The 63,266-nt window shown below is 36.2% G+C and overlaps 2 protein-coding genes and 1 non-coding gene across 3 annotated transcripts; all 3 read left to right on the top strand.

Moving 5' to 3' along the window:
- The first annotated feature begins 38,362 nt into the window (after positions 1-38,362).
- On the top strand, positions 38,363-38,579 carry LOC113307375. The gene has a single exon (XR_003339152.1). It is a non-coding gene; the product is annotated as a small nucleolar RNA U3 (small nucleolar RNA).
- Positions 38,580-38,857: 278 nt separating this feature from the next.
- On the top strand, positions 38,858-40,742 carry LOC113306756 (GDSL esterase/lipase At5g55050-like). The gene is made up of 5 exons (XM_026555666.1): positions 38,858-39,145; positions 39,357-39,562; positions 39,702-39,941; positions 40,041-40,281; positions 40,388-40,742. Exons 1-5 carry the CDS (start codon positions 38,890-38,892, stop codon positions 40,630-40,632), a joined length of 1,188 nt encoding a protein of 395 aa, XP_026411451.1. The 5' UTR covers positions 38,858-38,889; the 3' UTR covers positions 40,633-40,742.
- A 10,692-nt stretch (positions 40,743-51,434) lies between these two features.
- Positions 51,435-53,309, top strand: LOC113306592 (GDSL esterase/lipase At5g55050-like). Its single transcript, XM_026555523.1, has 5 exons — positions 51,435-51,885; positions 51,996-52,141; positions 52,274-52,516; positions 52,628-52,877; positions 52,984-53,309. Exons 1-5 carry the CDS (start codon positions 51,633-51,635, stop codon positions 53,202-53,204), a joined length of 1,113 nt encoding a protein of 370 aa, XP_026411308.1. The 5' UTR covers positions 51,435-51,632; the 3' UTR covers positions 53,205-53,309.
- The last annotated feature ends 9,957 nt before the right edge of the window (positions 53,310-63,266 follow it).

Here is a 63,266-nt window from a genome sequence, read left to right on the forward strand (position 1 = left end):
CATGCTCTTAGTGCCTGTTTAAGGCCATACAAACTCTTTTTGAGACGACACACATGATGAGAAGGATAATCCGGATGAAGAAAACCTTGTGGTTGTGAAATACAAACCTCTTCATCTAAATATCCATGTAAAAAAGCGTTACTAACATCTAATTGTTTCACAGGCCAATTATAAGTAATTTCTAAACAGAGAACTACTCTAACTGTTGGTGACTTAACCACTGGGCTAAATGTTTCATTAAAATCAACACCATCTTGCTGATCATATCCCTTAGATACCAGTCTAGATTTTAGTCTATCAACAGTCCCATCAGATTTCTTCTTTACTCTGTATACCCATTTAGAACCTAATATGTTCATGTGAGGTTCAGGAGCAACATATGACCAAGTATCATTATCCATCAATGCAGTGTATTCATCCTTCATGGATACCTGCGAATATGGATTTTTCATTGCCTCTTTAAAATTTTTTGGCTCAGTTAAAGTAGTCAATAAAGATGTATACTTTGAAGAAAGAGGATGTTTAACAGAGTAATGAGAAATATGATCTGGAAATTTTTTTGGTTTTAAAATACCTTTTTGAGACCTTGTAACCATTGTACTAGAAGGAACAATGTCAGTTGAAGATGAGGAATTAGAAATAGATGCATCACAAGGAAGAGAAAAAGATGAAACAGTTGTAGGAGGGAAATAAAATTCTGTTTTCGAAAAATTGACATGTCTTGAAACATACAATCTTTTGGTAACTGGATTGTAGCAGTTATAGCCTTTATGAAGAGGGATGTAACCAATAAAAATGCCCTTTACAAACTTGGGAGAAAGTTTATCTGCTCTTGAATGAGCAAGATTAGGATAGCAAATAGTACCAAAAGTTTTAAGAAAATCAAAATCTGGAGAAGCACCAAAGAGCACTTCAAAGGGAGTCTTAAAATTCAAAACCTTTGTGGGAGTTCTGTTAATGAGATAAGAAGCAGTAAGAAAAGCATCATACCAATACTCTTTAGGACAATGAGAATTAAACAGGGGGTATTACCCATTTCTGTAATATGCCTATGTTTAGTTCAGCTAAACCATTTTGTTCTGGTGTCCTACGACAAGATATTCTAATTTAATATCACTGGATTGTAACAAAACTTTGAAAGATCCTTTAACAAGTTCAGCTGCACCATCAACTTGAAAGGCTAAAATTTTAGTACAAAACTGATTTTCTGTATGAGTTTTGAAATGTTGAAAACATTGAGAAGCATCAGACTTCAATTCATTGGATATATCCAATGAAATCTACTAAAATCATCAACAAGCAGAATATAATATCTATAACCTTTGAGAGATGGTATAGTAGGCCCCCAAACATCACAATGTATTAAAGCTAAAGGTTTTTGTTCATGAGAGGAAGATAACTAAAAAGGAAGATTTTTACTTTTGGCAAGTTGAGAAGGATGACAAAGAGCAGAAGGTACAACTTAATTCAAAACAATCTTCTTAGTAGAGTGAATTTTTTGAAGAAGTTGATTAGATGGATGACCTAATCTAGCATGCCATACATGGGAAGGAGCAGACAAAGTAGCTGATAATGAAAAATTAGCATTGGGAAAATGAGCAATGGATACAAACTATTGACTACTTTTCCATGAGAAAGAACAATATCAGAGTATATATCTCTAATCTCATACCCATCTGGATAAAATTTGAAGTAGAAAGAATTATCTCTAGTAAATTTTGCAACAGATAGCAAATTATGTCTCATAGCAGGAACCAATAAAACTTTATTCAAGTTAAAGCTGGTTGAAGAAGTATTAACATGAGAATTACCAACTGAAGTAATAGCAAGAGACTTACCATTGCCAACCTGCACATGATCCTTTCCTTTGTAAGATGTAGAATTATGAAGTAAAGTCTCATCTCCAGTCATGTGTGCAGTAGCACCAGAATCAGAAATCCAATGAGTAGCAGTTGAAGTAGAAGGTGCAGAATGACCTTCAATAAAAGTTGTAAAGGCTTGTTGAGAAGAAATTTGTTGAGCTTCATTAGAAGAATTAGTAAATGTTGGAGGATGATATCTGAAATAACATCTTCTAGCATAATGACATATCTTTCTACAAATTTGACATTCTACTGAAGAAAAATCTCTTCTAGTTCCATTTCCATTTCCCTGTCCAAATGTACCACCTTGAGACACATTATTTTGACCATTGTTATTTCTTGAATTAAAACCAGTATTGCTCTTAAAATTTCCATTACTGCTTGGACCATTGTTATTTCTTGGTTTGCTCCTACCATTACCAGAAAATTTATTGTCACCATTTCCATTTTTTCCATAAAGAGCATGTTGAGTATCATAAGTAGTACTTGAATCTTGTCGTTGTTCAATAAGCCATTGCTCATGGTTTAATAATCTTGGTTTTAACTCTGCAAAAGTAAAAGGAGTCTCCCTGTTCTGTGCTGCAACTACAAAAGTATCAAATTCTCTGCCTAAGTCATTGAGAACATATATAACCAAATATGAATCACTCATCCTTTCTCCAATGGCAGCTAAAAAATCAACAATGGTTTTGATACTTTGTAAATAAACCAGAATTGTAAGATTACCCTTTTTAACATTGTGCAATTAATTCCTGAGCATACTTTTTCTGGCTAAGAATTGACTTCTAAAAGATATTTCAAGATATGCCCAAATTTCATGAGAAGTAGATAATCCTAAAACATCACCAGACACAAAATCTGTAAAAGTAGCTTTTAAACATCTAGTAACAAAACAATCAATCTTCCTCCAAAGAACCCATTAACTTCTAAATTCTTAACCGGTTCAATAACATTACCAATAACATACCCATACAAATCAGTAGATATAAGAATCGATTCCATTTGATCTTTCCATAACAAAAAATTGTTGGAACCTAATTTTGCAGAAACAAAATTTCATATATTTGAGAATGGAAAGGTAAAATCAGAATTAGTACCCATCATAGCAGCGGAAGTAGAAGCCATATCTTTGCGTCTTCTATAAACAATTGTTGCAGACATTAACCAGATTGAAGAAAGCTGATGAAGAATAAACCCAGATGCAAATCTTGAATGAAATCTTTATGTAGTAAGAAGTGTTCTTGAAAATTTTGTAATTAATCTGAATCAAAAATTATTGAAAAAGGGTTTTATGATTCGTTGAATGCTGTAAAAGATGTTGAGAAAATTTGTTTAACAGAAGAAATTTTTACTCTCAGGATCGTCTAATACCATGAGAAACACTGAAGTTGATATTATTGTAAAGAATTGTTTTCAGTACAAACTAAGAAAGTATTATTACAAGTATTTAAACACAAACATTGGGTGTAATAATACAAGTCAAGTCAATATTGACCAGTTGACTTGACACAAACTATTCACACACTTATATAACTAATAGGTTAGAGAAGTTCATAATACCGGTACTAGAAGGAAAACCATGATTGTCTAACTCTCTTGGAAGAGCGAACATAATAGTTTCCTTAACCCAAACGTGGTTAAGCGCGTCTATCAATATATGTAGTACAACCTTACCTTTATAGGGTTCAATTTTCTCCATTCTTGAATAACATAAACATCCTTTATACTCCAATGGATACAAGTCACCGTCATTATAACTGGAAACAAATTCTTCCTCACTTGGAAACTTGATCATTTGAAAATTCTTATCGTGGAGGTTGAATGATACCAAAGCGAGACATATATATTTTTCTTTTTTTCCATCATCTTTTACCATCTCGTAAAAGAGAAATCCATTACAAGAGATGGGTGGTACGTTACACCTATCAGATTATAGTCCAAAATATATTGCTGGAAGTTGGTGTGGCCATGGGTTACAAATATGTCTCCATGGTTTACTACTAGCTAGTGTAAATATGTAGTATTCATGTCTACGGTAACCGCTCATAATACACATCAACCTATATTCGCTGCTCAAAGGGTCGTATCCGAACCGAAATCCGCAAGTATGATCCATCCCTATCTTCAATTGAATACGGGAGATAAAGACTAACTGCTCAAGCCTACTAGGGTTTAAAATCGAACCCTGATTTTGGGTATACCTAAATCTTTCTAGGCATACAAAGCAATAGTCCTAACTTGGGTGACCTTATAAGGGGTACCCTATGGGTAGTTCAATTACCTATATGCCCTTAAATCTTTTAAATTAATAATCTATCCCTAACCCTAATACAAAAACCTATAATTAATAAACCTAAAATCAGTTTCATTCACCTTCTTCTTTCTCTCCATAGCAGCCGAACCCGTTCATCTTCTCCAAAAAAAATTTCATCGCATCATCACCGAAATTTGATCGTCGATTCGTGAAAAGTTAATAGACGATTAAACTCATCTATATAATGGGTCGTCGTAAGCAAGTATCTCGTTCTAATCGATTAATTGAACAACCTGTTGAAGAAGAAGAAGATTTAGAGAGTGAAGAAGAAACTGAAAATCAACCACAAATCCAACCGGAGGAAGAGATTGAAGAAGAACCAACTCCTGAAATGAGAATAAGAAGGTTAGTTCTACAAACCCATCTCGTATTTGATGTTTTTGGTTGGTATGATTGGTTTAATTCGTCAAAAACATGGTTTATACAGCGGTTACAGGGTTGGGTTCGGCGTAAAATCAAGTTTAGATTTGCGCCGAACTGTTCTTCAAACTCAACCCTGAAACTTCATATGAACGATTCAGCTTAAAATGCATATCAGTTTTGCACCGAACCTAGTGACATAGAGCCTTGTATTTAGGATCGGCTTATTCGATGACATTAGATTTGCGCAGAATTTGTGTTGTGGAAATTTCAAAATTTTTTGCATGTGTATGGGATCGGCTTGTATGGTAGTACTAGTTTTGCGCGGAATAAATGTTGTTTCATTTTCATAAGTTTTGCATGTGTACATGATCGGCTCATATGGTAGTACTAGTTTTGCGCCGAATAAATGTTTGAATTCATAATTTTAGGTTCGGCTTATTCGATAGTATTGGTTGTGAGACGAACAAATGAGATCGGCTTATAAATAGTTTGTGGTATGATCCGAACCACTCTCTATGTAAGCTATTGAAAATTCTAAGACATAGTTCGGTTCATATGTGTTATTTCGGGTAAGCCGAGCCTTCTTATTTGTTGACAAGTTTTTGGCATTTAAAATCCATATTTCGTTTAATTTGTATCCCTTTCTTGTTCGAAGTAGTCTTATAACTTTCATACTTGTGTCAGGACCGATGTAGCTAAAAAGAGGAAGAAGATGGAGGTAACACCTTCTACTTCTAAAACTCCCGATCCTCGAGGAGGAGGTAAGAAAAAATTGGGAGCGGGAGGTAGAGGAGGCATTTTAGAAGAAGAAGCTGAACAAGTAAGAGTTGAAAGACAAGAAGAAGGAATAGCTGAAGATGAAGAACTAGAAGGAATAGCTAGAGATGATAATCAAGAAGTTCATCAAGAAACACAACCCCAAGGAAAACCCAAGAAAGACAAGAAAGGTAAGAAGGTGGCAGAACCAAAGAAAGAGAAGGACGATGCTGATCGACGGATCACTGGTTACACATTCCTGATGAAGATGACGTAATTACACCTCGATCAGATGGTTTGCCTCATGGTCTTCCGGAAGATGGAGGAAATGTGTTGATTGGTTATGCCGAATCTTGGGCGAAGAGAATTTATGAGACTCCTGATCACAACCGTGCAGTCCGAGTATTGAGACACCAGAGGGCAGTGGAATGGAAACTTTCTGAAGAGGTTCCTGAGGTGATTGCTTACGTACAAGCCAGCGCTTTATGGCCTGCTATCAATTATGGACATAAGGAATATGATAGTGTGTCGACCTCTGCCTTTACCGAGTGCTTTTGTCCAGAAACTTACATATTTCAATTACCTTTTTGAGAGATGGCAATCACTCCTGATGAGGCTAGAAAGATTATAGGCCTTAAAGCAAGGGGTAGAAGTGTGGATGCTGATTTTTATGACATGAATTGGGATGAGCTCTACAATTTGTTCGAGGAAAGTCTTGGTTGGGATTCAAACAAAACTGAGTTGGAGTTTTGTCGATCCGTTAAAGATGTCAATTCCGTATGCACTCCCAATGGCAGAAATAAGAAGAATAAGAAGATCAAGCTGACTAACTTGAAAAAGGAGTTCGAGAACACAAAGCAGAGAGTAATGGAACCCGTCAAAGTAAAGCAAGCCGGAACTGCGTACTTGCTTTATACTCTTGGTAGAGACATCTTTCCCGACACAACCGGAAACAAGGTAAATACTAATTATCTCCGATTGGTAAAGAATCTTGAAACTTGTAACAAGTATGCTTGGGGAACGGCTACGCTCGCTTACCTGATGGAACAACTTGCCACCGCGTCTAGGTTGATAAGTACAAACATCGGAGGGAACTTAACTTTGCTCCAGGTAACTTTTGGGAGTTCAGAGTAGGGTTCGGCTTATAACCATAAAATCGTATAACCCGAACTTGTAATTTATTTGGTTCGTCTTGTAACACTTGATCCATATAAGCCGAACAGTTCTCTGAGTTTGCAAACTTTATTCTTACTTTGATGTTTCCAAGTAAAAATTGTTTCTATCACTTCAATTCCTTTGATTTTTGAATGTGGTTCTTTGGATGTAGGTGTGGATATATGACCATTTCCCAATTTTGAACTTGGCCAAAGTATTTGAGAAGGATGTCGATTATGTTGATACAGAGCCAAATGCAGCACGGTACGAGTACGAGGACTCGAAGAAAAGGAACAAAAAACACTTGGTAGCAAGTTTGAGAGAGACGTTAGACCTACTGGGTGTTTATGATGTCACTTTTCAACCATATGAGAAGGAAGATGAAGAAGATGAAGTTGTTGAAGATGAGGATATGCCGGTAGGTATGTATCATGGGCCATTGTGGTATCCCGGTGGTTATGTTATATACAATCCTCGGCGAGTACTCCGTCAATTAGGATGCGTGCAAAAGGTTCCTTTGTTTGATGAGAAATTCAGGTTGTTACCAAAGAGTGGTACTGGAACTAAAAGCACCACTTCATCTTGGGAACCAAAGTATGATCCTGATCCCACCCTTGAGTTTTGGAATAACTTAGAAGATCACACATTAGATGCGTCCAAGTTAGCACCTTTACTTGATGATCCATGTGAATAGGATCCGGGCTATATGGATTGGTATAACCAAATTTCTCATCCCTTCATTATCAATAAGAAAAGTCAAAAGGTAGCTGATAAGGGGAAGGCGAAGGCAATCAAGATCACCAACAAGTCTACTTCCGAAGATGTAATCAACGCTTTCAAGATAATGGTAAGAATGACTTCACTTTATACTATTTTCATATATTAGTTATGGTAAAAATGTCTTCAACCTCACGGTTATAAGTTGTTGACAAACGAAAAAATAGGTTGCCGCGGGTAGGGAGATGTTGAAAAAATGAAGGCCAAACTTGGTTGCAAAACATCAATGACCGTGGAAGAACAAAAATACCTCTACAAAAAGTGGGATGCAATCATCAACAAAGGAGAAGGACCCGAGGAACCCACACAAAAGCCTACCACTAAGAGGTCTCGACAAGTTGGTGAAGGTACAAACCAAGATGGTGCTACCGGCCAACCCGGTAATGATGCGTTGGAAGATAAAGACCAAGGTGGAAGAAGAGGTGGTCGTGCAACTAAGAAGAGGGGTCGTGGTTAAATGCCCTTTTATGTTTCTAAGTTCCTTTTAATGTTTTCTTAAGTTTTAAGTACACTTTTATGGTGTTGCAAACACCTTTGGTTTTAGGTGCTGAACTTTGTTTTTAATGGTGCTGGGATTGTGTTATGGACACCTTGAATTTCATGTTTTAACTCTGGTTCGGCGTATCCTGTAATGTTAGTTACGCGCCGAATCCTTTGTCCTTCAGGTTCGGCTTAGATCTTCAAACTCGTATAAGCCGAATCTGTAAGAAGTTTTAAAATTTGAAATTCTAGATGATACATAAACGGATTCGGCTTATCTTCAAACCTTCTTATGAGCCGAACATTGTCTATTTTTGCACAAAAATCTATGAACGACTCTTTTTTGAAATATATAGCCGTTGTAACCTGTATTATATGTAGACATACATGGTTTTTCATAATCTTCAGAGAATATACTAAAAAAAATGGCACCCTCAACTCATGAGTTTACTTTAGAAGAAGATTTGTCTCTTTGCACTAATTACGTAGCATAATATCCAAAGAAGGGGGAAGAACGACGAGTGAAGGGATTGATGAGTATATACTACTTGCTTAGAATTCATGAAGCCTTCAGCACCGAAACGGGTAATCCTCACAACCGGGATAGTGCGGCCTTGTTTTGCCGAATTGGAACTATTAAAGAAACGGTGAAAGACTTTATAGCTTTAGTTCGGATTGTGAGTCTATATCGTCTCAAGGGTGAAAAAAACTCTGAGATTTAAGATCGAGCTCTAGAGGAATGACGAAGATGGAAAGGAAAGAATTTCGAATACAAAGATCACCACTACATTCTTAGAAGGTTTCTCATTACCCGTTTAGGATATTAGAAGAATTTGATTAGAAATTTGTTGTAACGCTATTATGTAACGGGTGTGTAATCCACATTTTCTATGAATTTGAAAAGTATATTTGGAATGATATAATATTTTTTGTGTTCATGAATCATGAAAGATTCGGATTATCCTGTAATTCCAGTTATGCGCCGAATGTTGAAATCCATTGTTCGGCTTTCTTAAAAAATATAATATAAAACGAACCTAGCCGAGTAACTCAGTTTTTTTTTTGGTCAGGTTCGACTTGCAGTGAAATAATATTATAAGCCGAACCTGACAAAAAATCTCTGTTTTTTTTTGTTAGGTTCGACTTTCATCAAAATAATACTCTAAGCCGAACCTGACAGAAAAAATCTGGATTTTCATCACTCTGTCGGGTTTGGATTTAGTTGAACTAAAGTTACAAGCCGAACCATCTCCTGTGTTCATGGTTCCAATTTCTAGAAAACAACACGTTCCAAAACCAAAAAGTAAATCATTCAAGTATTTCGTTTTGATGGGTACATGTAATTGCAATTCTAGTCAAAATATCATCCTCATCATACACGAAAATCAAAAGACACAAAATACACGGATAAATCCATGAAACATTTTTATGGATACCCTAAACGAATCCCATCCTCTTCACTGACCTCTTTCTCATCCTCTTCACTGACCTCATTCTCATCATCTTCACTGACCTCTTGCTTATCATCTTCATCCTCATCACTTGAAAATGTAATTACTTGTCCACTTGGAGGCTGCACATTCAAACATATCCAAAGATCCATTTCCGTTGCATAATTTGCACACCAATCCATCGCAAAATTATTTCCAAATCTAGGACAAAAGGCTGCACTCATCAAGGGTGGTAATGGGCAAGCGGGTCTAAGTTTGAGGCCAATAAAATGACAATTTTGAACAAATCCAAGAACAAGTCTTCTATCCTTTACACCTTCATTGCAAGGTTTTGTTGGAGGCGCGTAAGTAAAGCTACTACCCGTCCATGAGAAACAATGTACGACGCAATCGAATGTCTCCGCTATTAAAAACCCACAAATGGGCATTGACATCCAATGTTCTTCGGTAATAATAAAATACCCATGCAAACGATGTTCGAATGCAATGTACTCCGCTGCCACCCCTGCATCTCCTCTTGCACCTGTTCTCATCATTGTCTTATAGAAATCTTTGTTTTTACGTAGGTTTTGTAACATTCGTTGCCGAATATAGTTAACTTCATTTTCAGGGGGCACGGGATTGTTCTATTCCTTAAAAGGACCAAGTTGTTCCGCCGTGACGTGATATCCACAATTTCCATCACCTTGCACGTCGTCCATTGCTACAATATGCTCATGAATTATTGGCGATAGATTTTCCAAGTAGTTATCGTATATAAAATTGATAGGACTCAAATACTTAACGGACTTATCTCTTCTAGGTCCTCTCATCCTACCAATTTCATGTACGGTCCTTTTCTCCTTTATCTTAGTTTGTGAAGGATACATCTTAGCCTTCCTCTTGACATCCTCTTTACTATCCTTTGCTTGTGCCGAACAATCATTATTATTCACCTCTTTGTTACTTGTTTCGGCTTTTTGAATACTTGGACGACCTCGTTTTTTTGGAACTTTGACTTCTTCCTCCTTCATCAACTTCTCAATTTCCTTTTTTGCCTTTTCAATCCTTGCATCATGGTAGTCAACGCTGGATGGATCCCTCTTATTACCCAATAGTTCCTTGTTGGCTTGTCTAGTTTGAAAATTATTCATTTTCTTACTCTTCCTACCTTTCGGTTCACTCTTCTCCGACTCCAAAATATTTTCTTGGGTGAAAGGATACATGACCGGCATCATGTTGTCCCATAGGAATTTCTTTTGACCTCGGCCCATATTCCTATGCATCTCCGCCAACTTTTTGCCATTTGTCGTGTCCCATATCTCTAGATCATCTTCGTCGTCTTCGGTTGGGAGAGGATCAAAGCTTAATTGTTTTCAAAAATGATCAATATACTCAAATGGTATGATACCATCCTTGTACCGAAGTAGGTCGTGGCGGCATGGAAGTCCCATAGATGTCTTCATTTTACAAACATACTCTTCCTCCAAGTTGGCGCCTAATGTCTTAATCAAATCCACTTCTTCCATCAACAAGTCGATACATATATGTGAGACTCTATAAGTTAATTCCCGTAGCCATTTACTACCATAATTATTGTGTCTGAACATAAGGTTATGCTTGAAGGCGGCTTTAATTCTCACAACATCACTTTTAAAATATTCATCAATTGCATCAAAAACCGTGACAAAAGTGTCAACACATCCAAAAAGGTTCTTCTTTAACCGATAATGATCCGACTCTACCATACTTGTGGCTTGGTTGTCGAAGTGTTTGTGCCGATTTGTGAAACAAAACACGAACCTTTCTTTATTAGGTTCCAACACAGCTTTGACCAAGTAAGTAATGACATCGGGGTAGCCGGTCTTCCAATGCTTAATAAGCATTTTAAAATTTTCTTCGTAGACATCCTCGGTGATTGACCATACCAAAGCTTCCCATTCGCCTTGGAAAGAAGCCCACAACATCTCATTATGTTCATATTCTTTCAAGAATTCCTTATTTTTCTTTACTCGTGTCTCCTCCGGTTGGATTTTAGCAATATTCTCTAATTCCTTCAACTTAAGTGGTTGAATTTTTGATTGGCATTTTTTCCTCACATTGCACCATATGTGAAACGTACAAAGAAAATTGAATGCATCCAGAAATACCTTCTTAATACCATACATCAAAGATGAATCTTGATCGGAAACGAACACTTTAGGAAGAGCACCCTCCCGGAAGATTAACTTTAATTGTTCTAACGCCCAAACATAACTCTCTTACTTCTCGTTTTTCAAGAAACAAAAAGCCACGGTGAACGGTGCCTTTGTCGAAGTATGCCCCACAATGTTCATCAACGACATCTCATATTTATTAGTCTTGTACGTGCAATCCAATATAATAACTTGTGGGAAGCATAGAGCCAATTGGACGCATTCCGGGTGGGCAAGGAAAAGGTGTGTGACTTGACCGAACTCATCCAACTTCTTTTGGAAAGCGTAGTTATTCTTCACCCCTAACCACATTACTTGTTGTATCACCATCCTACCTTGCAAATTGAGTCTTCTAATCTTTTGTCTTGCATTGTAGATAGTTTGCATAGTCGACTTGTTATTCTTTTTGTCCGCCTTCAATTTGCTAAGAATCCTAGACGGTGGAAAACGTGCTCGTGTCATTTTATCCACTTCTAGCATCTCACCGGGTTTGAGTCGCGCTACTTTCGCATGTCCATGCAGGTCTTTGGGACGTGGGTGGTTATGACGACAATCCATATCTTTATTCATTATCCAATATTGATCTTCTTTGTTCAAGGATTTATTCTTGAGGTTGAAAACGATCTTGAAAGGTAAATTTCTTTTCTTCGTCTTCGTCCTATTCTTTCTCCCGGTCTTCCCAACGTACACAGTACCCTTTTTAACCTTGCTAGTGACGGTTCCACTACACTCACAAATCATTTCAAACCGATCCCATCGGCTTTGTTGTCCTTTAACTAGTACACAATTTATCTTCATCGCGTGTTCCTCAAGCCAATCCAGAACTTCGGGTTTAGTTTTCCATTTCTGCGTTCATTCCAAAACAAGTAATTAGAAAGGTTCATTCCAAAACTTTGGAATATTCCGACAACATTAAGTTAAACAAAAGGTTCTTACATACCAAATCATTTTGGAAGTGATCCTTGGTATCCTCGTGAATTATGTCTACTGGATCAGGTTGATCTTCCATGGGTACGATCTACAAAGAATATCACAAGGTTCAAATACTTGAAAGGAAAAATAATAGAAATATTCGGCTCATACGATAATCATAGTATGTGGCGAACCCTGAACATTTAAAGGTTTCGGATTATACGATGTTCTCAATATGTGCCGAACCAATAAAAATATTTCAACCCAAAAATTAAAAATTTATATTCGGTTCATACGATAATCATATTATATGCCGAACTATGAACATTTAGAGGTTTCGGCTTATACGATATTCTCAATATGTGTCGAACCAATAACAATATTTTAACCCAAAAAATAACAAATTGATGTTCAGCTCATACTATTTGCAAAATATAAGCCGAACCAGTAATTATTTTTTTTTCCGGGCTATTCAGGATGTTGTTCGGCTTACTATTAAACTTTCATATAAGCCGAACCGTTCATCAATTGGTAGATTTGGCTCATAGATGTGAGCCGAACCTCAACCTGTTTCGCCGAACCATGATCCAAAAAACCTAACTTTTGATAATTAAGAGCTATAGAAGTGAGATTAAGCATAAAATATAAGTGTACTTGTGTATCAAAAGCATTGGGTTCCTCATCAATGTCTTCATAATCAGGATTTGGCTCATAAAAATCATCATCTTGAGTTTGAGCTTGAGTTTGATCTTGATCTTGAGTTTGAGTGGGTGTAAAATCATTCTCATAATCTAAGAAATCAACCATTTGGGAATCATTGGTGTAGTTGATGTGTATTTTCCTAGGTTTTTTAGATGAATTATGACCCTCCTCATCCTCCATTGAATCAAGAATTAAAATTTTCTCACTTTCTCCTTCTCTTTCTCTCCTTCTCAATAAAAACTTTGATTTTTTTCTCCAAAATTTTTCATCTAAACAACCTTTATAATTCTGAAAATTATCTTAATCACTAAACAAAATATTTAATCACTAATCAATATTACTAACACTAATAAGTAAAGGGCAGATTTGTCATTAAAAAAATTTGGATTAAGAGATTATCTGAATTTGCTATTTCACAACCTTTTTTGTCTTTATTCAATATGCCTAGAAAGATTTCAGTATGCCCAAAATCATAGTTCTTAAAATCTTAAGTGAAAAAATAAGCCCATTTGTAACTATAATATTGTCGAGCTCCCTTTAAGCAAGCCAAACCATTATGATACCCAGACTGATCAGGAATGTTAACGAAATCTGCATTTTGATATATAAGGAGCTTGCTGTGAGTAGTTTCCTGATGTTTATAAAAATAGTAGAATCTCTTCTTGTGATCATCTCTGAAAGTAAATAAGAGAATTGGCTTCTTTAGAGATTCAACCAAGTGAAATTTATTAAACTGTTGATGATTGTTGATTAAGTTAAACCATAACTTAGATACACAACGGAACCTAATCAAAGATTTAACAGGTTATTTGTGGAATATTTGTGGAAGTATGTCTTGAGGAATATAATTACAAGCAACCTCCATCCCGATGTAAACTTCTACTTGGTATTAGCTAGCTCTCGTGGTCTTAAGGCTTTTTATGGCTTTAGTTTATCTTTCTCTAAAGAAATGATGCTGGGCATACTACAATTCCAGAAGATTCCGCTTAGAGGTTTGGCTTCCATGGTTTCCTAGTTTCAGTCTTTCTTATTTTTAGGATTCTTTTAGATTTCCTTTTAGTTTTCTATTTCCTAGTTTAGTTATTCTTCAAGCCTATATAAAGGCTAGATTAAGTCTTGTAAGATCTATCTATTACTCAATCAAATTATTAAACACAAAACTTATCTTTCTCTTCTCTTCTTGCTTATAACAATCTAGTATTGCTTTCTTTTACCTTGTTCCACATTAGTTGGTATGACCCGCTTAGTTTTAGGTTTTTCATCCTATCACTTGATACTTTACTTCGCTTCCGCAACACCTTTTCTTTCCTTTTAAGTACACACACAAAAAAAAAAAAAATGACTGCTCAACCAGTTACTCTAGCAGCAATCGAAGCTCTCATCAAATCTCATACCGAGATTTTGGCAAAAAACATTACTGAAACTCTTGAGAAGTCCATGGAGGAAAAATTAGGGTTAAGAGATAACAAGCTTGAAGCAATGCAGAATCAGCTTTTCAAGGTTGCAAAACACATAAATATAGATTTGGATATGCATGAGCTTGTAGATTTAGAAGACAAAACTAAAAACGACACACTTCAGTTTTTACAGAATGATGAAGTACCTAAAGATGTATTGCGTACTTTAAACATTAAGAAACCGTATGAAGGGTTCATAGGTCATTCAAAGAAGAATCTAGTTTCTCCTACACTCGACAGTGATGATGAAGATGAACGTGAGAATGATCTAGAGAAGAATTGGATTGAAGAACGACGTTTAAAAACTGGTCACAACCCTTACAGTTCTTTACCCGAATATAAGCTAAAAGCTGATATTCCCAACTTCTCTGGAAATTTTCGTATTGAAGAACTAACTGATTGGTTCTTTGAGGTAGAAGCTTTTTTTGAATTTATGGAAGTCCCTGAAGATTCTAAGGTCAAACTTGTGACTTACAAGCTCAAAGGAGGAGCTGCAGCCTGGTGGGATAAGATCTGTGATGATCGTAGAAACGCTAACAAACCGAAAATACGTACTTGGACACGTATGAAAACTTTGATCAGGGATAAATTCTTACCTAGAGACTTTATGAAGCAACTTTTCATCAAATTGCAGAACATTCAGCAGGGGGCACACACTGTTGAAGAATATGTGTCCGATTTTTATAATTTGGTGGCACGAAATCAACTCAAAGAATCTGAAGAACAGTTAGTTGCAAGATTCATTGAGGGGCTGAATAGATTAATACAAAATGGTATGACTCATTCAGTTTTTACTATGGTCGAAGCGGTGCAGCAAGCTATTAAGATAGAAAATCGCCTTCTTCGTTCTTTTATGACTTATCCATCTAGACAAGGGCGTTATCAAAATAATTCCAGGGGTACCAATTCATCTCAAAACTTTTCTCCAGATACTTTTTTGACTATTCCCAGGCCTCCTTATGATGATGTTAGCCATTCACATCGACAACCTAGCCATATTGTGCCTTATACTCCACCTCTGGCTACACCTATCTTAGCCAATCCAGTTGATCTTCAGCCGGGTCAGCAGTCTCACTCTCTGCAACCAACTCCTCCTACTACAGGGAATCAGTTTCATAACAGGCAACAACAATTTCCACCGCAACAGAGAACTACTAATACTTATGCAAAATTTCGTGGAGATAAGTGCAATAAATGCCAGCAATCGGTGCACACGTCTAGTGATTGTCGGAAATTGAATGCTTTGATTGGTGAACCTCAGTTCATTAATGAAGTCACTGGTGCGCTTAATGAGTTCGAAGATGAAGACTCACCTGGTGATGACGATGAGTTTGTTGGGATGATTCGTCCATTATTTCTTACTCAACAATGCAAGTCTCAGAGACACAGTATCTTTAAATCCAGATGTTATATTGGGGGTAAAATCTGCAAGATCATATTTGATAGTGGCAGTGTGGATAATTATATTGCTGATCACGTAGTTAAGAAGCTTGAACTACCAGTAACTTCTCATCCAGAACCTTACACTGTAGGATGGGTTAATGCCTCTAGAACACAGAAGATTACTCTTCAGTGTTATGTGTAATTTTCTTTTGAGGGTTATGAAGACACAGTTCTATGTGATGTCATTAATATGACGACAACCCATCTTCTTCTTGGCAGACCTTGGAAATACGATCTTCACGCGGTTCACAATGGATTCGAGAATACTTACACTTTCGTTCATGATGGGAAAACCAAGGTTCTTAGTCCATCCAATTCCACTTCAAACTCTTGTGCGCAGACTGATGCTGTCGTAGCCACTGTTATTCGTTCTTTGCACCCACAACATTCTTTACATTCCCATGAAGATTCTAAGCCTATGATTGAGTTGCCTGCAAATGTGAAGCCCTTATTATTTCAATATAATGTTTTATTTCCAGATGAACTACCAACTGCGTTACCTCCTTTACGGAATATTCAACACTGCATCGATTTTATTCCTGGAGCCTCTTTACCAAACCAAGCAAACTATCGCTTGAGTCCTGCTGAGCATGAGATATTACAGGAACAGGTAAATGATTTGCTTACAAAGGGTTTGATACGACCTAGCAACAGTCCTTGTGCCAGTCCTGCCTTCTTGGTTAGTAAAAAGGACAATGGATGGAGGATGTGTATCGATTGCAGAGCATTAAATCGCATCACCATTCCTTATAGATTTCCGATCCCGCGTATTGATGATATGATTGATTTACTGTCGGGCTCTATTATTTTTACTAAGTTGGATTTACGCAGTGGTTACCACCAAATACGCATTCGAGGTGGAGATGAGTGGAAAACAACATTCAAGACACGTGAAGGTTTATATGAATGGCTGGTCATGCCATTTGGGTTATCTAATGCACCTAGTACTTTTATGCGACTTATGAATCAGGTTCTCCAACCCTTTCTCAGTAAATTTGTTATTGTCTATTTTGATGACATACTAATTTTTAGTCGCAGTGAGACAGAACACCTCCAACATCTTTCACAAGTGTTTCAAGTTCTTGCTGACAACTCTTTATATGTTAATTTGAAGAAGTGTACCTTCATGGCTTCTTCAGTAACATTTTTGGGATATGTGATTTCTACTGATGGTATTCATGTCGATCCTTCTAAAGTTCAAGCAATTGAAGATTGGCCAGTTCCTAATTCTATTCGTGATGTTCGTAGTTTTCATGGTTTGGCTTCTTTCTATCGAAGATTTGTGAAGAACTTTAGCTCTATTTCTGCACCTTTGACTGACTGTCTCAAGAAGGAGAAGTTTGAGTGGACGGAAGCAATGGATAAAAGCTTTATTCTTCTTAAAGAAAAGCTTTGTACGGCACCAATTCTTGCACTTCCGAATTTCAACAAGCCTTTTGAAATAGATTGTGATGCATCTGTTGTTGGTATTGGTGCAGTATTATCATAGGAGGATCATCCAATTGCATATTACAGTGAGAAGAATTCAGATGCACAAAAGAAATGGTCTACATATGAATTAGAGTTACTGGCTCTTGTTCAATCTCTTAAGCAGTGGCATACTTATCTTATACATAGGGAATTTGTTGTCAACACTGACAACCATGTTTTGAAGTTTTTGAATACTTCTGCTAAAGTTAACAGAATGCATGATCGATGGCTTTCCACACTCAACAAATACACTTTCTCCGTGAGACATAAAAGTGGCAAATTGAATCAAGTTGCTGATGCCTTAAGTAGAAGAAGTCATCTATTAACAACAATTCGTAATGAGAGTTATGCATTTGACTATATCAAAGACATTTATCCAGAAGATGAAGATTTTGGAAAACTATGGGATCAATGCAGTTCTCAAACTCATCGGGTTGATGATTTTATTATACAAGAAGGTTTTGTTTTTAAAGGGAATCGATTATGTATTCCTCAAGGGTCTTTACGTTTACATCTTATGCGAGAATTACATGGCAGTGGTCTTGGTGGTCATTTTGGGAGAGATAAAACCATTGCCCTGATTGAAGAAAGATATTTCTGGCCATCTTTGAAACGTGATGTACAAAAGTTCGTACAAAAATGCATGGTCTGTCAGAGAGCAAAGGGTACAATTCAAAATACCGGGTTGTATACTCTTTTACCAGTTCCTGATGCACCTTGGGTTGATATAAGTATGGATTTTATACTTGGTTTACCTCGTACTGCTAGAGGTAATGATTCTGTTATGGTCGTAGTTGATCGTTACTCTAAAATGGCTCACTTCGTAGCTTGTAAGAAATCAACTGACGCTTCTAATGTTGCTTCTTTGTTCTTTAAAGAAGTAGTAAGATTGCATGGGGTTCCAAAGTCTATCACTTCTGACAGAGATACCAAATTTTTGAGTTATTTCTGGAAAAGTTTATGGATGCGCTTAGGCACAGTTTTACAATTCAGCACAACTTCACATCCGCAAACTGATGGACAGACTGAGGTTGTTAATAGATCACTTGGGAATTTGATTAGAGCTAAGTGCCTGGATAATAGTAAGCAGTGGGATGTGTTATTGCCACATATGGAATTATCTTTCAACACTTCTGTGAATCGTTCTACTGGGAAAACTCCATTTGAGATTGTGTACTCTAAAGTACCTAATCATACTCTTGATTTGGTAGCCTTACCCACCACACAGAGTACAAACACTGCAGCCGACTCTTTTGTAGATAAAGCAACTGAATTACATAATGAAGTAAAATCTAAACTGGAGAAGTCCAATTCTAAATATAAAGAGGATGCTGATAAACACAAGAGGTTTAAAACCTTCAAGGAAGGGGAGCTCGTGATGATACATCTAAGAAAAGAGAGATTTCCAGTGGGTACTTATAACAAAACCAAGATGAAGAAATATGGTCCTTTCAAGGTTTTAAAGAAGATCAATGATAATGCTTATGTTATTGATCTACCAAATGATTGGAATATCTCCAACACATTTAATGTTCAAGAGATTTTTACGTTTCATGGTGACAATGAACTTCTGGTTTGTTTGGACAACTCGAGGACGAGCTTTACTCTAGAAGGGGGGACTGATGCAGGGCATACTACAATTCCAGAAGATTCCGCTTAGAGGTTTGGCTTCCATGGTTTCCTAGATTCAGTCTTTCTTATTTTTAGGATTCTTTTAGATTTCCTTTTAGTTTTCAGTTTCCTAGTTTAGTTATTCTTCAAGCCTATATAAAGGCTAGATTAAGTCTTGTAAGAGCTATCTATTACTCAATCAAATTATTAAACACAAAACTTATCTTTCTCTTCTTGCTTGAATTCTCTTCTCTTCTTGCTTATAGCAATCTAGTATTGCTTTCTTTTACCTTGTTCCACATTAAGAAATCACACCTTTTTGTAGGTTTTGCGCACTTTCTAAATCAAGTTCAATTTTTGGTTTACGGAGGAGTACTGGAAGAGGCAAGATGCTGCTCAGGCCATTGCTCAAGTTGAGTATTTATTTATTATAGTTTGCGTAGCCTCTACACTATGAGCAGGATCAGTGGCCTACGTTCCCGTCAGTGCTCATTTTGGACCCCGATAGTTTCTATTTTATAGGCACTGGTCTGGATAGTTTTTAAACGAGTTCTAAACATAACCAGCAATCATTTTGACCTCATTGAACATTATAATTTGTCGCATCTTCAGTCAAGAATTTGTGTTTCCATGATTGTTAAACATAACCAAAATCTTTTTGTTGGACTCAGCTTATGATGGGTAGTATAATTTGTTAACTGCCAGAAACCAGTGCTGCAAGGCATTATTTTCTTTTGAGTGTTCTTCTGCCTGCTTTTCTTTTGAAAACATGGATTCTTTTTTAATAAAATCTGGGATTTGGCTTGTTTAATGGAATTATGCAACACAGAACCAGTTAGCTTCCTAAAATCTTGTCACCTAAAAAATACTCATAACAAAATGCTACCAGTATTTTGTTGAGCCGGTCAAATAGCATTTTCGGTTTTTAATAACAAAACTGGAAACAATTCAATTATGCCTTTTCTCACTGTTGTTTCTTTGACCGTTAGAACAGTTAACTTTTTCGTTACAATGGTGTCAGTTTTATGGTGGAACAATTAACTTCTTCGTCTGTATTCTTCTTCTACAGTATAATAATTTTGCTTGTTTTTTCTTTTACTAGGTGTTGTGCAGGGGTCTAAAAAAATATTTATTGGTGCATTTTACACGTGAAATTTGAAAAAACAGGAAGATATAAATTATTTTCACTCATGAAGCGTTTTTTTATTCAAGATATTATTATTTTTTACCCGTAAAATAAAAATAATTTTTGTTTTACTCGTGAAGTAGTTTTATTTATCCCTGAAGTATTTTTTTCTGACTTTTTAAAAGTTTTTACTTAGAGAAATCGAGCTTGATTCGGCTTTTAACTATAACAAAGGAAATTCATCTGAAATCATATTATTATAAATTAAAATGGGACCGAGATAATACTACGGATTACAGTAGAAAAGGGTGGTGCCCGATCTAATTCTTTATAGTATAGGGCGGTGCTGGGCCTGAAAGAGCAGTATAACATTAAAGGAGGAGCTCTTTTTGGTTGGTGTTTCAGTTTCATTGTTGGAGGTCCTTGGGACGTAAATGCATGTACCTGAGGTAACATAGTGAGGAGAGATCCGCAACAACGAACAGTTGTTTCTGCTTGCCGAGGAGCGTTGATTGAGAGGTAAGATAATTGAACATTAAGAATATTCTTTTTGGTTTAAAAATGGTTTCTGGTCTTAAGGTAAGAGCGTTGTGGTTGGAATTGATGATATGCATAATTAATGGGGAGGATTGTGATGCTATTTTTTTTTTGGATGTGGTACTTCTCAATTACCCATCAATTATCTTGGTATTCGTTTGGGGTACAAGTCTAAGTCCAAGGCAGTTTGGGATGATATCTTGCATAAGTTCCAGCAATGACTAGCAACTTGGAAAAGGACTTATCTTTGGAGGGGTGGTAAGTTGATTATGATCAATACTGTTCTTTCGAGCTTACCTATCTATCACCTTTCTTTATTTCAATTTCCTGCTTCAGTTGCTAAGGAGACTGAATAAATTATGAGGAATTTTCTATGGGGTTCTTCTGCAATTCAAGAAAAAGAAGCTGGGTATCTTGGTCTAAGGTTACTCTAGCTAAATCTGGAGGTGGAATTGGCATCAAGAAATTAAAAATTGTCAATTTGGCTCTTCATTCTAAATGGATTAGGAGATACGGTGCTGAGAAGAGAAGTCTCTTCGGAGGAAGATTATTCGGGAAAAATTTGACGGTAACATTGATGCTTTGTTTCCTAATTCTTCTTCTGCTGCTGTGGGTTATAGTCTTTGGGCTAGTATTCTGAAATAAAAAAACTTGGTTATGACAAACTCAAATATCTCCATCAAGAATGGTACTGGTGTGCATTTCTGGAAAGATGTATGGGTAGGTGATTTATCACTTCGACAAGCTTTTCCAAATTTTTATAAGCTGTCTAAGAATAAGAATGCTTCTGTTAGAGATATGGTGTCTGACATAAATACTTGGAACCTGCAACTTTATAGAAATCTGATTGAAACTGAGCTTGGAGATAATGTAATCTTGTTCCACTTATTGGAGAAGTTGGAACTCTGTTTCAGGTTTCTCTGTGGCTGATGCTTATAATACTTATGATTATGAGAGTTTCTTACGATTTCCACATGCTCAACTTTAGAACTCTAAGGTACCTTTGAAAGTCTCTTTTTTGGTATGGTCTTTGTGTTATAAAGGAGCTCCTACTTTGGACTACTTATTAAGAGAACGTAAAGTTCAGAATGCCAATTTCCTTTTCCGTCATAATGAAATTGAGACTAATAACCACTTATTCTTACATTGATCTATCACTGGTCAAGTTTGAGACTATTTCTTTAATAGTTTTGGATATACTTGGGACTTTGGTGAGAATGTCAAGGCCACCTTGTGGGAATGGATTGTAGTAAATCAGGAAAAAAAAGGAAAGAAAATAATTATCCGATCTATGGTCCCTTTTGCTATCTGGTGGAATCTTCGGAGGGAAAGAAATGATAGATGTCTCTAATAAGAAAACATCTATTAAGTAGATTATTATGTCTGTTAAATGTACTCTTTTTAATTGATCTTCAGCTAATAAGTTGTTTGGTAGTTATGCTTTATCAACCTTAATTTCAAATTGGGAAGCTGTGATAAAGAGCATGTAATTTTATGTTTTTGGGGTCCAGTACTTATCAACGAACAAAAGTCAATTCCAGAATTATAAGCAAAAAGAATTTTTCTTAATAAAAAATTTAATAAGGTTTATAGAGTAATTTTAATGGCAGTGATTAAATGAAACCCTTGTTTGGGTTAAATACAACCTCAATTCTACTTTTTAGAATTATCTTTTTCAAGTTTATAATTAACTAAATACAACCACAAAAATGCCAAGTCAAAATTTAAACCTAAATAGCCTATTACTATAATCGTCAAAAAGAAACGATCTTGGATAGATATCACAGATCCAGGTGATATCTTCGTAGATTGACTGTTCTATTTAAACTTCTTATTGATTAAAATTCGGGTTTACTCCAAGAACTTTGTTTGACATATTTTGTTGAAACAAATAGGTTTGTAAATTGGATAATCATTTTGTTAACTTACAAAGTTGATTAAAATCAAAATCAGTGGTTTTAGTCTCGAAAATGTCTAAGTTGTGGTCGACTAGTCATGAGCAATTTCGTGGAGAACGATAGTAGTGGTCTAGATTTGAGAAACATAAATAACAAGATCTTGTTAATCTGATTGGAACTATTTAACATACAAAATCTTGGGTTTCAATTTTGATTTTTTTTCCTTCTTTCGATCTTGATATAAAACTTGAAATCTGCCTTAACTATTTTAAGCAACAGATTGATGATTATATTGAAGTGATTTTTTTTTCTTTCTTTCAATATTGATATAGAACTTGAATCTAGACAAAGATGATAGTCATGAAAGTTGTGTTCTCGATGAAGAATGTGGCTATTTTTATTGCTTCAAAAGTCATGGCTATTCTGATATCAAGATAGATTTGCTGATTGATTTAATCGGTGATTAATGGAAATTATATTCAGGGTGGAACATGCAGTCAATATTTGTCTTGGGTGCATATTGTTAGAGCATAGCTCGGTTGAACCCACAAAGCGTTGGTATGTCAAGTTTTGTTGCCATATTTTTGTGAATCAAAACTCATGTTAAGAGTCACTTGATTATGTACTAGAGTCAACTTCGAATAGGTTAGCTTGAAAGTATTAGGATAATGAGACATTATAAGTATTGTGAAGACTTGAAGATGTGAAGAAGCAAGGAGCTACAACGACAAAAATTATCCTTCCACTTGAGGTTAGTGATATTTGACTTGAACTGTTTCATTCCCTAACGTATCTTTCAAGTCGTGCATATTTAAAACAAAACTGCGAATCATATTTGAACTCTAGATATACATAGTATTAAGGAATACAATACGAGGTTTATTTCTTAACCATTAAACTTTGTAGATAAGACATCGCCATAATTTTGAATTCTATTGTGATTATGTATGGGTATGAGGTGAGGATTTCATCCTAGGGAACAATGTTTTACATGTGTTCTAAGAAAGTAAGTTCATAAACTTGTTTATGAATAGAAAAGGAAATCGCCAGGCGTTATTGATTTTGTTATTCATAGCATATCTTTTGAACAACCAATATGTGTGATTGAGTATAACCGTTCACGGCTTGTTTGTGTTCTTGGTAGAACTATTCACAAAGGCCTGACTTATATATTGGTATGACTTTTATTAGTGAAACCGATCTTAAGTAATCACATGAGATGGTATGATCGGGTTTGTGTTTTGTATGACCAAATATGAGGTGAAGTACATCACAAAGAGGAACCGATCCTTGTATGAGGTGCAACAAGGCTTATAGCAGAAAGGAGAACCGATCCTATGAACATGTGCAACACGTTTTTAGGCAAAGGGAAACCGATCCTATGGACATGTGCAACACGTATAAGTTAGATACCATATATATGTGGGAACCGATCCTAGTACCTAGTCACCAAATTTGGAAAGCTAGTGAGACTATGCACAATACTCACATGGAGGTAGAACCGAAACATGTTTTGGTAGAACCGTTAAACCCATGATTGTGATTGAATGTTATTTGATCAATCGTATAGTTCTTGAAAGTCAGATGAACCAATTCTAAACTTGTTTGGAAGTGTGGCAAATCAATTTCAAGGTTGTATGTGTAAAAGAGAACTTACAAAGTAAGGATGTCGACATACTTTGAACACGTGCTGTGAATGTTTATTTCTTTAATTGTTCAAAGTTATTCCTTAATAGCTAAGGGAAGAGAATCCAAGGATCGAAACATAAATAACTTAAGAATCTTTTAATTAAGGTAATTAACTTTATTTTTGGGAAAATAAGAATTAGTAATGTGCATTTACTAATTAGATATTTTCTGAGAGATTTCGATCATTATTTTTGGACAGAACATTTCCAAGAATTATGGAAACCGAATTTGTGCTTTAATGAATATTTTGAGAATATTTTCGGTTTTGGAAATTCCTTGGTGTCCAAACTTCCTTGTCTATAAATACTTGAAGTTTTCCTTTCTAGCAAACTAATCCTTCGTAACAACAAGCTTCCTCTTTGTTGTGTTGTTACTGGTGTATCCGCCTATTCGGAGAGGAGAGTCACCTAATTAGGAGAAATCTCTTACGGCCTCTTAGTTTAAAGTCTTCTTTGGGATTGAGAAGCTCTAGCGTGTACCGTTGGTGGGAAACTAGATAATTGCTGTTTATCTTTTGTTTTCATTGATTTGATTGACTAACGGTGGTTGAATTTTGATTGCACCTAGTTTGTTTATGCTTGAGAATCTTCTCTTCTGATATAAGATTCACTCAAACTAGTTAAGAGTTTCGGCAGGGATCTTTAGACTATTGTTAGTTCTAAAGACGATCTTGTGATAATCCATTGTTAACAGACTCCATTCTGTGCGTGATTGATCACAAGAGATTCAAGTGATTGTGTGCAGGTTACTATTGAAGGTCTAAGAATATTTGAAGACGAAGAAGACATTGAAGATTCTGATATGTGGGTTCATAAACTTTGGTGTGCACAATACTTGTTTCGGTAAAAGAGGATCCAATTAATAATCGGTTTATCCTTGTGATAGATTGGATTGATTAATTGAGTAGATCGACATCAACACAATTCTTTGGATTAATAGTGTTGTTGGCTTAATATTAAACGATTACTTCGGTAATTGAACATAAGATAGATCTAAGGACCTGATGAAGGATTTTATGTTAAGATAAACAGAAGAGCCTTTATCCGACTCATATCACTTGGTTGAATAGAGTTGATACCAAACAGATTTGTTGTTTCTTTACTGTTTGGAATACGAACCAAAGGAATTGTTCTAAGTATGTGACTTATTTATAAGTTGGAGGCGTGGGAATACAGAAGGAACTAGGTGAACTATAGGTTTAGTTGCTTGGTCTCAACTATACGAAGTTAGGTGTAATTTTGTGTAGCGGCTTAATCCCGAGAGTATTCAATTCTGGACAAGGTCCGGGGGTTTTTATGCATTTTCGGTTTCCTCGTTAACAAAATCTTGATGTGTCATTTACTTTATATTTCCGCATTATAATTGTTTTATTATAATTAAAGTAAATTACACAAACGTTAATTCCTATTTACTTGATATGAATCCTATTGTGTTTGCTTAAGTCCGAACCTTTTTATCTAGTAGCATACTTCGTTGTTGTATTGTCTCAATCTCGTATCCATAGACGATCACACGAAGTGTGAACCGATTAGTTGTATTGTCTCGACTTAGTCCATAGACAATCACTTTCGGAGAAAGGACTAATAGGTAGTAAAAGTTTTAGGTTGAGGTATATTTGGGTACCCTCTCCTTTTTAATTGGTATCAGAGCACGAAAACACGAAAGTTCTAACAATCTGTGTTTGGTGCGATCCAACCTATAAGAATGAACTCGAGTTCTCATGAATCGACTTCAGTTAACATAACACCAAGATTTGACGAACAAACTATCTATGGTGGAAATCTGGTATGGGATATTTTCTTCAATCACGTGACTTTAATACTTGGCTATTAGTCGTCGATGGTTATATTCGTCCAAAGATAGAAAATTCGGAACTGAGTTTAAACGCTTAGTACATTTTTCGAACGAAGAAAAGGTACTTGCAAAGCAGAATTCAGATGGTTTGAATGTTATTATTCATTCTGTAAGTCGTGATTTATAACATCATGTGTCAACATGTCAAACTTCGAAAGAAGCTTGGGATAATCTTCAGATCGTATTCGAAGGAAATTCATCAGAGAAAGAAGCTAGACTTCAAACTCTCACTTCCGATTGGGAAAACCTTCGAATGGATGACAACGACACTTTGGAAGAGTTTCATATTAAACTCTCTAAGATAATTAATGCTTCTTTCTCGTTAGGAAAGACTATTTCTTAAAAAGATATAGTATGCAAGATTCTTAGATCGTTGCCATCTAGATACGATTCTAAGAAGCATGCAATCATAGAAGAAAACGATCTTTCAACTCTCTCACGAAGAACACTCGTTGGTAAGTTAAGGATATTTGATCATGAATCACAGTCTATTCAAGATAAAGGAATCGCTTTTAAAGCTGCAAGAATTCCGAAATCTCCAATCGAAAGGAATAGACAGATGGATGATTCAGATGAACAGATTGCAGAAAATTCTGATGATGAAATTGAACAATCATTGTCATTAATTACTAGACAGTTTCGAGATCTCTCAAAGAAAAGAAACAAGAGATTCGTTAAGGATACTTATCGATCTTCTCGCCCACATGATCGAGTTTCTGTCAAAAAGGATCATGAAGAAGATGATGAATATCAGTCGCAGTGCTTCAAGTGTAAAGGGTTTGGTCATGTTGCTAAAGACTGTCCCAATCTTAATAAATACATTGGAAGCAAGGCATTGGATATAACTCTAGATGAGACCTCTGATTCATACGATTCTGAAGAAGAGGAAACAAATAATATTGCATTAGTTATCAATCTTATTTCTTCCTCCTCCATCAGCTATTAACCCATTTTAAGAATGGACATGTCTTCCGATGTTATTAAATCACCTAATGGTAAAGGGAAAAATAAGACAAGATGCAAAAACTGTCTTAAAAACAGAATTGCTAAGAGTTGCATATGCAATTCTAGTCAATCTCAAGATACTTCGTTAGTTCGGGGTAACAAAAGGAGATCTTTTCATACTATACTAGATCATGAACATTCTGGCTGTTCAAAATTCCATAATGAGAGAAAATATCATACTAATGCCACTTGATCGGTATTAGAATTCTTTCCTCACCACGTGTGCCAAATCTTTGAGTGGGGAAGAAGAAAAATCAAGGCACTTTTGTGTAGATTATTGAATAATATCTAGTATTTGAAGATATTTTATACATTCGTATTTTTAGGAATATTATATTTTCGGTGGTATGAAAATTATAAAAAGATCCTTCTTCTAATTTGGTCATTCCTTGTCCGAACTATGGGTCTGGATCAAATGGTTTCTCTGGAGAAGATGCTAGATTAGAAATATCATATTAAAACTAAGTCTGGATCGTCCCTTGATATTAAGAGTAAAATCAGAAAGGGAGATTGGCTTAGCAAGAAGGAAAAAGAGAATACTCTGAAGAAAGATCAGTGTATTGGGGCATTGACACACTTTTGTGTTCAATCAAAGACTGAATTACATGCTCTTGCAGAATCCTTCACGAAATTTTTTCATGTGCAAGAGATTCTGGTCAAGCAACAAGGTTTTCTACTTGAAGAAATTCAAAAGCTAAAGAGTAGTAATCCACCTTCATTCAGGTCTGATATGAAGGACTAGGTTGAAAGAGAAAAATAGACATCAATTTTTGATTTCTTTCAATGATTGTATTGGTCTATTATGAATAAAAATTTATAATTTTTCTTGTGATAGTTCTCGGTTTACATAGGATATTCTTGAATGCTTTTATCTTATTGATATGTATGTTTATGGGATATTTGATTTCAGTTTTACTACCTTAATATTCGATCTCATATATTGTGAACCCTTGTGGTTTGGGTGACTTTTTGATTTAGCAGGATTAAATTCTAGTCCATGTTGGTAGGCTTTATCAAAGAATCATGAGGGGTTCTGGTAGAAACAATATGTGAAAAAGTCACAATATGTTGAATCGGTTTTGGTTTATCATAAAAGCATATGTGTTTCGACGGTTTTCAACTTTTGCTTGCAATTGTTAAAACCGATTTTCAACCTTTCTCTGGTAAAGGTTGGTTGTTGTTATTTTTTTGTTTTTGCATAAGGATGACAACATGATGATATTTCGATATCAATTCCCCCTGGACGAAGATGCAATCATATTGCAGAAGTGGATGCGAAATTTGAGGTAACAATCTTGTTAGTTAATTGTTTTCCTGTATAAGAAAAGCCTGAGTTTATATCATATACATTTATTGCTTTTGCTTAACAAAATTTCGGTTTAATTGATGTTTATTCCATGATGTGTGTGTGGATGTGTGTGATTCAATTGGTTCCGATTAAGAAAAACTATTGTTATCTTGCTTTATTTTGTGGTATCAATTGTTTAGGCTTACAAAATTTCGGTACAATTGTGGTGTTTTAACGCTTATGTTGTTTCAATTGCTTCCGGTTGAGGTGAATAATTATGCAAGTTGATTCATTTGGTTTGTATGAATTATTTATGGCTTAACGAAATAAAAGGCTTACGGGATGAGTTGTTTAGTCCAATTCGATTCTGAATAAGAGAAACTAAGTTAATTCTGATCTTAGTTAGACTTCTCGAAGTGAGGTTTCGGTTATTCAAGTCTAATCGAATGCCTTAAAAAGAAATGCTAGTTAAATAAGCTAGTACTTGTCTTGTTTAAAATTTAAAGGTCTAAGTTTATGGATAATTAGAACCTGATGAGAATAATAGAGTTATCTTTATTTTGGTCTTATCGAATTAAGCGGTTGTTTTTGAACAATCGGTTTAGCAAAGGGACTAAGGTTCTTAGTTGATTATTTTGTTTTGCTAAACTAAATTGGAAAAATTGTTTCAGACAATTATTTCCTTGGTAACATATCAAAATAAAACTACTTGTAGTTTCGGTTTTGATATCGGTTATCAGAACATGATGTGTGGAACCCTCGTGCCTAACTCTACAAGTTGCAAGTCTATTTTGAGATTTGTAAGATTCTTTTCGTGTTGTCCTTTATTTTTTCGTTTCTTTGTCATTTTGTGACAAAAAGGGGGAGAAATATATGGAGTAAACAAGTGAGACTGGCATTGATTTTATATTGATTGGTATCGCTCAGGAAAAGAACATTGCTGCTTAAACATTTTATCTAAACGAAAGAGTGAAAGCACAGACTAAGGGGGAGTAACATGTCATATGCTTTGGTATAACAAAGACCTGCGGATTGACTATCTACCTATCTTCCTTAGGGGGAGTATTAGGTTTGTTATTATAATGTCAGCAGCGGCATTTTCAAGGATTGAATATAAGCAGTTTACTGTGCTGTTGAATTCGGGAATCAAGAGTATGTGTAATGAATTCTTGTAATTTGTTTATCCATATGATGTAAGAGTTTTGTCACTAAAATTGAAAAAGGGGGAGATTGTTAGAGCATAGCTCGGTTGAACCCACCAAGCGTTGGTATGTCAAGTTTGTTTGTCATATTTTAGTGAATCAAAACTCATGTTAAGAGTCGCTTGATTATGTACTAGAGTCAACTTCGTATATGTTAGCTTGAAAGTATTAGGATAATGATACATTACAAGTATTGCGAAGACTTGAAGATGTGAAGAAGAAAGGAGCTACAACGACAACAATCATCCTTCCACTTGAGGTTAGTGATATTTGACTTGAACTGTTTCATTCCATAACGTATCTTTCAAGTCGTGCATATTGAAAACAAAACTGCGAAGCATATTTGAACTCTAGACATACATAGTATTAAGGAATACAATACGAGGTTTGTTTCTTAAATATTAAACTTTGTAGATAAGACATCTCCATAATCATTTGAATGCTATTGTGATTATGTATGGGTATGAGGTGAGGATTTCATCCTAGGTAACAATGTTTTACATGTGTTCTAAGGAAGTAAGTTCATAAACTTGTCTGTGAATCGAAAAGGAAATCGCCAGGCGTTATTGGTTTTGTTATTCATTGCATATATTATGAACAACTAATATGTGTGATTGAGTATAACCGTCCACGACTTGTTTGTGTTCTTGGTAGAACTATTCACAAAGGCCTGACTTATGTATTGGTATGACTTTTATTAGTGAAACCGATCTTAAGTAATCACCTGAGATGGTATGATCGGGTTTGTGTTTTGTCTGACCAAATATGGGAAAGGGGAACCAATCCTAGTAAGAGGTGCAGTACATCACAAAGGGGAACCGATCCTTGTATGAGGTGCATCAAGGTTTATAGCAGAAAGGGGAACCGATCCTATGAACATGTGCAACACGTTTTTAGGGAAAGGGGAACCGATCATGTGGACATGTGCAACACATATAAGTTAGATACCATATATATATGGCGAACCGATCCTAGTACCTAGTCAACCGAATTTTGGAAAGCTAGTGTGGCTATGCACAATACTCACATGGAGGTAGAACCGAAACTTGTTTTGGTAGAACCGTTAAACCCATGATTGTGATTGAATGTTATTTGATCAATCGCATAGTTCTTGAAAGTCAGATGAAGCAATTCTAAACTTGTTTGGAAGTGTGGCAAATCGGTTTCAAGGTTGTAAGTGTGAAAGAGAACTTACAAAGTAAGGATGTCGACATACTTTGAACATGCGCTGTGAATGTTTATTTCTTTAATTGTTCAAAGTTATTCCTTAATAGCTAAGGGAAGAGAATCCAAGGATCGAAACATAAATAAGTTAAGAATCTTTTAATTAAGGTAATTAACTTTATTTTTGGGAAAATAAGAATTAGTAATGTGCATTTACTAATTAGAGATTTTCTGAGAGATTTCGATCATTATTTTTGGACAGAACATTTCCAAGAATTATGGAAACCGAATTTGTTATTTAATGAATATTTTGAGAATATTTTCGGTTTTGGAAATTCCTTGGTGTCCAAACTTCCTTGTCTATAAATACTTGAAGTTTTCCTTTCTAGCAAACTAATCCTTCGTAACAACAAGCTTCCTCTTTGTTGTGTTGTTACTGGTGTATCCGCCTATTCGGAGAGGAGAGTAACCTAATTAGGCAAAATCTCTTACGACCTCTTAGTTTAAAGTCTTCTTTGGGATTGAGAAGCTCTAGCGTGTACCGTTGGTGGGAAACTAGATAATTGCTGTTTATCTTTTGTTTTCATTGATTTGATTGACTAACGGTGGTTGAATTTTGATTGCACCTAGTTTGTTTATGCTTGAGAATCTTCTCTTCTGATATAAGATTCGCTCAAACTAGTTCAGAGTTTCGACAGGGATCTTTAGACTATTGTTAGTTCTAAAGACGATCTTGTGATAATCCATTGTTAAAAAATTCCGTTCTGTGCATGATTGATCACAAGAGATTCAAGTGATTGTGTGCAGGTTATTATTGAAGATCTAAGAAGATTTGAAGATGAAGAAGACATTGAAGATTTCTGATTTGTGGATTCATAATCTTTGGTGTGCACAATACTTGTTTCGGTAAAAGAGGATCCAATTAATAATCGGTTTATCCTTGTGATAGATTGGATTGATTAATTGAGTAGATCGACATCAACACAATTCTTTGGATTAACAGTGTTGTAATCTTAATCTTAAACAATTACTTCGGTTATTGAACATAAGATAGATCTAAGGACCTGACGAAGGAGTTTATGTTAAGATAAACAGAAGAGCCTTTGTCCGACTCATATCACTTGGTTGAATAGAGTTGACACCAAACAGATTTGTTGTTCCTTTACTGTTTGGAATGCGAACCAAATGAATTGTTCCAAGTACGTGACTTATTTATAAGTCGGAGGCGTTGGAATACAGAAGGAACTAGGTGAACTATAGGTTTAGTTTCTTGGTCTCAACTATACGAAGTTAGGTGTAATTTTGTGTAACGGCTTAATCCTGAGAGTATTCAATTCTGGACAAGGTCCCGGGGTTTTTCTGCATTTGAGGTTTCCTCGTTAACAAAATCTTGCTATGTCATTTACTTTATATTTCTACATTATAATTGTTTTATTATAATGAAAGTAAATTACCCAAACGTTAATTCCTATTTACTTGATAAGTGAATCCTATTGTGTTTGGTTAAGTCCGAAACTTTTTATCAAGTAACATACTCCGTTGTTGTATTGTATCGATCTCGTATCCATAGACGATCATAAGACGTGTGAATCGATTAGTTTTATCATATCGACTCAGTCTATAGACAATCACTTTCGGAGAAATGACTTATAGGTAGGAAAAGTTTTAGCTTGAGGTATATTTGGGTACCCTCGCCTTTTCACATATAAATAATTTTAGGGTTGTATTTAGATAATTACATAAATTGGAGGGTTGTGTTTAACCCTATTGAAGATTGTATTTAGTCACTGCCATTCTAATTTGTTGCTTCCCGAAAGGTAAGATATGCACCTTGACTGGTAAAAAAAAATCCTTTCACATAACCGTTTTTTCCAAAAAACTCTCTGCAAACAAATCTTCCTAAATCTTTGATTCTCCAAAATTGTACTCCTAATCTGTTGGATATTATCTGAATTATTCAGATATCCAATCAGATTTGGATACAAATAAATATTTCTATTAGTAGTTGTATTAAATAAAACATCGATATTCTATGTGATTTTAAAGTTTTTCCTGTTTCAGTTTCATTATTTCTCTCATGGTGTTCTCAAACCCATTAGAGATTTCTCATAGCCTTATAGGCCTTTCAGACGATTGTTACAATTATTTTAAGTACATCAAGGGCGATTTCTTCCGGCATGACGTGATTCTACATTCTCTTGAAGATCCATATATGGCAACCGGATTTGATTGTGATAATGGTGTTTTGTGCTTGTTACTCCCTTATGGGACAATTCCATCATAATGAAGAAAACAATGATGAAGAAAACAAATTCTTCAAATCCGAATAGCATAATAGCATAATTTTAATTCAAATGCCATCCCTCAAGTGTCATCAATTTCTGTTTTGAAATTCATGTATTTAGTACATTTGTATTAAAATTTAGTTATTATTGTGATATAAAAAGTCTGTATTTTATTATGTTTTCAATAAAGTATCTTAACATGATGTATACGATCTTTTTATATCAATGCAATTGAGAGGATCATCTCTTTCCTTCAAAAGAAAATGCACCTTGACCCAAATTTTGAGCCAAGTGTAATGGTCTTTTGACTAGCTCAAGATGGTACGCTGCTAAACATTTTATTTTTAATAAGTCTAGATTCACCGGGGGATGAAATCCCGTGAATCCACCGCATGATACAAAAATCATGGGGCCCACAGAAAAAAAAAAAACCCACCCTCTATTTTTCTCCAGGTGGGTTCCAGGGGTTTCTTTCACTCGGTGTGTTTCGCGGTGACAAATTCACGGCGTGTCTAGCACAACCATTTTACTTTACACGGAAACGAATCGACCAGTAACTCTATCCAGTCCCAATCACTATACTCTATCCAGTCTCGATCACTATTTCTCAAACCCTAATAAATCTCTAGTTCTCTTTGTATCCTCAAAAGTAATTTTCAAAAAAAGGGTGTTGATGGAAGTTTTCAACAGTCTACCGGGTGGAGATTACATCAGACATCTTAAGTCGTGTACCAACCGAGTCGGTTCTGGAATGCAAATCAGCGTAAAAGCCTGGAGAAGGATTGTTTCTCAACAATCATTCTCTCGCATTCACTTACAACATCTTAATCATTCTTCTAATGATGATTCCGATAAGAAAGGTTTTATTGCTTTAACTATGAATTCTAAGAGTATTAAAAGTTTACACTATTTTGAATATATCGAAAATCATGAATCAACAACACCCATTCAGAGAATTAGAAGGATAAATTTTACACCTCCATTGAAAAGATTTAAATTTGTTTGTTCGTGTAATGGTCTCATCTGTCTTTCTCAAGGCACATCTGTTTGTATTTGTAACCCAATCACCAGAGAATGTGTTGTGCTTCCAGAAATCAAGACAGATTGTGACAATGATCAGTATTTTGATAGGTTATTCGAATTTGGTTGCGTTTCTTTCACCAATGAGTACAAAGTTGTGGGAATACATGTGCTGAAGACCGAGTTTGTAGAAGTCCATATATACACTCTAGGCAGTGGTGTCAATGGATGGAGAAATTAATCCTCAATTTTGCATACGTACTCGGGAACAAGGTATCTTTTCCAATGAAGCTCTTTATTGGATGGGCTGCAAATTGGAAATGATTGTCACATTCGATTTGGCTGACGAAAAGTTCTGTGAACTTCTTTCACCACCTCCTTTGTCACCGGATAGTGATCGGATGGATAATGGTTTAGGGGTTTTGGATGTCTGTTTGTCTTTTCGTGATAGTCTATATATCGATAAAGCCGAATATTTTGACATATGGCTATTGAAAAAGAAGAATGATATTCATGACAAGAAAGAGGGAGAGGAATATCAGTCATTGGGTTGGAGTAAAGAGTTTAGGGTTGACGATGCCGAATTATTAGCCTATACAAAGAGTGATGGTCTTTTAAATTATGATGATGACTATCTTTACATTTATGAAACAAAAACTTTAACCTTGAAAAGTCTTGTGAAGTTTAAGAGTTGGATTCTTAAAGTATTACCTCACAAGAACACCTTAGTTTCTTTGAAAGAAATAGGGGAAGAACATATAAAAACAATGGAGTCGCTTGAAGTTGAGGAGACAAGAAGCCGTGATGATCCTTTCAAGCAGCTACAGGAGAATGCGAACTCTGAATACATATACTTATAAAATGGTAATCTTTATTGAGTTTTGTGAGTAATAGTCATATCATACTATATTTAATGAGTATCATTTTGAACTTGGATATAGTGCAACCTTTGAACCCGAATCCCTGATGTTATTGGCATTGTCTTAGCGAGTCATATGTTTTACGTTACATTTATCCTACATCATCAGTCCAAATTTTCAGCTGTATATGTTATTTTGGGTTATTGTATTTCATTTATCCAACAACTTAAAATCTATCTATAATTTTCTAAGAAGCATCCTAAATGCTGACAAATTAATAAGAATATGTTATGTATCCGATAAGAGGATGTAGTTAGAAGAACCGTCTTATAAATGCTGTAATAAGAACCCTATAAAAGGGAATGATGTTTATTGTTTTTATTATGGAATGAATATGAAAGTTTTAGAGATTCTCTCGCAGAGTTTGATTGCACTCTAACGTGATCACAGGAGGTTTTAGGAGTTTCCCTCGAAGAAAACTCAACTGTTACGCAAGCACGTAACAATTGGTATCGAGAGCAGGTTTGTCTTCCGCAAATTGTCGCAAAATAGTTAGTGATTGTTGTTTGATTATCAATTGTTTGGTCAATATATCAGTTAGAGTAAAGGGGAAGATTCGAAAGGATTTGATTTGGAATATTTGATGTATCTCTTTGTTTGATATGGTTGTTTTTCTTAAAACAATTTAATCTTCAGTGAAAGATAAGAAGAAAATATATCTTATTCTAATTTTTCTCCAAAAAAAAAAAAACAAAAAATCTTGCTTGGTATATATCCTGTTTGATTTTTTCAAACGTGTTTTCTTTCTAAAAGAATTGTATTTTCTCTTGGAAAACATATGTTCATAGATAATCCTTTTGCTAAAAAACTCTTCAACTTTGGTTGTGCGGTTTTGGTAGTGTTTGGGTTGACAATATAAGAACAAAAAATGGCGTATCATCAACACTATTCTGCAGATGTTTTGCAGCAAGTTTTTGATATCTTAATGGAAATGAAAGATGAACTCCATGATACGGCAGAATCAAGGAGAGCCCGAAGTGCTTATGATCATTCAATGGTTAAATTCCAAAAACAAGGATGTTGTTATGTAACTGATTTCTTTGATATCTTCAAAGAGAATAGTAAAGTATCATGTACTAAATTCGAAAATTCTATCGCATTTGATCTTGAAGATTTCTTTCCTATTTTTGATGAGGTTGATGAACCGATTGAAGAATCTACGAATCTCCACCAAGCACATTTGAATGAAGAAAACCAGTTTGCAGGAGCAATTCAAATAAAAACAACGTCAACCGGTTGGTACATATTTTCTTTCAGTGCTGCAGTACTTGGAGCGGTTAACAATCTCCATTTCATTAAAAGCCTTTCTTTGTTTATTGAAGTGATCAAGTTTAAAAAGAAATTATAAACATTATACTGGTTATTTTACTTGTTTATCTATAACCTTGAGGACAAGGTTGATTTTAGGTGGGAAGGAATGTTATGTATCCGATAGGAGGATGAAGTTAGAAGAGCCGTCTTAAAACTGCTGTAATAAGAAGAACCCTATAAGGGAATGATGTTTACTGTTTTACTTATGGCGAAGCAGCTACGATGTGGTCGGGCCACATCATGTGGCCCATCTTATTTGTTTGACATGTTTTGAAAAGTGTTAGTTTTCTTGTTATTTTGGGGGATTTAGAGGGGCTATTTTGTAGGTAACTAATTTTTCATGTCTTTTTGAGAGAAACAATACGATCTCTTTTTTGTTTAAAACTAATTTTACATACGTGTAAATAAGTTAAGAGGGGCCGCATATTCAAACGATGTGGCCCGACCACATTGTATCCGGGCGTAATTATGGAATGAATATGAAAGTTTGAGAGATTCTCGCAGAGTTTGATTGCACTCTAACGTGATCACAAGAGGGTCTTAGGAGTTTTCCTCGAAGAAAACTCAACTGTTACGCAAGCAGAATATTCATGAACTGGTTGCAATATGTGTAGCAGCTTGCTTTATTTTGCTCTTGCAGTTGTCATCATTGACTAGACACATAATTAGTCGACACGGTTTAGCATTTGCAATAGCTTGAGGTATTTTGCTTTTCCAGTAAAGATCATCTAGTTAGAATTCATTTCTATCTTCATCGGACCCTACAATAAATGGTTGCAAAATCGAAATCTTAATATACTGTTTTGAAGTCCAGTGACAAAAATGTTTTGAATACCGGTGAATTCCATAATGTGATAGTGAAGATTCATTGAGCTTCAGAAACATGGAAACTGAGAAATTGAAGCTCAACTACACTCGTTTGATTTTCTGGTTCTTGGAAGTGCAAACTTCTTATATTTGTCTACTGAGAAGAGCAAAGCTGGCTTATTGCACCAAAAGGTCAAAGCTCATAAATCCCATTGTAGAGCCAACAATTTTTTTTTTCTCTGAGACCTTCAGTGAACTGGATGCTTCTGCGGCTAAGCTTCAGAAAGCTTATAAGTGTTACTGGACTTGGAGAAATCTAGCAGATTGTGCAGCTGTAGCGGAGAAGCTTCGGTCAGCAGTTAACATCACTATTACCTTGAGCAATTATCATTTTTAGGATTTTTATGCTGATATCTTTCTTCAACATTGAGAAACCAGAAACCGTTGTTGATGATTGGCACGGGCAAGGACAAGTGCTACCAAGGACCAAGGTACTCCTAACTGATCATTTGGAATCAATGTTGGTCAAAAGAGGTTCCCTTCTTTCTGTGACAGGCTTGGTTGTCTAATCTTGTGGCTTACATTCTTGCCCTTTTGCAAATCATGCTTTTGTTCCTTTTCGATATAATTCCAAATTTCAGAAAATCAGTTCTGGTCAAAGAGTCGCATAAACATCACTGTACTTTTCATATTTCTTCCCATTGTTGCTGCATACAGTAAATAATCTATTAAAGCTTTTCACGTGAGTTGGATGGTATGTAGTAGTAATAATCGAAGGGAATTACAGTACCTTGTGTCGGAACTGAGGGACCCCTATGCGCCAGTCTTATTCAAGTGACAAGATAAAAACACACTAATTTCAGCAGCATAACCTGGCGACATGTTATTTCATTCTGTTCATAAGTGTATAATGACCAATTTTTTATTCTGAATGCTGCTGGGTGCAGGAGTTTCAAGAGCTGGCAGAAAAATGCCATTACAAGTTTCATGAACAAACAGAATATAAATATTGGCAAACCAAGCGACTTCAGTTGATGTTCCTGGATCCGGAGATACTTGCATTTTTAAGTGCTCTTCAATTTTTAAAACCAAGGTCACTAGTTGCATCTTGGTGTGTTTGTGACTAATGTTTACCTTTTAGTGTTTGGCTAAAAATTATATTTCAGTGACTATGCAAGTCTCGAACCTGTGACCTTCTAAAGGTAGTTATATGGTTGTCTCTCCCCTTATTCAGAGATATCTAGACCCTCATTTTCATTTCTTAGTCCCACACTGACTATACTGGGAAACAGACTGTGGTTTATAGGGAGTTGAATCGGCAAACTGGACACGACCTTACTTGAACAGGATCTGTTCTATAGGCTCGTACCTCTGTATCCTTGAGTTCTAAGGAGACGGGAACCTAAGTCTGGTTGATGAATCAGGACTGCGCGATCAGAGCGTGATTAATGGTCACAGGCCTATGATGTAGGCCTTGTGGCTGTAGATGATCGTTCTCAGCTTGGCTTTGGCCTGCTGTGATGATCGTGCGGTTGTCTGACAGACTCCAAAATCTTTTTGTTTGCCAAATATAAGTATTGACTTACAATAATGGAAAGCATCGTAATCAAACCACGAAATAGACATGTACACGACTAGTCCATTACTCCATCTAATAAAATACTTACAAATAACTATATGGATTGGGACTCATTCTCTGTGTATACATATTTCATTTTCAATGGTAAATTTCAACCCAAGACCAGGTACTGTGCGATTACTATTTCCTCTTTAAATAAATGCACGACTAATTGCTCAAAGCATCAATTCGCATTAGAACTAGATAGAGGCGAGCAGTTGACATTATAACACACATAATGGCGAATTCCGTTATCCCTGAGCATCACCGCAATCTTTGTTTCTCTCTTGCTTTCATTTCCTTCATAATTTTTACGGGTGCTCAGGTTGCTCCAAGTGTTATCGTGTTCGGGGACTCACTTGTTGATGTAGGTAACAATAACTTCCTTGCGCTGTCACTCGCCAAAGCTAACTTTCCTCATAATGGAGTTGATTTCGATGGAAGCAAGTCGACTGGGAGGTTCAGTAATGGCAAGAATGCTGCTGATTTTTTTGGTGAGTAAATCTATCAAAAAATTGAAGATATGTATAAATCCATGCATCTAATGTAACTTTTATACATTCGTTCTGGCAAGCTAGGCTTTTTGCATGCATGTGTTGCCATATGCTCTTCAAATTCTATAGCTAGCTAGCTAGGAAAACCGAAGTTTGATCGATCTACATATACATCTAATATATATTGATTTGTTATTTGATGGTTATGCAGCTGAAAAGTTAGAATTACAAACCTCACCGCCATATCTGTCAACTCAAAAGGAATCTTTTTTCTTAAAGAGAATTAAAAAGGATTCATTTTTCTTGAAAAGAATTAAAAACGATGAATCTAACGCCATAAAAGCAGTTCTTCAGAATGGGGGCATCAGTTTTGCATCAGGAGGAGCTGGAATCTTAAATGAAACAAACAAAATATTTGTAAGAATGTCTTAAGAAATTTTAATTTTATTTTGAACCGGTAGAGGAACCAAATCTTCCTCAGGTGTGGTGGATCTAAAGTTGATCTAACCATGATGTTAAATGTAGCTTGACATTGTTTGGGTTGAGCCATATGCAGGTACAATCCATTTCATTAGACGAACAAACAGAATTCTTCTCAAGTGTACATGGAGAGCTGGAGCAACAACTAGGAAAGCCTAGCGCAGCATCTTACTTGGCAAAGTCCATATTTCTCATCTCCATTGGTGGCAACGATATTATTGGTTACTCCAAACCCGATTCAGACTTGCCCGGTAAATACGGTAGTCCCCAGAAATACGTGGATACCTTAATGTTTACATTCCGACGCCAGTTAAAGGTGGGTTCGTATTTTCTTAATTTTCCAGTATCGAGCATCACCTTTTTCTTTTCTTCCTTTTTCATGATTTTTCTTCTCTTGTTTTTTCTATCTTACCAGCGGATGTTCGATCTAGGTGCACGCAAATTTGCCATTCTTGGAGCTGCAAAGACAGGATGTTGTCCATCATTGAGGAGGGAAACTGATTCATGCAATGAGGGAGCAAACTCCTTGTCTTTGTTGTTTAACGACGGCGTTGCATCACTGTTGCAAGAACTCAAGACACAATTAGGGATCAACTACTCCATCTTTTTATCTTACAATCTCGTTGAAGATTTCATTTCGAAGCCAGCTGAACACGGTAAACTGATCATACTCTATATAATATCAATGTTTGACATGCTTAAAACATTTTAGTTAACGAAATTTTCCCAGATAACTATAATTAGCAGAACTGCTTTTTGCAGGATTTACTGAGGTTCGTAGAGCTTGCTGTGGAGTGGGCGAGTTTCGTGCTGATGTTCCGTGCATACCAATTGCGGATTTATGTGACAAGAGAGACAGTCATCTGTTCTGGGATTTATACCATCCAACCGAGGCAGCTGCCGGAAAAGTAATAGATAGGTTTTTCAGTGGTACAGATGACAGATATGTTTTCCCTATCAATGTAAACCAATTAGTTGGAGTCGCTGAACCAACTTCCACTCCATAATAAGAGTATTGCTTGTATCCGAGATAATAACATGAGTTGTCCCGTTCGGAGTCATCCGTTAAATTTGGAACAATACAAAGAGCAGACATCTGCTTAAGTTCTAGCATGATTTATCTAACACTTCACATATAATGTGAATTTACTGGGTATGGTTTTGTATCTTGCATCTATGTTTTACACAAATTTATAGTCGTGCTAGAGATAATTATGCTACAAGAAGTTCCCACATAGTGCAGCCGGCCGCTGAGGTTCCTTTTTTTTTTCTAGTGTTGATATTTTCTTAAAGATAGAACAAAATACATTATTCCAGTACATATGCCTTTGCGTATGTTTTTTTTAAAATTGTAATGTCTTGGGGTCATGAGATGTGACCATTTCCGTATTTTAGTAAGTAGAAGAACGTAAGGGAAATTAGTGTTTAGTTGAGGAGTTGCTATTTCGAGTGCCTGCAATCACCAATCTGACAGCTTGAATGTGCTTATTAATTCTCAAATTCACCAAGTCTCCAGAAAAATCAAACCACAAGAATGTCCATGCTGTTAAATTGAACTAAAGTAGTCCAGACTCGGAAGCTTAGTACATGGGCGAATGAGCATTTAGGGTGCTTTCGTAGACGCATTTTGCACTTGCACATGGTGGTGGTGGCGGGCAGATGGGGGTGCTGAAAATGTGGTAATGATATTACAAGATGTATTATTACAATTGAGTATTTTCGATAACCTGTACAAACACAGGTGAGAGGTATTTATACAGAAATGTAATGACAGACAATAGTCAAGGTCAACAAGACTTGATCATAATATCTTAATACACCCTTCTCAAGTGTTACAGGCAAACAAGTAACAGTTGAAAGAAAAACAAAAAAGCAAATGCTCAGCAAGAGCAAACACTCAACAAGAGCTAACAGTCTTTAGTAAAGAAAAATAAAAGCTACAAGAGCTAACACTCAACAAGAGCCAGCAGTTGCAGTAGATATCAAATTTTATGAGAAGAAGTAACAGACTCAGTAATACTGGTTGAAATAGAAGCTGTAGTTGAAGGATGTAATAAATCTGAAGTAGAAGAAGAAGTAACCAACCCAGATATCAACCTTGAGAAAGTAGGAGAGCACAAACCCTTTGTAAACACATCTGCTTATTGATCTTCTGATCTCACATGAACAACTTTAAGAGTTTCATCTTCCACCAGTTCTCTTATTGTGTGGTAATCTACTTCCACATGTTTTGTCCTGACATGAAAAACAGGGTTAGAAGCAAGACAAATAGCACTCTGATTGTCACGGTTTATTTGCAGAGGATAAGAAATAGATATATGTAAATCTGCCATAATATAGGTGAGCCACTGTAGTTTTGCAGCAGCTGCAGTTAGGCATTTATACTCTGCTTCAGCTGAACTCCTTGACACTGTTGGTTGCTTCTTTGAAGACCAGGAAATAATAGAATTACCCATAAAGACAACATACCCAGAAGTAGATCTCCTTGTATCAGGGCAACCAACCCAATCTGAATCAGTGTATGCTAGTAAAGTGTGAATATCACCTTTGTGTAATGAAATTCCAGTCCCTAATGTTCCCTTTAAGTATCTTAAAATCCTCTTAACTAGTAACATATGTTGATCAGTTGGGGCATGCATGAATTGAGAGACATAGTTGACTCCAAAGCATATGTCTGGTCTTGTATGTGTAAGATATTGTAAGCTACCCACTATGGTTTTGTATTCTAGAGGATCTAACAGTAAGACTCCATCATGAACTGAACATCTCTTACTCTTGGATACTGGTGTGTCAACTGGTTTGCATTCAATCATATTGGCCTTTCTTAACAAATCTAAAGTATATTTCTGTTGTTTAAGAACAAAAGCATCATCTGATCTCGTGACTTCAATTCCCAAAAAATAATGAAGTTCCCATAAATCTTTCATAGAAAATTCTTTACTTAAAGCATCAATAAATGTATAAAGAAGAGTATCTGAATTTCTAGTAAGTAAAATATCATCTACATAAAGTAATAAGACCATCATATATGTATCTGTTGTGTAAGTAAACATGAAGTGATCATTTTTAGACTTCATAAATCCAAATTGAATTAAGAAAGTACTAAATCTATGGAACCAGGCCTTGGTGTTTGTTTTAGCCCATATAACGACTTCTTCAGATGACAAACATGATCTGGAAATTCGGGGTTAGTGAAACCAGGGGGTTGTTTCATATACACATTTTCAGATAGATATCCATGCAAGAACGCATTGGATACATCAAGTTGTCTAACTACCCATCCATTTGTAATAGATAGAGTAAGGACAACTCTAACAGTTGTAGTTTTGACAACTGGTGAAAAGGTTTCACCAAAATCTACTCCATCCTGATGATTGTAACCAAGTGCAAGCAGCCTAGACTTTAATATATCAGCGGTTCCATCAGCCTTAAGTTTCACTTTATAAACCAATTTACAACCCAGTGTATTCATGTGAGGTTCTGGCTTTACATAAGTCCATGTTTCATTCAATCTAAGAGCTTCTTCTTCTTCTTTCATGGATTCTACCCATTCAACAATCTTAGATGCTTTCCTATAAGATTTTGGCTCAGTAATAGTATTTAAAGAACAAACAAAAGCATTTGAGATGGGGTGTTTGACTGAATGACTTGAGACAAAATTAGGAAACTTTTTCGGTCTTGAAATTCCTGTCATTGACCTTGTTACAAAGAAGGGTTGAGGAATAAGAGTAGAAGGTGTAGAAGAAGTAATATCAGATAAGGGGGGAGATGATGGTAAAGAAGAAGAAGATGAAGTAGAAGATGCATAATAAAAAGAACTTTCGTCAAAAATTACATGGCGAGATATATGAACTTTCTTAGCAACTGGATCATAACATCTATAACCCTTATGCATAGGGCTATATCCAATAAAGAAACACTTAACATACTTTGGAGATAGTTTATCAGGTCTGTAATGACCAAGATAAGGAAAACATGTGGAACCAAAAACACGTAAAATCGAATAATCAGGAGAAATTTGAAAAAGCATTTCATAAGGAGATTTCATATGTAAAACAGGAGTAGGAGTCCTGTTAATGAGAAAAGTTGCAGTAAGAAAAGCATCATACCAAAAACTTTTGGGACATGAAAAATGAAATATAAGTGTATTTCCCATCTCTGTGATATGTCGATGTTTTTTTGTTCTGCCAAACCATTTTGTTCTGGCGTATTTGGACAAGAAAGTCTAAGATGAATGCCTTTTGAGTCAAGAAATTGTTTAAAAACTCCTTTTGCAAGTTCACAAGCATTATCTGTTTGAAACCAAAGAATTTTTGTTGAGAAAAGATTTTCAGTGAGGGTTTTGAAATGTGTAAAACACTCTAAAGCATCATCTTTTAGTTTCATAGGATAAATCCAGTGAAATCTGGTTGCATCATCTATGAAAACAATATAGTATTTGTAACCAGCAAGAGAAGATATTGGGCATGGTCCCCAAACATCACAGTGAATAAGAGAAAAGGGTTGAGATTCATGAGATTTTGAAAGATAAAAAGGAAGTTTTCTACTTTTCACAATCTGACATGGATGACAAAGATTTTCAGAAGTGTTATGTTTCAATGAAATAGACTTGTTAGAATTCAAATGTTGTAAAAAAAATTTAGCTAGATGGGTGTCCAAGTCTATTGTGCCAAAGAGATGAAGATACAATCATAGAGGAGAAGGAAGTAAACTGATTATTGGAAGTGAGACAAATTTTTTATTGGATACAAGTTATTTACCATTTGTACCTGAGACAAAACTATATGGGAAGTTAAATATCTAATTTCATAATTCCATGGATCAAACACAAAATAGCAGCAATTTTCCCTAGTGAACTGAGCTACGGACAATAAGTTCTGAGCTAATTCTGGAACTAGTAAGACATTCTCCAGTTGAAAACTAGCAGTAGAAGTATTTAATGTAGAACAACCAGTCATGGATATTGAGAGAGCCTTACCATTGTCTACGACCACTTTGTCGGATCCAAAATACGCAGAAGTATGATGCAAATTGGCTTGATCACCAGCATGTGTCGAGAAGCTCCAGAATCTGAAATCCATGTAGAAGCAGCAACAAAAGGATCATCACACATATCAGCTGAATTAACCTGATAACCACTAAAAGCTTGTTTTGTATTTTGCACATTTGCACTATTTGAGGACTCAGTATTAACTGGTGGATGATAGCGCAAAAAGCATCTATTTGCCCAATGTCCAGTCTTTCTACAAATCTGACATTCTACTATTGAAAAATCCACAAAAGGTCTTCTAGTAGCACCATCAGTCACATCTCCACTAGAACTAGTAGAACCAACTCCACTTTTGAATGATGAAGAACCATTATTTCTTGTATTTGAACAATTCTTTGAATTTTTAGGTTTACCCTTGCCATTTTTGCCACCATTATATGTATTCTTCCCATAAAAGGTTATAGAATTAGAAGTATCAAAGGTAGAACCTGTTTCCTGAGATTGATGTTGATCTTGTAACCATTGTTCATGAGTCAGTAAGCATGCCTTCAATTCTCCAAAATAATAACGTGTTTCTCGATTTTGAGCAGCTATAACAAAAATATCATATTCTCTACCCAAACCATTCAATACATACATTAGAATATCCGCATCAGACACCCTATCATTGATAGCAGCTAAAGTATCTGTAATTGACTTTAAATTGTGCAAGAAAACATTTATAGATTGAGACCCACGTTTTAACCCATGTAACTGAGTCCTAAGAATGTTTCTTCTTGCACCAAATTGATACCTAAAACTTGACTCGAGATATTGCCATATTTGCCTAGTCGAAGTCATTCCAAGAACATCACCAGAAATTGTAGGTGTAAAAGTAGCCTTAAGACAACTTACAAAAAATCTGTCTGCTTTCCTCCAATATACCCAGATGAAAATGACCCTTTGTTCCCTTTACTCGGGTTGGGTGGTTTTGGGCGAGAGCTAATCGCACCGTTAGACCGTGAGTGCTGCATACATTTGATGTCCCGCCGGCGTGGCCAGACCGCCTCAGCGCCCTTGTTACCAATGGGAACACTCTTCGCTCGACCCTTCTCGATGCCGATAGTTCGGATTTCCATCTCGTTTTTAATCTACGCATTAGTCCGCTTCCACGATGACATCCCTACCCTGTACATTCCGCCCGACCGATGTTGTCCAGTTCGGGACAGCCGTTCAGGCTTAGTCCATCGAGCCGATGTTCCGGATTAATACTTTGAACACCATTAACAGATACCTCAGAAGGAGGTTCAACTATTTCTCCATTCACATAACCATAAAGATCGGTTGAGATTAATACATACTCAAATTGATCACGCCATAACAAGAAATTTGTATGATCTAATTTGTGTGAGATGAAATTACCAATGTTATTGAACGTAAGAGGAAATTATCCAGAATCTCCATGAGATGAAGTATCAGAAGCGGAAGGTAAAGAACCACCATCTTGATTAAATTGTTGTTGATGTTGTTGTTGTTGAACATTATTCATCATTCCTCTAGTATTCGGCATGAGGTTGAATTAGAGAAGGATAATGTATGGGTGTAAATGTGTTAAAACGTATTGAAGATCCCTAAATTCCAAGAAGTGAGAGAAGACCAGAAAATTGTTGAGACTTGTTTGATCTAATCGTGATTGAATCACTCTGTAAGAAAGACGTATTGAAAACTTATTAATTTCAGAGAAAAACCCAGATCGACCTCAATGATACCATGAAAATGTGGTAATGATATTACAAGATGTATTATTACAATTGAGTATTTTCGATAACCTGTACAAACACAGGTGACAAGTATTTATACAAAGATGTAATGACACACAATAGTCAAGGTCAACAAGACTTGACCATAATATCCAAATAGGTGCCATGATGGTGTGAAACAAAAATGTCTAAAATTTGGTTCCAAAAATTATAAAGTTGGTCTTAATTAGCGAACCAACTCTAGTTCAATCCTTAACCAAATTAATACTATTAATCAAATTGATACGAAGTATTTTCCCTGTCTTGCGATTGATAAACATACACCAATTTGGATCTCATTTTAGTCCATTTTGGCTGGGCTTGGGCATATGTTGTACCTTCTGAAAAGGAAAATTAGGCGCATGCCCAAAAAAATAATATTCTCATTGTCAGGCCCACAATTAATTTAAGATACCGTGACACCCAAAATTATCCGAAATTATTAAGAATCAATACATAACTCGTTATGCATACTATTTTTTCAGGCATAACTCGTTATGCAGCCTAATTTTTCAGGGGTATAATTGGCTACGCAACTTGGATATATATCTAAAAATTCGCGCCTTGAAATTTTACAAATTTTATATCGTTGGAAATGTTTTTAAGAAAGCTACGGAACGAGCACAAACAACAATATCAAATTTTTGTTTTTCACGAAAAAATCGGAGGTGATCATCATTTTAGGAAATTTTTTCGAAAACTGACTACATAACCATTATGAAGGCACCAAAAAAGATGCATAACACATTCTGCAGACGCATAACGAATTATGTAACCATGTTCTCGACTGCATAACAAATTATGTATCGGCATAACAAAGTTATGCATCTATAACAAGTTATGTAACCATTGTTTTGGTTGATTTTAGTGCGTACATAAAAATGAAGCATAATGCAGTATGCATCAATATTTAGGGATGCATATCAGGTTATGCATCTATTTTCTCGATGCATAATGCATTATGCAGTCATATTTTCGGATGCATAACAGGTTATGCATCCATTTCCACGAATGCATAACATGTTATGTAGATATTATTGTAGGTGCATGACAAGTTATGCAACCTTATTTTTTGTTGGTTTCAATACTAAGAAAAAAGTCGTTGCACAACGTGTTATGCAAACCATTTTCGGGACTGCAAAACAAGTTATGCAACAACTTTTGTAGATACATAACATGTTATGCATCCATTTTCATAGCTGCATAACAGGTTATGCATCCACTACCGCACCTGCAAACTCCCATTATGTACACACCCATTGCAAACCAACAGCAACACCATCACTCCTATTTCTCCACCTGCAAACACCCATTATGCACATACCCATTGCAAACCAACAACAACACCATCACTCCTATTTCAGTTACCACCATGAACTACAAACACAAATACCAGTATTAGCATCGTCTACCTAAAGTACCCAAATTAGATCCACCATCTCATTGCTCCCTCAACTGCAATCATTTCTTATTTCGGATACCACCATGAACAATAAACACAACTTCTCTCTACTCCTCGCAGATATTTGCCCTTTAAAACTCTCAACAAACACAACTTCTTTCAGTTCCAGTATCCAACATCCTGAACTAATACCACATGCTCGTTATTTCTTCTCCCTTTTCCCATTGATGTTGCAGCTTCAAAACTCATTCAGGCATACCTTGTCTGCGTGTTTTGCTGGTGGTACCGAATATGACCTTCTTTTATACTTCTTAAACTACAATATCAGCATGGTTAACTCATTGATGCAATTAATCGATATCAAACAACAAGTTTGACTAAGAAAACCTAATCAAGACACTTTCTGGGAAACAAAAACCAACAAAGAACTACAGACTACAAAAGTTAAAGGATAAACCTTTCAATTGCTTGTCAAATTGGGTTAGATTCTAAAATCTCCAGAATTTCAACATGTGTAGATATCAGTCAATCCCAATTTGATTTCCATTTGTTTGATACAAGATCAGAAATTTTATAACGAATAAAAAGTAAAAAAGATACGAAAAATAACATACACTAGTAATTCAAAAGTTCGATGAAAATTAGATCTAAAATAAACTAAGCAACATCCGTTCACAAGAAAAACAAGTACAAATTGTATAAGAGATTCGATACTTCTTGTACATAATAATTAATCAGGAGAAAAAAAAAACCAGAGAAAAAGAAAACCAAGTACTGAAATTCCATCAATTTGCTTTTAAAGATTATCTAACCTTTTAATGGTGTTTACTCCTTCGTAGTCCGTTAATCTTTCTGGTTCGTGGGATCCCTTAACTGAATCAACATCAGATTTACACCTTGTCCAAACCTTATTAGATCTCGCCTCCAACCCTCGTACTCATGGTTTGACATAAAACTAGAATTTTACCTGACAAATAAACTCCATGAACCAGAAAGATTATAATTTCTTCATTGATTAAAAGAGAGAAACAAGATTTACACTTAAGGGATACATGGAAAACTGAAAAGCAGAATTTTTAGAAAATATGGGTTTAGGAGTAATTTTTTCTCCAAAAATAGGGGCGCGCCTGAAATTTACTGCCCGTGAATTTCACAGTGGAGAAAAACTGAAAAATCCCTGTAGTTTTCACTTCTGAAAAGACTCCTTCCCTAACCAAAAAGAAAAAAATTATAAGCAAGTGTACAATTTTGTTTGTACGCGTTCAAGGAACTGCCAAACTTCTTGCCGACCGATTCTAAGTGATGGGACGGAGTGGTAAATAGTGAAGAAGAAGGACAAAGTTAGGAAGGAAACTCCTATTTTAGACCCATATGATTAGGGGTGTGCAACGGATGGACGGTTGCGGATTAGGAGTCACCCGTAACCAAACCGTCAAAATTGCGGATTTGGAAAATTGAACCGGACCGGCCCAATCATCCGTAGATTTGACCACTGCAGATCAGGGGAATAATCGCGGATTTAGGTAAAAAGAAAAATAATCTTAGAACACCAAGCTTTTCTCCTGATGGATAGGCAGTATGAGGAGGATGCGATCCATGACAAAACCAACCGCAACTAAATCCGTGGATTTAGTAGTTTTATGAAATGTTCATTTCTTAAACAGCAGATGGAGATGTCATTCCACGTAAGGACTCGGTAGTCAGTCCATGAAGATTACAGTGGTGATACACTGTAGCATTTTATCACAACAACAACATAATTTGGCGGTTTGATTCATTGAAGTTTATGGACTGGATTCATTCCAAAGAGCCGACAAGAACAACAACAACTAAGGGTTTGGGAGTTTATTTGGTTCTCGATTCGATGGCGTTGATCAGAAGTACTGGAGAACAATTAAGTGGCAGCAAACATGGTGCAATATAGCTATGGAAGGAAGCTAGAAATCAGCGAGGATACATCTCTTCAAGCAAGGAAAACTTCCTGCAACCTGTTTGTAAGAAGGCCTAGAAGAAATTAGGAATCAGTGGCTGGAATAATAGCCAGCAGTGGTGCCGATTGTGCAGGCTAGATGGATTTTTAGAGTTCAGTCATGAGTAGTGATTTAATAAACTTGGCAGTTAGGGAGGTGATGCATAAACAGAAAATTGAGGATTGATGCTTTGATCGGTGTTGGCTGGATTTAGTAGTTTTATGAAATTCCTTCGCTATCCTACGGTGCGGATAAATCTGCGGAGTTATAAAACCAACCGCAACCAAACCGCTAGACCTTGCGGATTTGAAAATTTACCCGTGATCGACCTATAAACTCTGGCAGATTGGTGTTCACCCGTAATTTTACGGACGATTACGGATGAAATCCACGGTTCCGGATTGTATGCGCACCCCTGCATATGATTCAGAGCCGTGTGAACATCTAATGATTCAAATGTCTGAAACATTTAGGTGAGAAATGATTAGTCGGCTGTTAACACAGGATTAGTAATTAACTGACAATTGACAGTTCAGATTGGGTTAAATTATTGGAATTTTTGAAACAAAATATAATATTTACACCAAAAATTGCCCATATCCCCATACCATTGTTGCACCTACCATGTTGTAAGCCTATAAACAAATAGCTCATGATTGTGAGCAAAAATCTCAGTTGTTGATTCCAAGTTTAATTTTCTCTTATTATACCAACCAGAACCGGCATTTATTTAATTGTGAGACGTGTAATTGGCTTACGATTTATAAATTCCCTTCTGACTTGTGTTGCACTCATTGGTATTTTTGGTGGAATATTAAACTAAGTTCAAGATAACTTCAATTTCATTACATTAACAATATCTTATGGGATATGAAATCCCTCGAAACTAGGCTAGTAATATGGATGGAGAAATAATAATACAACTGGGAGGTGTCTTAAGATCTGTCATGTCGCGCGTCTAACAAGGAACGTGATTGGGTTTTCTAATCAGGAGGCGGAGAGGAGGTGTTCCATCAATCAATTTTATATATCTAGGCGTCGTTGATCGGAATTCATTCAAAGTTGCACCGACGTTCAAACCGTGTAGAAAAGACATATATGGACAAACAAACAATAATTGTCTTGTAACTTGTTACTCTGCTCGTAGTTGCTTCTAAGTTTTGAACTTTATCTTGATATTGTTCTAATTTCCACTCTCTGAAGTCAGATGTAGGCCGTAGCCATATGATAGTCTCGCAACAGAAGAATATAAAAATATCGCTAACAGAATGAAGTACACATCTGGGACCCACTGAACTCAATAGGAGAGATGACTTCTATAATCGAATGGATTGGACGACATTTCTCTCTAAGTTTGTCCACTCCAGACCATGTTTCTCTGTTTTTGTATTGGCTTAAACTCTCCCAGGGCCGGAGATATTTGGCAGCCCGGTATCCCTCAGAAACCAGAGCCGGATTGATACAATGGGGACAGGTTGACCTCAAACTAAAAAAATCTGCACTCTTGTATGTGTATGGTTAGATGGGCACGTACGTGCTGTCACCATTAATGGGGAAGGAAAGACTAATAAAAACATGATTCTAAATTAATCACTACTCGTCATTGCAACTGGAGTTCACACTTGTTCTCTCATAATTGTTGACTTATCTTAATACCCGTAGTTGCCAGATATTCGGCTTTCACATACACTCGAATTCTTAGCTTCAGCTAATTACTCCATGCCCATAATAATTCAGTCTCCCATGGATGCAATGTATATATATATAGGTGCATATATGCAATCATGAAGCACACAGATAAAAGAGAGCTAGCTAGAGTCTGAGAGAGATAGAGAGTTACAATTAAGCTTCAATACTTGATTGAGAAATGGCTTATTACAACTCTCTTCTCTATTTCTGTATTATCTTCTTCATATTCAACTTCAATACGATTATTACACAAGGAATTGGCCATGTTCCAGCAGTTATTGTATTTGGAGACTCGCTTGTTGATGTGGGTAACAATAATCACTTAGAGTTTTCCATTCTTAAATCTAACTATGCTTATAATGGTGTCGATTATCCAAATCGGAAAGCAACTGGAAGGTATAGCAATGGAAAGAATGCTGCTGATTTCTTTGGTAAGTACAACTGACGAAAACAAATGAAAGTAGTCACTGTTTGAAAAGCTAAAATGAAGTTTGGGTTATATGTGTGTCATTAATAAAATTTTGGCTCTTACTGTGGACAGCTGAGAATTTAGGATTAGCGACATCGCCACCGTATCTCTCCATTAAATCAGCTTCGAACAAGGTCAAGGTGTTGCTCGATCAGGGTGGAATCAATTTTGCATCAGGCGGAGCCGGAATCTTCAATGAAACATTAAACAAACTATTTGTAAGAAACACAGTGTCATTATTTATCATCTCTTTAGGGTACACGATCATATATGTGTATTTTTGCTTAGAAAAATGTTACTGTATCTCGCGCTAGTACTAATTTCAGATTTTGCATACATTTTTCGAGCAGAAACAATCCATTTCACTCAACGAACAGATATCAAATTTTAAAACAGTGCACGGAGAGCTGATGCAACAACTAGGAACCGTTGAAGCGCAAACGTACTTGGCAAAATCTGTGTTTCTTATTGCAATTGGTAGCAACGACATTCTTGACAAATTCCAACTTGTTGATTCGATCCTGGGAAAAGAACCAGCTGGTGATCATCAGTTCATAAACTCTTTGATGGTTATACTGAAAAGCAAATTGAAGGTATGTATATAAAGACTTCCAGCTTTCCTTGCTCAGTTCTTTTCTTTTCTTTTTTCTGTTTTCATTTTTAATCCCAAATCAACTTTCGTTATTGTGCATCTATCTACACAGATGATTTACAATCTTGGTGCACGCAAATTTGCCGTGGTTGGACTCGGTTTGATAGGGTGTTGTCCAAAACTAAGGAGCGATAATCCTAAAGGGGAGTGCAATGAGCGAGCAAATTACTGGTCTGTTCAGTACAACAAAGCTGTTAAATCACTCTTGCAAGAACTCAAAGAAGAGCTTCCGGACATTCACTATTCCTTGATAAACACTTACGATATCATGGTTGATTTCTTACAACAACCAGCTCATTATGGTAATGTCATTCTATTTCTTTTCCGCGAAATCAAGCTTAAATAGTTCATATATTCAGTATGAGGCACAAATAATAATACTTGGAAATGTTTTTCAATCCATAACAGGGTTCAATGAGGTAAAATCAGCTTGTTGTGGAGGGGGGAAATTTAGAGCACAAGTTCCATGCCTAGCACCAATAGCAGTGTGCTGTAAGAATAGGAGAGACCATCTATTCTGGGATCTATACCATCCAACTGAAGCGGCTGCTAAAATAATTATGAATGAATTCTTTATGGGCACAGAAAAGTATGTGTACCCTGTTAATGTAATGCAATTACTTGAATAAATGGGATTGACTACTGATAAAATGTAATTCAATATACTCAATGTGATCATTTTACATGTCGATGAAAAGAAAGAATAAAGTTTATATGGAGACGGAAAGAATTTATTTTGTGTTGTGTTATGAGACTTGAGACTAGGGCTGTTCATGGTCGGTTTTGGTTCGGTTTCTAGCCAAACCAAAACCGAAACCAATATTATTGGTTTCTAAAAATCTAAACCAAACCAATCCATTAACCATTGGTTCGGTTTCCAAATGGTTCTAGTTGGTTTCGGTTTGTCCCAGTGGTTTTTGGTTAACCAATAACTATGTCAAACCAAAAAAAAAATACACAAATTTACAGATAAAAAAATCGTAGTTGCCGATAGTATTGGTTTACACAAACATACAGACAAAAAAAATAAAAAATAAAAGATATCAAGAATAGTTAAAGCTTACTCTAATTCTAGAGATCAAAAGAAGATATATAATATATCTTAATTTAGTTATTGACAAATAAAAAAGAAGGAAGACGGGAAGAAAAAAGTCGAGTAGCAGCAGCTGTAGTTGGGGGTGGAGAAGGGAGGCGGCTGAGAGAAGGAGAAAGAGAAAGAGGGAGAGTATCATAATGAAATATTAGATTTAGGGTTTCTATTTATCCTCTAAATCAATGGGTAGAATCTAATACTTGTAAATCGACGGTAGAAACTAAGTTTAAAAATTAATCGGTTTTCCAATGGTTTTTGGTTCGGTTTTAGAGGTCAAACCAAGCCAAAACCAACACTATCGGTTTTCCACTTTCTACACCGTAACCAATCCATTAGTAAATGGTTCGGTTTGGTTTCTTCCTAATTGGTCTGGTTTGGTCCGGTTCCAGCGGAAAACCGAAACCATGTTCAGCCCTACTTGAGACTGATTTATAGGTGATCGATATAATTGTGATACAAAAGCGTATACTACGACGTATCATCAACTGATTACCGAAAGCCTAAGCTGTTGTCGCACGTTCCAAAATTGTGACAATTTGACTCTCATTGTTGTAATGTTTGGGAACATAATTTGGTTCGGATGGTTTTGTTTCGCAATGCAGAATAGATCCTCCTCTTTTCTTTCTTCTCTATGCCTAGATATTTATTAGTAGTGAAAAACACTAGAACCCCTACTATATGCGTTCAATATATAGAAGCCCCATTAAATGGATCTTTCACTGTCAACTCCATTCTTTCACATTTTGATATTTCTAGGCCCAAAACTTTAAATTTCAGGGCTTATTAGTAAAGCATATTTTCAATAATTCCAGAAAGGCCCTTTAGTATATATAGTTAATAAAACTAGGTTTAGTTTTCAGTTTCAGTTTCATTTTCTTTTTCACTTTCTCTCTCTTTCTCTCTCTCATTTTTATTGCTCTCTCTCTCTTGGACGAAGAAACAAGCCGAGAACACGATTTCTAGTCGAAATTTTCAGTGAGAAGTGATTTCAGAACTTAGATTTAAGCTTTACAAACAAAGATCCTGATTATCTAATCATAAATTTGAAATCAACATCAGTTGTTCTTTGGAGATTCAATGAAAATCAATGGATAATCATCATCAGCAGGAACTGAATCTGAAGATTCTCTTAGAAAATCAAATCGAACAGGTAAAATTTCAACTCAATCGGTTGATTTAATTCTTAGATTTCGATTTTTAATTTCTGAAAATTTATTTGGGAAACTTTAATAGTTTGATTTCAGTTCAAATATGTTACTGAAATCATAATCAAAGTTGGATTTGTTATAATCTCACCTCAATTTTACTTTTGAGAGACATTTTTCAAAGAAATTTCAAAGAAAAATTTCTAGGGTTTCTGAACAAAATTCGATCTATCATTTAATCTCTCATCTCGATCTAAAATTGGTTTTCAGATTCGAAAATTTTGAATCATTATCCGTTTTACCTATCTATTTTATACGAATTTCATTTTACTTTGATTTTCGAACTGATTTGAGCTCATCCTTGATGTTATTTTCTCTTCGCAGATTGTTTAAAGTTCAATCTGTATTTGCTACGTTCAGTACCTTGTCTTGAAGATGAAATCTCAATGAATGAAGATACCTGGAAGCTAATTTGATGTGTAACTACCAAAAGAAATTTTAGCCAGAGTTTGTAAGTTTTTGTGTCACTCTAGTCTATGTTAAGGTTCCTGATATGCATCCAGATTATGAAAGAAACACTAGTTTTTCCTCCTTCCTCCTTTACTGTATGATTATACTCGAGGACAGACCAATGCCATTTGTTTTTACTTTTCTGCCTCCAATACAGTATACAGTAGTTTCTGCTCAACTCTTGTTCCTTTTGGAGAGAGATAACAATACTAAATTGTTGAATCTACCTTAAATGGCACAGTCTGAGGTGATGCTTGAAGATAGAGACAAGTTTATATTTACGAACCTTCGAAGTTTTCAAGGAAAAGTTGTAGCAGTGGTTGGGATGGCTCACATGGATGGAATTGAACGATTGTGGAAGCGGGCGGAGGAGGATGACAGGAAGCAACGTCCGTTGGATCTGAAGTTGCGGGTTAGCCATGGTAATTTCACTTTCTTGGTTTGTTTGTAGTTTGCACAGTGTGCAGTATGCTGCATATACCATTTGACTGATACCAATTGTACACTAGCTATCAGAAAACCTATCCTTCATGCCCCGTGTTTGATATGTTGTCTTTTTTATCAATTATATACAACAGAGCCAGTGATATGACAAGTTGGATATGTTTGTCTATTCTTGACTGCATTAGTAAATCCTTTTGCTGGTGTAATTTAAAAGATACACTATAAAACAACTGGTTGGAGTTGTGGGTTTGATTTGTCGTACAACAGTGAGAATGTGTAACCTCCAGTGACACATGACAATTTGGAGTTGTGGGTTTGATTTTTCGTACAAAAGTGAGAATGTTTTCTATGGTTGCTCGTTGTGTATGAATTTTATCTGGTCAAATCGCTGCCAGCATATCTGATTCTTTTCCAATCTCAAACTTTTTAAGTTGTTTCCAAGTGTGTCTCATCATTTCATAAGTCTGTATATAGAAAAACACTTTTGGGAAATTTTTTAGTACTGGGCAAAATACTCATGGTTACTTAAAGATACGTATTATACAGTTACTATTTTGGAACAAGTTATACCTTCTGTTGGGGGTGACAAGACGCTGCTTTACATTTGGAGATTGTTGGCACTAGACGTTTTAAGGTGTTAGGTTCCAGTTACTGCAGTACAGCTATTGAAGGTAAAAACTGAACTCTAAGAACTTTGAGTGTTATCATCTGTAACTATTTATGTCACTATATGCTAATTGCTATAGAATTATAGGAAAAGTATGGAACCTTCTGTTGGTAGGAACCTATCTTTGATGAAATTTGTGTTGCTATAATCATGTGTATCTACTAGTTACACATGCTTTCTAGCATGTGTATCTGCTAGTTACACATGCTTTTAGCATGTGTAATTGATGGTTACACTTGCATTTTGGATGTGTAATTGCAGATTACACATGCATTTAGGGATGTATATCTGCCATGCATAGATGATTTTTCTCTTAAACTGTACATTTAAAAAGGAAAATAATGTAAATTTGCTTACTTTGGGTTTTGTGGTTTGCAATTGATGTCCTTATCAACAACCTAGCGTTGAATTGGCTGAAGACTTAGGGATATATATGGTGTCTTTTGATAGAGCTAGGTATGGAGAAAATGATCCGAATCGAAACCTACAGATGAGAGCTTTAGATGTGGAAGAGCTTACTGACCAGTTGGGTCTAGGATCAAAATTCTATGTAATTGGATTTTCTATGGGAGGCAAGGTGATTTGGGGATGCCTCAAATACATCCCTCACATGTATGGTTTCGCACCTTCACTTTTATCTTTATTGAACTTGATTTGCTGAACAAATTTTGTTGCGCTATTGATATGCACAGTAGTACTGTAGAGGTAGCACTTTTATGCAAAAGGCATTTTATGTGGTACAAATTTTTGCAATGCTACTGTTTCTTACGAGTTAGGTGTAAGACATTAGACATTTTTCTGCATTATATGGATGTCTAACTCTCAGTTACACAAGTCAGGTGCATGGATGTGTAACTCTCAGTTACACAAGTCAGGTGCATCTGTAACTCTCAGTTACAGTATTGAAATGCATATGTAAATCCTTGTTACACTATTTAAATACATGTGTAACTCCTATTTACAGTGGTTAATCTTCTCACATCATGCATTCATGTGTTCTATGTTCTGGTCTGATACTGGAATACTACTCAGGCATGTATGAGTAAATAAAACTTGCGTCCTTTGTTTATGCAGTACTGAGATGCTTTCCAGTTTGAACATCCCCTGGGTTATTCTCAACCTCTCTGAAAGAATGGCTTTATTAAATGAATCAAATGAAGTAATTAGTTTGTTGTTGTTTTTTGCACAAAAGCTTAATTGCTATTGTTATGTACAGCTCTTGTGTCACAACATCTTTTGCTTTGGTTTTTCTTAATTTTTATATAGTTCTGTAACATTGATTGGATGCTTTTGAAATATAGTTTTGTAGTTCTTTGGAAAGAAAATTGCATATGCACGTTTTCAAGGATTTAAGGTGATTGTTGGTGTCAGTGAGGCTCTTGAATAACGAGAGGAGGGGCACAGTTTAACTGTTGAAGCTGAACAAACAAAACCATATTTAGAATACTACTCCGTATGTGAGACTCTTCAATTGCAGGTACTTCTTACCCACAAATGCTAGATACTATTTAAATTCTCTAAGTCCAACACTTTCCTGAACATTGTTGCTTCTTTACCTATTAAGGAATCATCATCTTGAAAATCTGTTTGTTTAATGATGTACTTTAGTTTTATGTAGTTGGGCTCTGATAGCTAAGGAATGAAACCTAAAACTATGATTATATTTACACCTGCAAGTGCACAGGATCTAAAGTAGAAAGTGAATAAGCAGGGGTTTGTCCACAGGGACTTGGAGGGAGCTATTGTTGTTTTCCTAAATTTCCTAACTAATTTCCTAAACTAAGTGACAGTGGGAATGAAAGTGTGATTCTAGGGTTGAGATTTCCCTTTCACCTGGCTAGTTCACCTAGGTTAAGTTTTTGTCATATGGCTAGTTAACTAACCTTACAGCCTTAGCTAACCCGTAGTATTGGCTGTCTGTTTAAGGCACAGGCAATCACAGGTCAACTAGGCAGTGGATTACTAACTAATATAGCTGATTAACCCCTTAGAACCACCACTGACCCCTAGCATTAGTGGTCTTCTTACAGCACCACTAATCACAAGTCAGTTGGGCTTTTAGGAATCTAACTAGCCTAAGCTATTTTGAGTTCAACAAAAACTATCCTAATGGCTAACCATCATGGCTTAAGGGTCCTCTCACCCTAGTGGTGGATTTAGAACATAAATAACATTTTAAGATAACAATAGATTGAATTAGGCAGCAATTGAACTTGGAATTGAAAGTGAAACAAAGAACTGAACATAAAAAAAACTACACAGTTGGGGAACTGGCTAGTCCAATTCTCCCAATTTTGACACTGGCTAGTCCAGCATCCCCTCAACACAACACCCACAACCCATATTTATAGTTACAAGTACTTTCCCCAAAATACCTAATTTACAAAATTAGGGTTTTGTGTTCTTCCCCAAATTCAACAGTAACTAGGGTTTCGAATTTACCTAATTAGATGGGACAATTGCTCTTCGACCCATGTATCGTCTGCCTCTCCTTGTCCATCTCCATGCCCTAGCTTTTATCTCTTCCATCATTGATGTCTTTCAACCAATTTCTTCAACTCACACGTCACTGATGAGATGTGACGCTGCTGAAATTAGTTGACATATATCATGGATAGTTGGTGGTAAAGATGGGTTGCGTTTGTAAGATGATTTGGTGGTGACATGGAGTGGTGGTGATGATGAAGCTCTCTGCAGAGAGCAGTTGAAGAGGAGAGGGAGAGAAGAAGGAGAAGAAGTCGATGGGAATTAGGGATTAGGTTCTGTTTGGGTGAAATAGGTTTAGGTGCTATGGTGTTGGGCGGATCAGAAGGGTTTGATGAACAGCGAGGATGAGTGTTGGATTATCACATCTGGATTGAATCGAACGGCACGAGGGAAACATGCTTGGAGCGACCGTTGGATTTGTGATACATCAAAACTGACAGCTCAGATTAGAGTTAGGTGATGTAGTGTGAGTCCGACGTATCGAAATCTGATGCACATCGATGAAGAGACCGTTGGATGCATCTGTGGATCCAATCTGACGGCTACATGAGAATGGGCTTTGGTTTTGAGATTTGGCTTGGGAGATTAGTTGGGCTTGGGATAATTCTGAGCCCATTTCTTCTTTAAGAACAATTTCTTCCTTGTTAAGCCCATTGCTAGCCTTTGAGTCTTCCATACCACAATCTGCGCTATCTTTCTGCCGGATTCTTTGTCGTTCCTTTGCTATTTTTGCTCCGCAACTCATCCAATCTTTATTTAGTACCTAAAAATACAAAATTAATTAATAAAAATATTTATTCTTGAAAACAATGAAAATACAGAATATGGGATAAAATGTAGAATTAATGCATAAAAGATGAGTTAAATGCCAACAAAAAGATATAGAAATATGCACTTTTTAGGACTCATCAAATACCCCCAAACCTGAATTTTACTTGTCCTCAAGTAAAACAAAACTAAGGAAATCCTACCTATACCACTGTCGCTGGTCTCTCGAATGCATTTAGCGTATGCACTAAGCCTTTTAAACCACTAAGTGTCCCTAGTGGACGAGTTAAGTCTCGTGAAGGTTTGCTTAGAACGTACCTACAAAGTTCTAAGTCAAAATATAAGCTCAGATTCCATCAAATGTGACATGTGCAAGTCAGTTTAAGCTCACAGCAAAATGGAGATTGGTGGACCCGGAGGAGTGTGAAATTAAGCGAAATGAAACGGGCCTACAGTAATATCGCAAGTGCACGGTCGTCGGTTGTAGCTCGTGGAAGTACGGGTCGATCCACAGAGACTGGGTGTGTTTTGTAGTTTCTAGCTATTTTGGGCTTCTAAATTGCTAATGGGCTTTGAGTACCAAAGGGTCTTGAATATCAATGGGCTTTGAATACCCTTTGGAACTGTTGGGCTTGGAATACCCTTTGAGTAAATTGGGCTTAATGGGTTTGTTTTTAACAATGAAATGAACTGAGCTTGGGCTCAGTTGGTCTTGAAGTGCACTAGGCTTTGGGCCTTTGAATGATGAACTGTGAACTAGGCTTTGGCCTTAAACTTAGGCTTGGGCTCAGTGGACTACAGATGGACTGAACTGAGCCTTGGGCACCCTAACAGTGATCTGGGCTTTTGCTTCACCCTAGCAATGAGCTGGGCTTTTGCTTCACCCTAGCAATGAGCTGGGATTTTGGGCTTTGTTCCTGGGCTTAGCTTTTGACCTGAGAGTAACTAGGCCTTTGGAGTTAACTGTGGACTGAACTGGGCTTGTGCTGTGAGCCAAACTCAGTTGTAGCAGCAGCAGTGGCTGTAGCACAGGACAAGAGAAGCAAGCTGGAGCAGCAGCAGGAGAAGTTGAAGCAAAGCAGCAGCAGCAGCAGCAAGAGGAAGGAAAGCAGCAGCAGCAACAGGGTTGCAGGGCAGTGGTGGAAACCAGGTTGCAGCAGCAGTGGTGGCTGGCACAGCAGGAGCAGGTGCACAGCAAGTAGTAGCAGCAGCAATGCAAAGGAAGAGAGGCACAACAGCAGCAGTAGGGAAGAGTAACAAAGATATAGTGTATCAAAGAGTGACAGTGAAATGAAAACAGAAAAGAAACAGAGAAAGAAAACAGATGAAGTGAATAAGAAAGCAGTGAGACAAAAACACTAAAGTGACAGTGGTAAAGACAATGAAACAATGGAAGCATATACCAAGGCCTAAGCCAAGGGCAGGGGAGATGGTGAAGGTGAAATGGTGAAGGTGAGCCTAGGCATACTACTAGAGTGAGAAGAGAACTAGTTTGCTCACAGTCACTAGTGAGCACTAGTTTCTCCACAATGCTCAATCAACACAATGCTCTAAGGCTTCTAGCCTAACATTCCATCACTTCTTGACAGTGAATTGAAACAACAGTTGAGGAACTAAACCTTAAACACTAAACATAACAGTGAACAACAAGATAGACGGCAACAGAACAATACATGAACATTTAAACATTAACAGCACACATTAACAGGAACAGAGAACAAAATGGAGAAACTCAGAACAGAACTTAATATGAACAGCAAAAAAAAGTGAACATTAACAGAACAAAGTTCTGGACACTGGCTAGTCCAGCATATTCTCTCACACACACCCTCCAGTTCTATTTATACCCAAAACATCAAATTAGGGTTATCACCCATTTTCCCAAAATCCTAAAATAAAACAGTACAATTAGGTTTACTGTTTTTCTAATGTCAAGGGTCTAATTGAGCCCATTTCCCTACTCTAATCCTCTCCTGGTACGGTCCCAACATGAATTAGGGTTTCTAGAGAAACCCCCAAATTACAGAGAAATTAGGGTTAGTGATACTCACCCAAATCGAGGAAATTTCTTCCATGTAGTCTCGACCCATGCTTCCTCTGACCTTCCTGCTCTTCTCGGCTGCTTCAATTTCTGTCTCTAACCTCACCTATTTCATCAACTTCTAAACTAGGGTTTTCGGGTTGAGAAGTTGATGTAATAGATGGCTAGAGAAGAAGGGGACGTGATGGTGGTATCTGCTACGGTCGGGGAAGAAGTGATGGTAGTGGAGAAGGCGAGGTAGTGACAGTTTGCAGAGACATGGCATGGAGGTGGTGGTGGTTCTGCAACTGATTTTGGGAGAAGGGGAAGAAGCTCGACTGTTTTGGGAGAAAGGAAGTGTTTGTTTGGGTATAGGGTATCGGGTTCTACGGTGTGAAGCGGGGACATCAAGTGGTGATGTTTTGTGAGATGGGCCGTGGGATGTGAAAATGATGGATTGATCGGATGGCTCCAAGTGAAGAGACTGGTAGCGACCGTCGGATGCCTTGATATAACGAAGTTAACGGCGAAGATCGAGGTTAGGTGTTGTAGTGTTTAGCGGAAGTATCGATATTTGATGCACATGCATAGGATCGACCGCAGGATTCAAATGCAATCTAATCTGAAGGCTTGGAATTTAAGCACTATGGTGTTTGACAAGAACCTCGGATTTTGATCCACTCTACTGAAGAGACCATTGGATTTCGATGTAATCCCATCTAACGGCTGAGAATGGAGGCGGGTATGGATTAGAAAATGGGTTTGGGTAAGGGTTTTGGGCCTTGGGTATGCCAAGCCCATATCTTCTTTAAGCACAATTCTTCCTGTTTGAGCCCACTTCTAGCATTTTGGTCTTGTGCGCACCATTCTTCGCGGCTTCCTTGCGTAATTTCTTCCGGCTTTTCACCACTCTTCAGCTCTTTTCCGCTCCGCAAGTCATCCAGACTTTATCTATTACCTAAAAATGCAAAATTAAGTAAGAAAAATATTTATTCTTGAAAACAATGAAAATATAGAATATGGGATAAAATATAGAATTAATGCACAAAAGATGAGTTAAATGCTAATAAAAAGGGACAAATATATACAATATTTGGCACTCATCAGAGATGTCAATCTAGCTATCAAAGGCACAATCCTAGCACTGATAACAAAAAAAGACATGTGATAAGAGTGTAAAGTGTATCTACACATGTGTAAAGAAAGATCTGAAGTTATGACTACTAATCACCAAGAGATAGTTTCTCAGGCTAAGAACCAAGGTCGAAATCTAGCTAGCTGTCCGGACTTTACGAGAATTGTGAATGAGTTGGAGGTATTTCACAATTACTCGCGTTGTACATCAATGGCATACACCCTCCTTGCTTATTACAATGAAACAACAAAATGACTCTTTCCATGACTCTTATTTACATTGACTACTCTCTTTTATTTTTGGAACAAGAGAGGATGGAATTGATAAATACTTGATTTTTTTGTATTTTTCTGATATTTTTTTCTGAATATATACATTGTTTTTTTTTTTTTTTTTTTTTTTTTTTTTTTTTTTTTTTTTTT

This window comes from Papaver somniferum, chromosome 8, assembly GCF_003573695.1.
Source record: "Papaver somniferum cultivar HN1 chromosome 8, ASM357369v1, whole genome shotgun sequence".
NCBI classification, from domain to species: domain Eukaryota; kingdom Viridiplantae; phylum Streptophyta; class Magnoliopsida; order Ranunculales; family Papaveraceae; genus Papaver; species Papaver somniferum.

Coding starts and splice junctions, on each gene's coding strand:
- LOC113306756 (XM_026555666.1), top strand. CDS start 38,890: ATGGCGAATTCCGTTATCCCTGAGCATCACCGCAATCTTTGTTTCTCT. Junction 39,146..39,356: donor GAATGCTGCTGATTTTTTTG/GTGAGTAAATCT, acceptor ATGGTTATGCAG/CTGAAAAGTTAGAATTACAA. Junction 39,942..40,040: donor CATTCCGACGCCAGTTAAAG/GTGGGTTCGTAT, acceptor CTATCTTACCAG/CGGATGTTCGATCTAGGTGC.
- LOC113306592 (XM_026555523.1), top strand. CDS start 51,633: ATGGCTTATTACAACTCTCTTCTCTATTTCTGTATTATCTTCTTCATA. Junction 52,517..52,627: donor TACTGAAAAGCAAATTGAAG/GTATGTATATAA, acceptor CTATCTACACAG/ATGATTTACAATCTTGGTGC. Junction 52,878..52,983: donor ACAACAACCAGCTCATTATG/GTAATGTCATTC, acceptor AATCCATAACAG/GGTTCAATGAGGTAAAATCA.